The sequence below is a fragment of the Euprymna scolopes genome, chromosome 19 (assembly GCF_053919585.1).
Source record: "Euprymna scolopes isolate OS-2025 chromosome 19, ASM5391958v1, whole genome shotgun sequence".
Classification (NCBI taxonomy): Eukaryota; Metazoa; Mollusca; class Cephalopoda; order Sepiida; family Sepiolidae; genus Euprymna; species Euprymna scolopes.
The window spans coordinates 123,847,916-123,920,004 of record NC_136500.1 but is presented as its reverse complement, the minus strand read 5'-3'; the positions used below and the strand labels follow the sequence as shown (position 1 = coordinate 123,920,004).

Genomic DNA, 72,089 nt, shown 5'->3' with positions numbered 1-72,089 from the left:
ATTTTCCAATAGGTGCTCTAAAAATTTGAGCATTTGAAAAAGTTGTCGATTGTCTTAATCTACATATGGTATACCATATTCACATTTTTCAGGGTTCAGTAGCAGATGATCGACAACTTTATCAAATGCTTTCATATTTTCGTCCAATATTTTATAAGTTTTTCCACTGATGACAATGCCATCTAAGTAGACAAAAGTACCTTTGAGTTCGTGTTCTTGTATTATATTATGCATAATGCGTTGTAACACAGCTACCGAGTTTGTTAATCCAAAAGGTAACCAATAAAATTCGTATAGGCCTCCGTCAGCTCTGAATGCTGTATAAATTCTTTCATGTTTACGAATAGGGTATTGGTAATACGCAGACTTCAATTCTGATTTATTAAAAATCTTATATTGCGATAGTTGGTGCATAAAATTAGATATTTTTGTGAGTGGAAAAGCATCAAGAAATGTATATCAATTAATATTGGCAGAATAGTCAATGATCACGCAAGGCTTATGTCTTTCATTGTGGGTTGCCAAGGCTTGGGCTCTCCATGGGGAATTAATTATAATTCCTACTTGTAAGAATTGTTTTATTCAAAATAAATTCACGATTAGATGCAGAGTAATCAATGTCTTTTGTTGCAATTAGTTTACAGTTATTTGATAAATTTGAAAAAAAAACAGGTGGTTCTATTTTCATTTTTGCTACATTACAGATTTCTAAGGGAGGTATTTTTCCATTAAAAATGAATTATACACGGTTATGTAGCTACATGAATTCTTGTATTTTTCGGTCACCCACACTGGGGATTGAACCTTTAACCTTCGGGAGAATATCACTTTTACAATTGATTTTTCCAAGTACTCTAACCACTGCGCCATGGTTTTAATACTTAGCGTGGGCGACCAAAAAATACAATTGCAAATTACTTAGGACCTCTATTAAGTCCTGGCTGACAGAACAAGAGCATGTTACCCCGTGAAGTAAATAAAGGGTTCTGCTCTAAGTTCCGTCTCAATTGCCGAATTTGACAGACACTTCCTGAGTTTGACAAGATACAACTAAAGAAGGTCGGAGGTTACGAAACGTTGTGAAAATCATATTCAAGATGAGAGCAGTAGTCCGATGAATTCAAATAATATAAATGACCAATCCTCATCTAAAAAATTTAGAAACGTCAGGGAGTGTTTTTCTCACAAAATAGAGTCCAGCAGCATATGTGATTTGATTCAACTCCGTGAGGGATATGTTAAGAGAAACAAGCTTTTTGAGACATTTATGCTTTTAATTACTGCTTTAGTCACACTTGAAGCTTGAAATTTTGCCAATCTTGGTCTTTTTCCATGCTCATCAAGTATATTTCCTCTACATTATTACAAAGTTCTTCCTCCACTGTAAGTTGTTCATCATCTGCCTCTTGCAATTCTTGACGTGATGGCAGTGTTCCAGGTGTTGATAGTGGTGAGGAAGAACCAAGTTTTATTGATGGGGTATTGAAGGGTCAGCTGATGATGGTGAGAAATTTGAGGGGCAGCCACTTGGTAGAGGGAGTCGTGATAGGGAAAAAGATCTGGGAGTTAGGGCAATGGGTTCAGACTCTTCAGTTTGTCCCACTAATGACTCGTAGTTCCCCAGCATAAGTTTTCATATTTCACTAAGTTTTATATTTGATAACAAGAATATTCTCACACTTGATATGGTTGGTTGGTTGGTTGTTTTATGGCATATCAACCCTTTTCGGGTTATTTAATGCCGAATCCAAAGATTTTGAAGATTTTTTTTTTAATAGAATATATTTGTTGTTTTCACGTCGGTTTCTATTCAACCCATAGTTGGGACCCTAACAGGTACTACCACTCTGGGTCAGAGTGGACCTGGGAGCAATGGTAATTAAAGGGTGGCTCTACACTCCCCAAAGCCCAAAAGTTGGGGCCTCACCACTGGATATAGTTTAAGGTCATATCCAGGACCCCCATTGAGGGACTTTTACCCTCTGCAGGGGGGCAGTCGGCATATTATAATGCCCCACCGACAGTATGAGTTCTAATGTGTCTCAATAAAACTAATTTTGAGAACAAGAATATCCACATATTACATTTACAAAAAGGTGGCTTTTCCCCAGTACGATTTTCATATGGCTCGCTAAGGCTATTTTATGAGAGCAAGCTTAATCATACATTTCACATTAATATGGCTTTTCCACAGTATGAGTTCTCATGTTTCATTAACGATGAGTTTTTACAACAAGAATATCCACACACTTGACAATATTGTGGCTTTCCTTTTTGTTTGATTTTACTTCTCAGAAATCAAGGGGCCCACTACCTGGAGCTCAGTGTGAGTTCTCATATGACTCACTAAATACATCTGTGAATTAGTGCAATGGTTTCAGACTGTTCAGTTGGACCAACTAATGACTGGTGGTGTGGTTTTGACTTTACCCCTGATTTAATCTGTGTTCGACGATGGTAATTTTTGGCATCTTTATAGAGTTTTCAAGTGAAATAAGTGAATAAGGGCGGCTATGTCTGATTTCAAATGGTCCAGCTCAGCCTCTCTAAACAAATATTTACTATTTTACCTTTGATAGGTTATTTTTTCTGGGTTTAATATTTTCCTCCATGTCTGTCTTCAGTTTTGTGTTTAACTTCAGCATAGTCCAACGCCCATAACAGTGTTCATTTTTCTACACTTTCCGATCTCTTTGCTTCATTTACTCTTCTTCGTTTTCCACCCCCTTCACAGATTCCCTCTTTGTGAGTACGCATTCTTTTTATGGTATATATATATATATATATTTTACGATCTGGAAAATCAGCTGGCAACTGGCATAGTTTTCTTTTCCTGAGGGAAGTTAGATTTTCTTATTCTCTCAAGTAACATTTGATTTGATGTTTTGCTCAACTTTTCAAACTTTGAATAGTTGTAGCAAAGCAGCAGTACCTTCTTTTGAGAAATAGTCTATGGTAGGGCTTTAACCTCTTGTGTTTCTATTTTTGCTAGTTGCAGTTTTTGGTGGGGGGAGAGACAGAGTTCTTTTTATAAAGGCCTGATGTCTGATCACGGTTTGCCTCTGGTATGACTATATTGTCACTTTCAGAGAAATAAAAGTTAGCACCATTGCTTACCTCTTCCCGTCTGGTGCATGAACGTGTTGAGAGGCCCTTTTTATCCTGGGTGCCGGCTTGCCAGTATTTGCTTTTGTTTTTACTTTTATTCATTTTGTCGTTTTCAAATATTTGGTAAGAGTTTACTTCCAATTAGAAGTATCCCCAGTATGAGTTCTCATATGTTTTAATAAACTTGATTTTTGAATACAAGAATATCCACACATTTCACAAACATGTGGCTTTTCCCCAGTGTGAGTTCTCATATGTCTTAGTAAACTTGAATTTGTAGAACAAGAATATTCACACACTTCACAAATATGTGGCTTTTCGTCAGTGTGAATTCTCATATGTTTTAATAAACTTGATTTTTGAGAACAAGAATACCCACACAGTTCACAAATATGCGGTTTTTCCCCAGTGTGAGTTCTCATATGCCTCATTAAATTTGATTTTTCAGAAAAGTCATATCCACACACTTCACAAGAATGTGGCTTTTCTCCAGTGTGAGTTCTCATATGTTTTAATAAACTTGATTTTTCAGAACAAGAATATCCACACACTTCACAACAATGTGGCTTTTCTCCAGTGTGAATTCTTATATGTCTCAATAAAGTTGATTTTTGAGAAAAAGAATATCCACACACTTCACAAGAATGTGGTTTTTCCCCAGTGTGAGTTTTCATATGTGTCAGTAAATATGATTTAAAAGAAAAAGAATATCCACACACTACACAAGAATGTGGTTTTTCCCCAGCGTGTCTTCTCATTTTTCAATAAGCTTCAGTTTTGAGAACAAGAATATCCACGCACTTCACAAAAATGTGGTTTTCCCAGTGCGAGTTTTCATATGTCACGATAATGTGATTTAACAGAAAAAGAATAATCACACACTTCACAAAAATGTGGGTTTTCCCCGTGTGAGTTCTCATAGGTTTCAATAAACTTTATTTTCGAGAAAATGAATACCCACACAATTAACAAAAATGTGGGGTTTCTCTAATTTATTTTACAGTATGAATTCTCATATGTATCAATAAACTTGATTTTACGGAACAAGAAGATCCACACATGTAAAGTATTTGTTTTTTTCCAGTGTGAGTTCTCATATGTCTCACAGAATTTGATCTGTCAGAAAAAGAATATTCACAAACATCACAGAAATGTGGGTTTTCACTGGTGTGAGTTCTCACGTCATTAAATGGGGTTTTCTAGTAAAAAATATCCAGACACTTTACAAAAAATGTGGTTTTCCCCAGTTTAAGTTCTCTCATGTGTTACTGAATTTGATTTTTCAGCAAAAGAATATCTACAGACTTCACAAGAATGTGGTTTTTCTTGTTTTATTTTACTTCAGTCGAAGTTCTCAGAGATCAAGGGGCCCCAAACCTGGGGCTAACACTTGAACTCTATATGAGATACATAGATATTCGAATGTTCCATTTAAGTTCTTTATCTCTCAAGCACTGAGTTAGTAAAGAAATTGAGAACATAATTTTCCTCTCCCCAATTAACCATTTTCATACGTTTTAGTATATCTTTAATTTTGGTCTCTTGGTCTTACTGGATTCCAGGACAAGAATTTATCTAGTCTGGTGGAGTATCCAGCTTCGTGCTATTACTTGAGGTAATATCACTTGGAGAAGGTGCACCATTCCTTGGAAAACCTAATGTGAGTTAACCATAGTGTGGAGATCTTATTTGGGCAGGTAATACTACGTGATTTTCAATATTTAGTCAGGGTTTACTTCTATGGAAAAAGTATCCTCATGCCAGATTGTTCTGACAAACCCCTGTACAGAGAGACCTTAGACACTCGAGGACAGTGTCTAGTAGGCATTCAAGTTTTCTCATGTCTTACTAAATTTGATTTTTCATAACAAGAATATCTGCACACTTCAAAAGAATGTGGTTTTACTCTTTTATTTCATCCAGTGTAAGTTCTCTGAATAATTTTATACTTAAGACCACAAATATCTACTAATTTCAGAAAAACCTGTCTTTTCCATAGTTTTAGTTTTCATGTGTATCATTAATGTCGTTTATATCAGCACACTTCACACAGATTGTGGCTTTTCCCACGTGTACTTTTTAGAACCCTAGTATTTTCATACGCCACAAAACATATTATTTCACTACATGTAGATATTGATAACATGCTATTTTACTCTTCTATTTTTAGTCCAAATTAATAAATTTCAGAAATTTCGTTTACTGCTCAATAATATAATAGTGGAATTTGTTAGTTTTTGTTTTTTGCATTGTATAAAATATTTCTGTGATTTGTGGTGGTTCAATTATTTCTTTTTCTCTATATTTAAATAATATTATATTATCTTTGAGATATGTAATTTTCGTAACTATTTCAGAGAATTTGTTAAATAGTAATATCCATAAAAACACATATTACCACAGATGTTTCTGTTGTTTTTCAAACAAAAGTCAATTTCTATATTTAAATAATATATTCTTTGAAATATGTAATTTTCGTCACTATTTCAGAGAATTTGTTGAATACTAATATCCATAAAAACACATATTACCACAGATGTTTCTGTTGTTTTTCAAAAAGTCAATTTCTATATTTAAATAATATATTCTTTGAAATATGTAATTTTCGTCACTATTTCAGAGAATTTGTTGAATACTAATATCCATAAAAACACATATTACCACAGATGTTTCTGTTGTCTTCAATAACAAAAGTCAATAATGTCTGTGCACCAATGTTTAAAGAAAATAATGATCCACTAGAATTTTGCAAGGCGTTCAAACAGGAACATCTGTAATTAAAAAAATATATTTAGATAATCATATGATTTAATACAAATATTTTTAAACGTATATACATGTAAAATAAACATAAAATAATAACATTTTATGATTATACAATTAACAAATTTATATTTAACTAGTGGGGGTGCCTGGCGTTGTCCGAGTGTTTGGAGGTGTATGTGTTTAGGGGAGGTCACAACAAAAAAAACGATGTTAAACTTCTTTAAAAAATCGGGAAAACAAAAAAAACCTGCCCAGCGTCGCCTGTGTCATAAAGCAAAAAAAAGTTTTGGTAGGTAGGTAGGATTGAACCTGGAACCTTGACGTGAAGGTGAAAAAAATCCTGACATGTAACCCACTCACCCACCATGTCAGAGCAACAGACATGTTATTTAATTTAACTTAAATGCGCGATTTTAATGATATGAGGTCAAACATATCCTGCAGTCAGCTTTTGCTGCGAGGCTGTTTTTTTTGGTTTTCTTTCCCCAACTTTGGCTGTTTGTTTTCCCTATAAAAAAGGGGAGTATCCCAATGAATAGCAATTGTCTGATATAAGAGGGTTCCCCCCGCATTGATCAAACTTTATTGCTTTTCTGGACGTCCCTGCCACAAGTGCCGAAGAACTGCCGATACGGATTCAATTTCGCTTTTTTATACTGAAAAGCGAAACAAAGATTCGGCGATTGAAAAAAAAAATCTCGAAAATAGCATGTAAAAGTCGGACAAATTAAAGATAGAGGCGATTTCCGTCCGTAACTTATATATATTATGATTTAGACAGTATATAAAAAAGTTTTAAGAATGAGTGAGCATGCCAAGCACCCCGCTCCAAAAGCCTTTGCTGGACATACACACAAACACACATTTTGCCTTTTATATATATAGACTAGCGGAGGTACCCGGCATCGCCCAGGTGTTTCAAGGTGTCCTAAATCAAAAGGGAACACGGAGGAGAGGGGCGGGGTTAAAAAAGTTTTGGTAAGTAGGTAGGATCGACCCGAAGCCCTGAGGTGAAGTTGGAAAATAAAATGTGAAAAAAACATGACATGTTAACCGCTCGGCCAGCAAGAATGATATACTCAAAGACATTTGAATTTATTTAAGTAAGAAGAGAATTGACAGGTGTCCGCACTTAATGACGTTGTGGAAGTCGTAGAGTTAACATTTTGTGCAAGCGTTACAACGACGTAAGCAATAGCTATTCAGCAGTTAACATTTTCTGTGGGACAGTTTTTAATGAGGTCAATAACACGGTTTGTTTGTTTGGGGAAAAACAGCTTCCCTGTTTATTAGGGGAGTCTTGTCTTGAAATGAAAGCAAACGTCTGATATGATAAGCTGACATTGACCAAACGTTACATCGCTTTCTGGTGACCACTGGCCGTGGCCCAGGGATTTGAATTGAGTTTTGCTTTTTTATACCGAAACACGAAAGCAACGCGCAGCGATCGGAAAATGTGGAATATTTAACGTTTCAAAGTCAGGCAAATTAAATAGAAAGGCGACCCCTGTTATTAACTCGTAGATATTATCATTTAAACGTGATATAAAAAGTTTTAAGAATGAGCCCCCCTCCCCTAGAACCCCAAGAAAAACCCTTTTGTGAACATACACAAAAAGCGAACATACATACACACACACACACACACATACGTTTTGCCTTTTATATATATAGATACAAATATTTTTAAACATATATACATGTAAGATAAACATATAAAGTAATAACATTTTATCATCATACAATTAACAAATTTATGTTTTATACAAATATTTTTATACGTATATACATGTAAGATAAACATATAAAATAATAACATTTTATGATAATAAAATTAACAAATTTATATTTTATACAGATATTTTAAAACATATATACATGTAAGATAAACATATGAAGTAATAACATTTTATCATCATACAATTAACAAATTTATGTTTAATACAAATATTTTTCATACGTATATACATGTAAGATAAACATATAAAGTAATAACATTTTATCATCATACAATTAACAAATTTATGTTTAATACAAATATTTTTCATACGTATATACATGTAAGATAAACATATAAAGTAATAACATTTTATGATAATAAAATTAACAAATTTATATTTCATACAAATATTTGTATACGTAAGTTTATATGTAAGATAAGTTCTACTGCTCTCTGCCAGCATTGTTTATAAATAAAATATTTATTTAAAGTTTTTTCTTTGTTTAAATATAAGAGTAATTTAAACAGTTCATTCCATAAAGTTATACATTGTTTAGAGTAAAATACTTATTAAGTGAAGTAATTGGGCAAGACTGGAGTTTAGGTGGAAAAATAATCTCGAACCCTTTATCACATAAAAGGAACTAATTTCCCTAATCACCGGTCGGTACGTTACTATATCAATAATATATAAACAATATTGGTATTTCAGAAGTTGTTTTTGAAAACAACTTTTTTAAAAAAAATTTCTTTTTATATTGCTTTTAATTAAAATAAAAAAGGTTTTCGTATGTTACAATTATGAAAAGTTCAATTCATATTTAAATGTCTTATATGTTCCGTGTTTTTTTTTTGTTTTTTTTTTTTTTACACAATGAATACCTTTTTTAATAAAGGTACTAGTGCAGAGAGTGACCCGCGCTATTTTTTAAATCGTATTTCCAAGTTTAATTAAAGTTTTATGATATGTTTTTTATTCAATTGTAAGGTTGAAGTATAGAATATGTACAAAACACTCTCCCCTCCCCATATTAAGAATGGCTTTTTAAACATAACGTTATTATTTACGCCCGGATCGCTCTATGCACTAGTACATTAATGATAAACAATACATAAATAGAAATAATAAATTATTATTTCTCTATTTCAAATTTAAATTTATTAATTATAAAACCTTCGGTACTTATGTATTTTTGTTACCGTGCTAAAAAAAGGTGCTTAAGATATCGTGGAACGTTCTGTTTAAAATTAAAAAATGTTGTTTAAAATAAAGAAGTAAAAAAATGAGAGAAGAAAGATATTGTGAAAAAAAGATTGTGAAACGTTTTAAAATAAATAAGTAAAAACTTGGGCTTCTTTAAGTTGTTTTCAAAAACAACTTCTGAAATACCTATATTATTGACATAGTAACGTACGTACCGGTGATTAGGGAAATTAGTTCCTTTTATGTGATAAAGGGTTCGAGATTATTTTTCCACCTAAACTCCAGTCTTGCCAGTAATTGTTTGTTAGCATTAAGTTAACAAGATAAAAGAAAATGAAACTTGAACCAAGCATATTGCCGTAACCTTAGTGAAAAAAAACGGTGTTGTTTCTATTTGTGCCCCCGCGAGTTCTGTAAGAATTATGTCCCCTTCTTCCTGTTTTTTTCCTCTGAAGTAAACATCTTCCAAATATTCGGTAAACATAAACAAATTAAAGAGAATTCTCTAACGACATTACAGATAAGTGTAGACAGAATTCTCTCCGCGAAATCACAAAGTTTTACTTATACAACCAAATTTTTGGCAAAAATCCAAATGTCAGTTTGAATAATATTTTGTTAGGAATTTTAAAAAATACGTTTTTATTCACGTTTGTCATAAAGCATGGTAGTGGCACTGGGTTTGTATTACTGTACACATAGATTCGAAAAAGTTGTCAAAAAACAAATATAGAACAAATAAATGTTATCAAAGGCAAGATAAGTTACTTTTCTGCCAAGCTGGATATATTTTTTGTGTTTTTATTCAATTTAACATGTTTATTCAGCTCGAAAAACATACAGTGTTTACCGATGTATTCGAAAATCCAAGACGCCGTCTCTCACACCCTCTTTAACACCGTAAGTATGGAAAAAGGTGTTATAAATAATAAAAAAAAACTATACAAAATACTATTAAAACCCCGCCGAATATATGTCAACCCATGTCACGGTAACATATATTGAGCGAGTTTTTAACAGTATTTTATCCCGTTTTTTATTTATAACACCTTTTCCCACACTTACCGTGTTAAAGAGAGAATCGGCCGCCATCTTGAATTTTCCAATACATCGGTAAACACTGTATGGTTTTCGAGCTGAATAAACATGTTACATTGTATAAAAACACGAAAAATATATCAAGTTTGGTAGAAAAGTAACTTATCTTGCCTTTGATAACATTTATTTGTTATATATTTGTTTTTTGACGACTTTTTCGAATCTATGTGTACAGTAATACAAACCCAGTTTTTTTTAATGTAGAAAAAGAGTAAAAAAAAACTTACCTCTCACTACAGAAATTCAAATACGAAATAGTCAATATTTTTTTTTCCTTTGTGTTCAAAGCAGAAAATTTGTTTTGTTTGTTAGGATTTCTTTGGTAAATTAATACAACTTTTGTTTATGTGTTCAATTCATTAACAAATTAAATATATGAAAACATAAAAGAATCAAAAGTAAAATATAAAAAACACGATTTAAACGTGAAATTATATATAAAAAAAAATAAACTGCTAAAGAACAATAAGTTTAGATAATCGTAGGACGGTGTAATCATTATTTCGTTCCTCGTGTAAAAATGTCCGATCGTTAATCACCTATGCCGAATTGTTTTTCTGTAAGTTTTGATTATATTTGTCAATATCTAAGTTTTTTTGCGATTCATTTTGTAAAATTATTATTTTTAAATACAATTTATTAAAAATATAAAAAATATGAAGATATTCATTTTGTAAAATTATTTTTCTTTAAATACAATTTATTACAAAATAAAAAATATGAAGACATTACTTTTGTAAAATTATTTTTTTTGATACAATTTATTAAAAATTAAAAAATATGAAGACATTCATTTTGCAAAATTATTTTTTTAAATACAAATTATAAAAAAATAAAAAATATGAAGGTATTGATTTTGTAACATTATTTTTTAAAAATACAATTTATTAAAAATATAAAAATATGAAGATATTCATATTATAAAACTACTTTTTTGATACAATTTATTAAAAATTTAAAAATATGAAGATATTCATTTTGTAAAATTATTTTTTTGATAAAATTTATTAAACATTTAAAAATATGAAGATATTCATTTTATAAAATTATTATTTTTTAAATACAATTTATTAAAAATTAAAAAAATATGAAGATATTGATTTATACCATTATTTTTTTTAAATATAATTTATTAAAAATATAAAATAATATGAAGATATTCATTTTTAAAATTATTTTTTAACTACAATTTATTAAAAATATAAGATAATATGAAGATATTCATTTTGTAAAATTATGTTTTCAAATACAATTTATTAAAACTATAAAAATATGAAGATATCCATTTTGTAATATTATTTTTTCAATTACAATTTATTAAAAATATAAAACAATATGAAGATATTCATTTTGTAAAATTATTTTTTTTTTAATTTAATTTATTAAAAATATATAAAAATATGAAATTATTTATTTTGGATATAATTTTTTTAAAAATATAAATTATTATGAAGATATTCATCTTTTAAAATTATTTTTTTAAATACAATTTATTAAAAGATATTCATTTTGTAAAATTATTTTTTTAAATACAATATATTAAATATATAAAAATATTCATTTTGTAAAATTATTTTTTAAATACAATATTTTAAATATATAAAATATTCATTTTGTAAAATTATTTTTTAAATACAATTTATTAAAAATATAAACATATGAAGATATTCATTTTGTAAAATTATTTTATTTTAAATACAATTTATTTAAAAAATAAAAATATGAACATATTTATTTTGTAAAATTACTTTTTTAAATACTATTTATTAAAAATATAAAAAAATGAAGATGTTCATTTTGTAAAATTATTTTTTTTAAATTTAATTTATTGAAAATAAAAAAAATATGAAGATATTCATTTGGAAAATTTTTTTTAAAAATATAAACAAATATGAAGATATTCATTTTGTGAAATGATTTTTTTACTACAATTTATTAAAAATATAAGAATATGAAGATATTCATTTTGGCAAATTATTTTCTTTAAATACAATATATTAAAAATATAAAAATATGAAGATATTCATTTCGTAAAATTATTTTCTTTGATAAAATTTATTAAAAATATAAAATAATATGAAGATATTAATTTTGTAAAATTATTTTTTAAATACAATTCATTACAAAATAAACAATATGAAGATATTCATTTTGTAAAATTATTTTATAAAAAATATAAACAAATATGAAGATATTAATTTTGTAAAATTATTTTTGTTAATTTAATTTATTAAAAATATATAAAAAATATGAAGATATTAATTTGGAAAATTATTTTATTAAAAATATAAAAATATGAAGATATTCATTTTGTAAAATTATTTTTTAAAGTACAATATATTAAAAATATGAAAATATTCATTTTGTAAAATTATTTTTTTAAAATACAATTTATTAAAAAATAACAAATATGAAGATATTCGTTTTGTAACATTATTTTTTTTAAATGCAATTTATTAAAAATATAAACAAATATGAAGATATTCGTTTTGTAAAATTATATTTTAAAATACAATTATTAAAAATTTAAAAATATGAAGATAATCATTTTGTAAAATTATTTTTTAACTAAAATTTATTAAAAATATAAGAATAGGAAGATATTCATTTTGTAAAAATATTTTTCTTTAAATACAATATATTAAAAATATGAAATAATATGAAGATATTCATTTTGTAAAAAATTTTTTTAAATACTATTTATTACAGAATAAAAGATATGAAGATATTCATTTAGAAAATTATTTTTAAATACAATTTTTTAAAAAATAGAAAAATATGAAAATATGGATTTTGTACCATTATTTTTTAAAAAAACAATTTATTAAAAAAAATGGTAAGATATTGATTTTTTACCTTTTTTTTAAAACTACAATTTATTAAAAATATAAAAATATGAAAATATTCATTTTGTAACATTATTTTTTTAAAATAACTTATTAAAAATATAAAATAATATTAAGATAATCATTTTGTAAAATTATTTTTTCAAATACAATTTATTAAAAATATGAAAAATATGAAGATATTCATTTTTGAAAAATTTTTTTTTTGATACAATGTATTAAAATATAAAAAATATGAAGATATTCGCTTTGTAAAATTATTATTTTAAATACAATTTATTAAAAATATAAAAAATATGAAGAGATTCATTTTGTCACATTATTTTTTTCAAATACAATTTATTAAAAATATAATATTATGCAGATATTCATTTTGTAAAATTATTTTTTTGGATAAAATTTATTAAAAATATAAAAATATGAAGATACTTTTTTTTAATTATTTTTTTAAATACAATATATCAAAAATATAAAAAAAGGTGAGGATGTTCATTTTGTAAAATTATTTTTTTAAATACGATTTATTAAAAATATAAAAATATGAAGATATTCATTTTGTAAAATTATTTTTTAAATACAATTCATGAAAAAATATGAAAATATGAAGATATTCTTTTGTAAAATTATTTTTTAAAATACAATTTATCAAAAAAGAAAAAAAATGAAGCTATTCATTTTTTAAAATTATTTTTTAAATACAATTTATTAAAAATATTAAAAAATATGAAGATATTAATTTTGTAAATTTTTTTTTAAAATACAATTTATTAAAAATATAAAAATATGAAGATATTAATTTTGTAAATTTTTTTTTTAAATACAAGTTATTGAAAATATTAAAATATGAAGATATTTATTTTGTAAAATTATTTTATTTTAAAAACAAGTTATTGAAAATATAAAAATATGAACATATTCATTTTGTAAAATTATTTTTTTGGATAAAATTTATTAAAAATATAAAAAATATGAAGATATTCATTTTGTAAAATTATTATTTTTTAAAAACAATTTATTAGAAATATAAAAAATTATGAAGATATTCATTTTCTAAAATTATTTTTTAAATACAATTTATAAAAATTATTAGAAAAATACGAAGATATTCATTGTGTAAAATTATTTTTTTAAGTAAATTTATTAAAAATATAAAAATATGAAGATACTCATTTTGTAAAATTTTTTTTTTTCAATTCAATTTCTTAAAAATATAAAAAAAATATGAAGATATTCATTTTGTAAAATAAATTAGATCAAGTAAAGAATAGATACCCTGTAGCAGACGATGCAGCCTGGCGGTGACAAGCGCACATTTCAACTAACACCGGTGATTCGACCTTGACATTGGCACATAGGCACAAGGCGTCGGTTGTTTGTAAATACGACAAATAGCAAACATGCTCGAATATTCGCCAGCAATTTCTTTTTTAATATATTTACAAAACTTTTAAAGATTTAAAAGAAAAAGTATATATTTACAAAACATTTTTTAAAAGTAAGTAATAAAATGAACGTATTAAAAGATATTTAAATAAATGGGTGTCTTTCTGTTTCGGATTTTTTTTCGACCAAGAATGATTTTTATGTACCGTGTTGGGGGGGGGGTTCTGTGTGCGTTTTTAAGACAATTCAATATTTATTTAATTATTCTTTAAAACATTAACTTCAGCGACAATTAATATATTTTTAAAATAATATTTTTAAATATTAAATTTTGACGAATATTCGCGAGCAAGATTTTTTTTTTTTAAATAAAAGATATTTCTATAAATGGGTGTCTTTCTGAGTGCGTTTTTAATATATTTACAGAACTTTTTAATTACTGTTTTATTCTTTTTATCAAACAAAAATAGAACTTTTATAATGACATATATATTATGGACTGTTTTTCAAACATCGAAATTTTAAATTTAAAGTTAGTTTAATTTAAATAAAATAAAATAAAATAAAAAAAGACCAGGTGTTTTTTTTTCAATTAAATTATAAACTTTATTTGAACTTTCAACAAACTTTTACAGACACAAAAAATAGACATTATAGATATTTTATAATATTTTTTTAAAAATATATTTAACGAAAAAAAAATTTTTTTATCATTTCATTGTGGGATAAAATTTCAAAGTAATAAATGGCGAAAAAAAAAAAAGATCTCGAAAGGAAAAAACATCTCGTCTTTTTTTTTTTTTTTTTTTAAATAAGACTTTAATTTTAAAATTTCGATGTTTGAAAAACAGTCCATAATATATATTTCATTATAAAAGTTGTATTTTTGTTTGATAAAAAGAATAAAACAGTAAATACCCCCCCCCAAAAAAACCCAGTCCATTAAGTTCAAATAAAGACTGTTAAAACACATATATAAGGTTCATTCTATACGATTTGGGCCATTTTTTTTTTTTTTACGTTTTTAATACAATTCAATTTTTTTTTAAAGTGCGATGTAATGTCGGTGGTCAGTGATTTTTTAAATTTCGATTGTTTATACTTGTGATTTTATTATGCATAAAAATTGCCTCGGCCTAGAAGGATTTTCCCTAGGCCGAGGCAATTTTTATGCATAATAAAATCACAAGTATAAACAATCGAAATTTAAAAAATATATTATTTTATTCACATATCTTTTTATAACTTTTATTTTTATAAAGATGAAATGTAGTATCACAAGATAGAAATCTTTTTATATTTTTTATTTTTATTTAAAAAAAAAAAACGCACTCAGAAAGACACCCATTTATTTAAATATCTTTTATTTAAAAAAAAATCTTGCTCGCGAATATTCGTCAAAATTTAATATTTGAAAATATTATTTTCAAAATATATTAATTGTCGCTGAAGTTAACGTTTTAAAGAATAATTAAATAAATATTGAATTGTCTTAAAAACGAACGCAGAACTCCCCCCCCCCATAAAAAACACGGTACATAAAAATCAATCTTGGTCGCAAAAATCCGAAACAGAAAGAGACACCCATTATTTAAATATCTTTTATTTACATACGTTCGTTTTGTTACTTACTTAAGAAAATGTTTTGTAAATATATACTTTTTCTTTTAAATCTTCAAAAGTTTTGTAAATATATTTTTTAAAAAATTGCCGGCGAATATTCGAGCATGTTTGCTAGTTGACATGTTTACAAACAACCGACGTCATGTGCTTGTGTCAATGTCAAGGTCGAATCACCGGTATTCGTCGAAATGTGCGCCGGGCATCGCCAGGCGTCGTCGTCTGCTACAGGGTATCTATTCTTTACTTGGTCCGAAAATTAAAAAAATAATTTTTTAAAGTCGAATTAGTGTTTCAACATTTGAACAACGCTCACGCTCAGCTGACACCGATGATTGCCGGTCTCGCCCGATCCATGCTTGATGGGAAATCACAAGAATTCGGGTCAAATTATGCAAGAGTACCAGAATGTCATTTAATTGACTATCGAAAATAACGTAAGGTGGACGTTGACGATCCTGCCACTTTTCAAAAAAAAAAAAAAAAAAAATCGCTAAAAAACATGGCGGACGACCTACACACATGACACTGAAAGTAATTAACGCTTCCTCTGATACGTGACCGGAAGTTAGGGACATATGTAGGTACGTGAAAGAAAAATTCAAAGTTAACATATCTCAAAATGGAACAGCTCAGCAGAAAGAGTATGCAGAGACCATTCTAATGATACTTGAACCACCTCTGTAGGACAAATAATAAGAAAGTTACAGCAATTCTAAAGCTGAAATTTGAGTCTAATTTTTGACAATAGAATCAATGGATTTCCTTAACAAAGTTGTGACCGATATCAAGATTTTTCACAGTTATTTTGTCATAACTTTCTTATTTCTTGTCCGATTTCAAAAAGACAAATATCACTGGAGAGCTTATTGAATGGAGAACAAGAAAAATATATTTTGAAAGTTTATTAATGAATTATTTACAAGATTAAGAGGTAAAGGGGGATGCTGGGGCGGAAGATGTAGTCAATTACTAAGGCAATATTACATCCCCGCATATGAAGTCTGCTGCTAATTCTGATTTTTTTTATGTCAAAATAAACTGCAGAAGCACCGTTTTTTTTAATTTCTCATCATACAAACACCAATAAATATAATTTTTTTTTTTTACATTTCTCATGAACTTTTAGCATATAAATTAAAATTTCGGGTTCGTATTACTACTGTACACATAGATTCGAAAAAGTTGCCAAAAAAACAAATATATAACAAATAAATGTTATCAAAGGCAAGATAAGTTACTTTTCTACCTAACTGGATATATTTTTCGTGTTTTTATTCAGCTCGAATACAGTGTTTATCGATGTATTGGAAAATTCAAAATGGCGTCCGACACTCTCTTTAACACGGTAAGTTCAAGAAAAGATGTTATAAATAATAAACTAGACAAAATACTGTTAGAAATTCGCTCATTATATGTTACCGTGACATAAGTTGGCATATATTCGGTGTTTTTTTAGTAGTATTTTGTCTAGTTTATTATTTATAACACCTTTTCCCAAACTTACCATGTTTAAGAGAGTGGCCGCCATTTTGAATTTTCCAATACAACGGTAAGCACTGCATGTTTTTCGAGCTGAATAAACATGTTATATTGAATAAAAACAAAAAATGTATCCAGTTTGGTAGAAAAGTAACTTATCTTGCCTTTGATAATATTTATTTATTATATATTTGTTTTTTGACAACTTTTTCGAATGTGTACAGTAATACAAACCCTAAATTTCTTTTAAATTATTAAAACTTTTAGAATTTAAAGTTTGCAAAATGTGCATAATAAAAAATATATTCATGAAAGTTTTATTTTTTAATTTTAAAAATAACTCTTGTATTTTTTTTAATTGTAAATTTGTTTATTAGTTTATCATAGAAAAAAAAGCAAAGTAACAAAATGGAAGAAAAAAAAAAGCAGCTCGATAAAATGATAAAATATTCTGCCGGGGAGAAATGTTTTGGTTTAAAGAAAGTAAAATAATTTAAATCCTAAATCCTAAAAGTTCATTATGCTGAAATAAATTTTAATAATTTAAAAGAATTTTTTTAGCCAGCCGTAGTTTAGCGTCATTGCAGTTGTTGGAAAATATTTGTAAACAAAGTGCGTAGGTTAACGATATGGCGTTAGTGAAATTTTGAAAATTTTCGTAACGGCTTCACATTTTAGGTAAACTTAAAACCAATGAAGGTAAAGTCATATAGGCTTCATATTTCGCACAAATAAGGTTTAATATCTATATTAACGAATATATATAGTTTCAAAACTATTACAACTTACCTTCAGGTCTAATAATGATGATTTAAATGACACAAAACTTCACTTCAAAATTTTTTACACTTCTACTGAACGTATGGAAATAATTCAAATACCAGCATGTAGCGAAACATGTGTGCTACCTCATCAGTATCCCTGCGGTGTAGTTAACCCCCCCGATATAGGTGGTAAAGGCAAATTTATGACACATACCTCAGTGCACAGAATTACGGCTTACTCAAGTTACCAATGCCACTTAACCCTCGCAAAAGCCTTGGCATTTTCACATACCTAACATATGTGTATTTGTGATATATGAATGATGGAAAATAATTGGTTTTGTTTTTTGAAAAAAAAAGAAAAAATTTTTTTCATTAAATTGTTAGGTGAAAGAATGGTTAATACTTAGTGCAGTTTCGCCAATGCGATAAATACGAACTTAAATTGTTAGGTGAAAGAATGGTTCGTACACTCGTGCCAAAACTACACAAGTAGCAAAAAGTGTTATGTTTTTGTTCTAATTTGTCATATTTAAGAAAGGACCATTAAAAATGTTTTGGTAACAATTCGTTCATTCATTCACGTATATAAAATCAAAACAAATACACATATGCCTCTAACTTCTGGTCACGTGTCACAGGGAGCGTTAATTACTTTCAGTGTCATGCTTGTGGGTCGTCCGCCATGTTTTTTTTTTTTTTTAGCGATTTTTGAAAAGTGGCAGGATTGCCAACCTCCGCCAATAACTGTAATTCGAAAAAGGTTCCATTTAAATTATTTGTTCAAAAAAAAGAAAAAAAAAAGAAATGGGAAAACAACAATTTTTTCTGCTTTTCTTAGAAAATTGTTTTATTAAAATTTTATTTTCTCAGATTTTAAAATGTTTTTGCATTTATATTTTAATACATTTTTTTTTATACAATAAATGTTTTGGTTTTCAAATATGTTTTTGTTCGGAAAAAAAAAAATCAAGTAAACTATTTACTCTTATATTTATACTAGTCTGGGTGCCCAGTTGCCCGAGTGTTTGTAGGTGTTGTTCAGAGTGGACAGTTTAACAGGTCGTTCCCCCCCGCTCTTCACTGGGGAGGGAGCTGAGGTGTGTGAAAATAGAGACCTTGAAGCAAACCATGCAAGCAAAGATATTCACTTTCCATTATTCTGCGATCGACACCTGGAAAGTGAATAAAACCAATCATCGTCTTGGAGTCAATGTGTTTCGTCCAAACAGGTTCCCCTCCAAGAACAAAATGAATTCCAGGTGGACAAGATCAACGAGGCATGAAGTTAAGTTATGCCCAAAATACATGTATCACACTGATGTAATGGATCATCCCGTCATAGATGAAATGAACTAGGGATATATTGACCCTCTCACGTGACTGAGGCAGAAGGAAAAAAGACAAGAAGAGAATAAGAAAATACGTCGAGTAACTCTTATGTCACATGTATTCCCTTGTAAATAGACCCCTTTGTCTTTCACCCATAACCCCGTGTTTCTTGCTGTATTCTTATTTAAGGATATAACACACACACACACACACACACACACACACACACACACACACACACACATATACCTGCATATGAACAATTAGATATGAATATATCATAGACAGCAACAACATAAGCTAGGGTTCAAACAGTGAAGAATCACCAACGAAAGACATTTAGTGACACGTATACACATCAGGATTAACCCTTCGTTTCAAATACGCATATAAACATTTAGACGATTATACAACATACACTGTTTTGGTGCCTTTTTGGTACACGAGAATATAACAGAGCTTCTGTAATGTACTTTTTCGGTAGGATGGACCGCCACAATTTGTTCTTTCTAAAAAGATTTTACTTACAGTTTTTGGTCTGCTTATCCGGTTCTAATATTTTTTTTTTTTATAGTTCAGGAAATTGGGTTTTATCCGGTTAATTTTATAAAAGTTAATTAACAGAGCTGTTATTTTATTTTTCATTTGGGGTTACCGCTTGAAAAAAATTATTCCTCGAATCCTCATATTGCCAGTGTCATGGGAACACTGGTTCATTAAATTACTTTTCCTTTTATGAGTTTTCGAATCCTCTGTCGCCAGAATTATAAGAACACTGGTTTGTTGCTGTTGGACTGGTAAGGCATTAAGGTTTCAGTGTGACTCGAAATTTTATGTTGGCAGTGTTATGGCTCTGAATTAGCCACAATAAAAACAGAACACCAGTGTAAGTGTATTAATAAAAAAACAAACGGGTTATGAATTAACAGAGTGCTTTGCATTACACAGAGCATGTGAGGTTAACTCTGGAACTAAAGCCATTACTGAGATCGTTAAGAGTTCCAGTATATGATGAGGATGGTTAAGTCAATTAAGAGGGCGGTTTCCCCCATAATATTACATTAAGATGAATAACTGAACAAAAAATTATAGCATTGGTTTATATGAACACTTAATAAACTAACAAAATTATTATTTATTAAGAATTATTAAATTAAAATGAATGTTAGTACATATCGTCACTTTTTTCCTGTATGTGAGTGCATACACATATTAATACTATACATGATCGCAACAACTTGGCCTTCAGGATAAGATCACAGTGTAGTATCTGTTCTTCAGATGCTCCACTTCAATTTCTTGTTCTCTGTCAGTGGAGGAGAAATCCTTCACGACTGAATTTTTATTTTTGTTCCTTTTCTCCACGTTAAAAAACGACCCTGGTGTCTAACTCTGTCCCGTGGGGAGGCATTGTAAATAGGAACAAATAATGTATGCAAGACAGTTTTTGTTCCTCACTTTCTCGGTGTTTGAAAGCTGCAAGAGGTATATCTTCATCAAAAAGAAAACCAAGTTATATTTCCATATTGCTTTTTTGTTTTCGTGTTTTTGCACCCAATTCTTTTTACGTGTAACATTGTTTTTAGATTCACAAAGTCAAAATCTCCATCCAAGCTTGCTGGTTAACCCACAGCCTGATTCTGTCAACTCTGAATGCCTATTAGGTGAATATATGATAACTCGTTTCTTTGTTCATTCTCTTACACACCAGGTTATAACCAAACTGTTATATTTTATTTTGTAACATTCTTCTCCATCGCCGCTGTCCGGGAGTCACAAAATGAAACAATGTTTGGTAGCGAGACAGTCTATTCATCCGTATTGTTTAATAGCGTAGTGTCTTACTCGTTTTTGCTATAGAATGATATGAGTTTCTTTAGTTGAATTTTTGTGATACTAGAATCAATAATAATTAATAAATGCGAATTCATTTAATTTGACTTGAAAACAAGAATATTCAAAAACAATTTGTTCTTACAGGTATTTTGTCGTTTTTTTAAATGATTTTATACTTTTTTAGGGGGTGGAGTTAATGCTTTTCGGGCACTCCCTAATAAAATAAATATTTCAACACAAGCTACTGAATAAACGAACAAACGACTTCGTAAAACTTGCAAGGAAAAGGTTTATTGAAGTAAGGCAAGATGCCATTTAGATATAGCTGGGATAGAACTCGCCTGCCTTTGCCCGGTAGTTATTCCCAAGTGGGGACCGTCGATACCGATGTAGGCAGAGAGAGAGAGAGAGAGAGAGAGAGAGAGAGAGAGAGAGACAGAGAGAGAGAGAGAGGAAATAGGCCCGCTCTCTTTGACGTCTCGCTGGAAAAGGGAAGAGTTTTTCTTGTCAGGGGCGGAAGCAGCTATAGTTCCTTAAGGGGGTAAGGAAGATCCCTGCGCTATGCCTATGATTGGTCAGTATGTGCCATATCGCACAGTCAGGGGAGGCACTGACGCATAAGAAAAGAGTTCTATTTGTTTCTGCTACACTTTCTTATATTGCATTATATCCTTCCCTCTCTATTATGAGAATATTAATTAAGAATAGTTTTGTCAATCGTGAATCCTTTCAAGCATGTTCTATGTAATACTGTTTAGCTTGAAGTTCTCCTATGAATAAATAAGAATTCTTAGAATAAAACTATACACATATTTTGCAAGGATATGCCGTTTACTAATTGTGTGATCTTTTCATGTATCAGTAAACTTGATATATTGTGTAAGAATGACTTTCCATTTCAAGTGTGTTCTATGTAATACTTTACTATTATTGAACTTCTTATATTAATAAATGCAAATTCATTTAATTTGACTTGGAAACACAAGAATATTCAAACACTTCAGAATAATGTTGCTTTTCCTTTTGTTTTTATTATTTTACTTTGATTTAAAAGATCAAATGGATTCATCCTGGAGCTGACGCTTGATTTCATTATGATCTGAATTTATATTCGAGGTTTAAGAATAGAGCACGTTTCCTTTAAGGCTGCTACCTGTATTTCATTACAGCTCAGTCTACCAAGGATTGCTTTTATTTCTGAAGATTATTTTTTATTAGGTCAGTTTCTCCTATCACAACCGGTATAATGTTTATTTCTTTCAGAGACCATGTCGTTTTTAGATCATTTTTAGGTCCTGATATTTTGTTATCTTTTCCCATTCAGCTCTTTTAAGGCATTTGGGACTGTGACAGTTCTTTCAGGAGTCTTCCATATTACAGGTTGGATGCAATAGTTGCAAGAACAGAGATGAGTGCAAAGTAGCGCTCCTGTAAGCATTAGGGGCTGTACTCCAGATTTTCTGTAGGTGTGGTCTCCATTAAGATATCTCCAAGATTGGTGTGGTCGCAAGGCAGCAAAGGCTTAGTTTCAGAGATTTCATTCTATAGATGATTGTCTTCCATGGCTGACAGCGCCACCTGCCGGCTTTTTAATCTAGGTTATCTCCCTGTATCCATTATGTTTTGATCCTGGATCATGTAGTCAAGTCCATCTCGTGAGAGATATGTCTGAAAGATCTTGCACAATATTTTTTAAGCATAGACACATTGGATCAGCCAAAAGAATATAACATTATGTGTTTTGCTAAATTTTTATATAAACAGATGCATTTATTACATATGATAGTGATAGATCCAAGTGCGACACACTCTAATATAAATTTAATAATTAAAAACATTAAGGCAGAAACGAGTGGAGCACACTCTCATATGCGTTTCGGTAATCATTCAAAACAATGCTTAAATTTCTTAGATATTTTTGTTCTAACCATTATGCTAGTTCGTATATTTCGCTAGATTTCTATTTAATTCCATGTTAATTTGAACATCACAAATCTGAACTGACATAATGATTGTAGTAGTCCATGAAAAGATTATGATTTTTTTTCAAGTCATGAGAAGAGTATTGACGAAGTTAAAAAGGTATCCTTTGTCTCTTCATTCTATGACTTTTGCTTCATCTCGTACCATTCAGGGCATGAGGCTGGGATAACTAAACAATAACGAACATCCTATCCTCTACATATTCATAACAACCTTATTGAACTCAAATATAAGCAGCTGGAAATTCTACTGACAATGTCAATTCCTAAAAAAATGTACTTTCTTAACACGAGTAGTCAGTTTGTGTAAAGTCGAACAGAATGAAGGAAGAAAGCGACCACGTGTCTGCGCATGTTGTCTTACCTGCTGGGAGGATCACAGGGAGGGCAGAAATTAAAAATGGCGGCTGTGGTTTTTGTAAGATTATTGAGCGATGACGTCAGGCCTCACGTGACTGTTTTTCTGGCCGCCGATTGGCTGATGATGAACGCTTGGACAATAAAAGGAGTATGTTCAGAAGATTGAAGACAGTGTGTATCAACTGCATCAGTGTGATTAGAAGTTCAACATGTTAATCAACTGCCGTAGTTGTGAAACGAAATCACCCAACTTTTTCACTAACAGAAAATAGTATTATGCTTTTACTATCCAAATCCACTACCATGTATGCCCTTGTAATACTGCCTTTAAACCTCATATACATGTATATATACACACATACATTATATATATATATTCACATAAAACCTGTGTGTCTTTTTTGTACTTCAATATGTTTTTAAATTATGAAATGCAGAGAAGTGAAATTTGGAAGTGAACACTGGAAAAGCATAACAAACTGCTTATTTCCCTGATTTTGTGGAATTTGATTAAATATTTTGAACGTTATGCTGTTTTCTATTTTCTGGTAATTTTAAGTGTGTATCTGTTGTGTCTGTATCAATAACAACACGAATGCAGAAAGTAAAGGTAAAACAAATATATTAAGACGAAAAGATAATACATATTTACAAAGGTGCAGTTTTACTGTAGTTGGAAGATTGTCCAGCAGAAGGCGTGTTAAAGTCTCATGCGTCTTGCCTATCCGGCATTCAAACACAGCTCTCCGGTCTTGCTGACTTGATACCTTTATCTATATCTTGTTCACCCACGTATGCTAATTAGTGGGCGTCTCCACAACAGTATCACTTTATTGCAAGTGTTTAAAAATGTATATTTTTGGTAATAAAACAATATTCTTACTTCATATTTATTTTGATATAAAACATTGAAACACAAAACAAGAACGAATTTCACATTATTTTGTTTTAGGAAATCCTTATATATCAACAAATTTTCAATACTTCAAAACTGATGATGCGAGTCGGTGGATTTGAAAGGATGTGATGCTATAGGAAACTTTCAAAATCTTCCTAGGAGGTTCATCATTTGAAGAAAATTGAACACCTTCTTCATAAACTTCATATTTATTATTGACCAAAATTGCTCAATTGGGTTTATATCTGGAGAACAAGGTGGCCATGTCATTAAATTTTCTCCACTAATGCCTAATGACTTAAGGTAGGTTGTTGGATCCTTGGCTGAGTGGGATGGCGCATTGTCGTGCAAAAAAAAAATCAATTTGCAGTGACGTGTCAACAGAAGATCATAAAACCATGGTAACAAATGCTCATTTGATAATAAAATATAAGACTGGTTTGTCAGTTTGACACATTCATGCACTCGATATTTTCTAATTATTTCATTGCAGAATATTCTAGCCCCAAAATGACACCTCCACCTTCCTGTTGACGACAGAATTTATGGGTAGTCAGAAATCCAAGAGGATTCCAAACATTGGCCCATCAATGGTTGCTCTGGCTTCATCGGTGAAAAGAACATTTTCAAAACTGGTTTTCGTGTATTTCTGAGCCCAAGCCAAATGTTTTTCCTTATGAGTTTCGTTTAAAATAGGTCTGGCTATGGGCTTAATATTTCTTGGAATTTCGGTTAAGACATTGCAGCATGTCTTTCTGGACAAGGTATTCCAGCCTTGTCAAATATAGCAGCACTGTTGCTGTCCGGCTACGTGATAAGTTGATGGTGAGTTTTTCTAATATCACAAGCAGAAACTGACTTTCTTGTGTTTTTGTCCTTCCTTGGTTTGATGTTTGGATTTTCAATGAATGAGGACAACGTTCTTCAATCTCTTCATATTCCTTAGGAAGATCTCCGAGAGATAAACCTTCTGCAAAGCCCGAATCAAAACGTTCCTTTTCACCAGATGTAAATCGACCTTTTCCAGGCATTTTGGAAGACCTGCAATACAGTGATACAGACTTACCAGAAAATAGAAAAATTAGCATAATTTTCAACATATTTGTTCCAATTCCACAAAAATCAGGGAAATAAGGTAATGGCGTTTTCTTTTATCTTTGTCATAAAACATTTTTCTGATTGATGTTATCATTGGTGTTAATGTTCCCAAATATTTGACAATCTCTCAAGTTGCATCTCTCCACGGATCTTCCAATCGAGATATTTAATAATTTGTTTAGACATATAGTTGAAAAATCATCTGCCAATAAGATTGGGCATCCATATATTAGTTGTGAATTTTCATATGTTTTACTAAATGTGATTTTTGAGAGCAAGAATATTCACACTTTTGACAAGAATATGGTTTTTCCCCAGTATGCGTTCTCATATGTTTCACTAACGTTGATTTTTCAGAACAAGTATATTCACAGATTTCACAAGAATGTGGCTTTTCCTTAGTATGAGTTTTCATATGTCTCACTACATTTGATTTTCGAGAACAAGAATATTCACACAGTGGACAGGAATGTGGCTTTTCTCCAGTGTGCGTTCTCATATGTTGCACTAATGTTGATTTTTCAGAACAAGAATATTCACACAGTGGACAGGAATGTGGCTTTTCTCCGGTATGAGTTCTCATATGACTCACTAAATTTGATTTTGCAGAACAAGAATATCCACACACTGGACAAGAATATGGCTTTTCCCCAGTGTGAATTCTCATATGAGTCACTAACGTTGATTTTACAGAACAAGAAAATTCACACAGTGGACAGAAATGTGGCTTTTCTCCAGTGTGTGTTCTCATATGTTTCACTAACGTTGATTTTATAGAACAAGAGTATTCACAAATTTCACAAGAATGCGGCTTTTCACCAGTGTGAGTTCTCATGTGTGTCACTAAGTCTGACTTTCGAGAACAAGAATATCCACACACTTCACAAGAATGTGGCTTTTCCCCAGTGTGAGTTTTCATATGTCTCATTAAGTCTGATTTTTTAAAAAAAGAAGTATCACAAACTTGACAAGTATGCGGCTTTTCTCCAGTATGACTTCTTATATGTCTCACTAACGTTGATTTTTCAGAATAAGAAAATCCACAAACTTCACAAGAATGTGGCTTTTCCCCAGTATGCGTTCTCATATGTGTCACTAAGTCTGACTTTCGAGAACAAGAATATCCACACACTTCACAAGAATGTGGCTTTTCCCCAGTGTGAGTTCTCATATGTCTTATTAAGTCTGATTTTTGAAAAAAAGAATAATCACAAACTTGACAAGTATGCGGCTTTTCTCCAGTATGACTTCTTATATGTCTCACTAACGTTGATTTTTCAGAAGAAGAATACCCACAAACTTCACAAGAATGTGGCTTTTCCCCAGTGTGAATTCTCATATGTGTGATTAACTTTGACATTGCAACACAAGAATATCCACAAACTTCACAAGAATATGGCTTTTCCCCAGTGTGAGTTCTCATATGTGTGACAAATTTTGATATTGCAAAACAAGAAAACCCACAAACTTTACAAATACATGGCTTTTCCCCAGTGTGAGTTCTAATATGGCCTACTAAATTTGATTTTTTAGAACAAGAATATCCACACACTTGACAAGAGTATGGCTTTTCCCCAGTGTGAATTCTTATATGTGTCACTAGTGTTGATTTTTTAAAACAAGAATATCCACACACTTCACAAGAATATGGCTTTTCCCCAGTGTTAGTCTTCATATTGGTCACTAAAGTTTATTTATGAAAACAAGAATATCCACACACTTTACAAAAATGTGGCTTTTTTTCCGGTGTGAATTCCTACATATTTACTCAATTGTACCTGGCAAAATGATTATATCCACAACACACGTTCTTTTAATTTCAATCATCTTATTCATTTGTTCAGGCTGAAGATGCGGCACTATACAGATGACAAACATCCACATACTACTTTATATATTTCAATCGAGATATCTTTTTAAAATGCTATTTCAAATTTAGAGTTTATAAAGTGTTACTTTTCTACAATATATTTTTATATCTGGTATTAAAAAGATATTCAAGAAGATATGTCACATACTTTTCTGATTCTTTATATTTGAACATTACACACATTTTCACAAACATTTATATTACCTTCAAGTCGTGTTATGTTTCCACCACTGTTTATCAAAATTCATTAAATAGTATTATCCAGTATAATAAATTTTCTCACAGATGTCGCCGTAGTGTTCCAAATAAGGTAATAACTGTTTACAACTTAATGTTTAGAAATCATGATCCTCCATTAAAATTGAAATAGGGTTCAATCAGGAACGTCTGTAAAAAATAATGAAGTTCAACATTTTTAGTATTTATATTCACATATTTGTATTTTGTTTATTGTTGCCAATATTATTAGATTGAACACACAACATCTAGATTTATTTCATCTAAAAAAATTAATATAAAACACATCGCAAAAATGACCAGATTTTGTTTATTTATTATCAATATTATTAGATTGAACACACATGTAGCTTTATTTAACCTAGAAAATCATATACGACACATCACAAAAATGACCAGATATTTTCTAACTTGACACAGAATAAATCGATACAAGTGTTGCTTAAGTTATTATCTAGTTGAAATAATATTTAGTGTTTTGGTATGATTTTCATCATAGTGAGAAGAGATATATTTATATATACAATACTACAATATATATAAATGTATCTTAATGTAACAACTAAAGTAAATTACAATATGTCCATCCAAAAAGTATTTATTGCATACAGTTTTGCTTTCTTCAATCACGTACGTATAACTGATATATAAATATGAAAAATTATCAAAAATATTGAAACATTTTCTTAATATTTGGTTGTTTTGTACCAAAAATGAAAATAATTTGGTTGAAAAAACTACAGTGATATTCTATATATTTCTATTTTTGTTCATTCATACGTTTTTTTTACTAATATTTGTCAATCCTATTATTATCGATCTTGCTATCTATCTATTTAGATATATGTGTATCTATCAATCTATATGTTTCTATATTTATTCATTCATATGTTTTTTTCTTATATTTGTCAATCCTATTATTCCATCTAAATATTGGTATGAAAATATTTTTAGTTTACAAATTGTCAAATACATTAGCAAATAATTTCAGAACATTAGAAAGATTTCTTGAAAGAATGTGGGTTAACTCAACCCTGCTAGAAAATTACTTTGGTCTTGAACTATCCTGGACGTCTACATTTGCATATGCATTGTGTGGGGTATATGGTTAGAAAGAAAAAAAAACAAAAAACAAACATACCAGGCGTATTTGCATCGCTCTTTGGGAAAGAAGAAAGAAAGAAAGGCTAGCTCATTTATATACTACAATATATATATATATATATATATATATATATATATATATATATATATATATACATGTATCTTAATGAAAGTAAATTACCATATGTCCATCCAAAAAGGAATTTATTGCATACACGTTTTTGTTTTCTTCAATCACGTACGTATAACTGATATATAAATATGCAAAATTGTCAAAAATATTGAAACATTTTCTTAATGTTTGTTTGTTTTGCACCCCTCCCCCAAACAAATACTAATTTGGTTGAAAAAGCTACAGTGATATTCTATATATTTCTATTTTATATATAGTAATTGTACCCCCTTGACATACATACTGCGAATTAACCTGAAAATCAGCAAAATCCCACACCTTCACTGTTGATGTCCATATATATACCAAAAAAACTTTTACTCTAATAGTTCTTTTCCTCGGTCTGATAGACTCTGGAATTCCCTTCCTGTTTTCTGCTTCTCTGACTGTACTGAAATGCAGTAGTTTAAATGTAATGTGAAAAGACATCTCGTTACTTTCCTGTTAGTAATAATCCCAAATAATAGTCCCTTACATCCAGGTGGTAATACGATAAAATAGCGAAAATGTCTTGAATGTTTTATCTTTAAATATATGTTCATTCTGCAGTGTAAATATGCAAAATTATCAAAAATATTTAATCATTTTCTTAATGTTTGTGTTGTTTTGTACCCAAAAAATTCTAATTTAGTTAAAAAAGCTACAGTGATATTCTATATCTATTTTATTTATTCATATGTTTTTCTTATATTTGTCAATCCTATTATTCCATCTACATGTGTTTGAGGGAATATAACCACTCACCTCTAGTTCATCAGAACATAAAAATTATTTGTAACTACAATCGTTTAACTTATAAGTCTGTTAATGTTTCATGTGTCTTTAAATATTGGTATGAACAAATTTTTAGTTTACTAATTGTCAAATATGTTAGCAAATAATTTCAGTACATTAGAAAGACTTGTTGAAAGAATGTGGGTTTTCGCAAACTTGCTACAAAATTACTTTGGACTGAATGAGGGTTTTCTCAAATTACTTTAATTCTCCTGGACGTCTACATTTGCATATGCATTGATTATGGTTGCAACATATAACATTGATTAATTAAATAATTGTTTATATAGAAATCACTAGAGACTCTGTACAAAGGCACTTGATATTAAAAGTATTAACAAGAACTAAATATGATAGAACACAAACTATTTACATTCATCTGAAAGAGAAATAGTAAGAATTGCCTGTTTAGAGATGATGATGCATTATACAAAGATAACTGAACAGCGAATAGAGGAATACCAGAAGGTCAATGAACACAAAGGCAACATATACTTATTTATTTTTAATCTGGAAAAGATTAAAGTTATATGTAAGAAAAACAGTAGGAATTGTCTATTGTTGTGAGATAATTGTTAAAAATACAGCAAGTCTAAATGAAAGGGGATTGATTGTATATAAAAAAGAGGGAGAGTTGTTGATGTATGATAAAGAGTGTACTGAGAACATGTTTGTGGAGAAGGAAACAGTGACAAGAGGACATTCCAAGAAGTTATTCAAGCATTAATTAAGACTCAACAAGACTTTTTGAAATAAGGTGGGTTTTCTGAACCCTGCTAGAAAATTACTTTAGACTGGGACTATCCTGGACGTCTACATTTGCATATGCATTGAGTATTGTTGCAATATAAAGGCAGCTGCAAATAGCATAACAATCATCTTAGACATAAGGTTAAAAAAGAGTCTTTATCTAATAGGTTCCGCCCATACGTTTAAGCTCAACTCTGTCCATCACTATATAGTAATTGTACACTATCGCCATACATACTTTTATAACAGGTGTGTAACTGATCATGTTGAATGTTGGATCTTTCAATATTAGTGACTAAATTACTGTAAACAGAAAATTAATATTAACCCTAACCGTATTATCATATGATATTTCTGTAGTTAAAGTCCCATATAATAGCCCCTTAGGTCCGACTGGCATTGTGACTTGTTTTGGAAAAAAAAGTCAGTAAAAAAATTTATGATCATCATTATTATTTAGGTTTTAGCCAAGCATTTTAGTACAATGCAACTGTTATGTAGTTGTAGAACACAAGAAGTTATCTGTTATTTATCTGTCTGTCGAACTATCCACATATCTTTGTGTATCTATCGATCCAGCTATCTATTTAGATATCTATCTATATCTATCGATCTTGCTATCTATCTATTTAGATATATGTGTATCTATCAATCTCGTAATGTATTTATTTATTTATATATGTCTGTGTATCTATCCCGATCTAGCAATCAATCTAACTAGCGAGGTAAACAAGAGATGAGATGTGATGTTATGTTTTGATAAAAAGTTGTCGAAACATTATTTAGGTATAAAATGGACAAGTTGCACCGGAAGTTCGAAAAATAGCTGACTGGAAGGACTTGGTTGTTGATACATGTTCTAGTTAGCTGAGAAAATAGTTGAGTTGGGATTTGGACGTCAAAGAGAGTGGACAGTTGAACAAGTCTTCCACCCTCAGAGGGGAGGGATCTAACGTGTCTCAAAAATGGTGACTAATAGAATTAACCACCCAAGCAAAGATACTCACTTTCCATTCTTCTGCGACCAACACCTGGAAAGTGAATAAAAACTATATATAAAACCAACCATCGTTTTGAAGTGAAATGTATTCGTTCAAACAGTTTCCAGCTTCCCTCCAAGAACAGATGAAGTTTCAGGTGGACCAAAAGACTAACGACGCAGTTGATAAGGTATGTTGAATACATGTATCAAACACACACACACACGCACACACCCGCATAAGAACATTTAGACAATCACGGATGAACTCAAATAGGTCACAAAGATAACTTGGGTTCAGATAGGGAAGAACCCACTAATGACATACGTAACATGACACGAACACACTCAAACTCCACTATACAACATAAGATCTCGCTCTTCGTCATTCCATCCAGTTATCATATTTACTCTTCATTTTACAAACGCTGTGGCGACACGTAACCAACCACACAGAGGGAAATGACCAGTCAGTTTCTCGCACACTGAAAATACAAGTAATATGAGTAAGTCTATTGGGCACTTCTGGAAGGTCAGTTCCATGCCACCATAATTTTCTGTGCTCCTCCTGGACACATATTCCCATTACATGTGAACCCTGTCTCAGCTCTTCTGGGGTCTTGCTTTCCTGACTAACTTTCTCCAAATGTTCCTTGACACATGTTGCAGAACCGACACACTTTCATTTAAAAAATGTTGTCAGTATATGAAGACGTAGTTGCATTCATAGTCTTATCCTGGCTGAGGACAGCATTAACAATGGTGCGCATTATTAAAGGGGCAACGTTAAGCCTAAATCCAAGGTACGTAAATCAATATTGCTGTCCCTTGATCTCTACTGTTTAAAATGGCCACAAGGATTTGTCAACATGTACTTGCAAATAGGCTTGATGTAGATTCAGCACTGCAACATTTGATCGCTGTCACCATTCCCTCCAAACGTCCACATTGGCCATATGCACAAACATATTCGTTTAGCTCCTGATAATCCATAATAGGCCGCACCTTCTGTTTGTTCTCCACAACAGCCATGAGGGAGATTAGTCTTTTGGAGGGCCAGGTTTGTCCTCAGGATATGCAAGGAGCCAACTGTTATTGATCCAACACTGCAGTTTGCGATCATATTCCTCACAAATTGTATGCAGTGGTCTATTGATGTGAACAGTGATAATCAGCAATGCACCATTTACACCAGTTTGGGAGATGAGATTGGTACTGAATTCTCGCCCCCTTGCTCGTTTCCCGGACAAAACTGAGCAATGTGCCCTCACCGCTGACATTGGTAACATATGATAGGTTTTTGAAGCTTGACACCAACATCTCCTCCCATCGCACTATCCAGTAGGCAACCACTTGCTCTATGATTGAGTCCATTACACTTGTAACACCATCATGAAGTGTCCGTCTCCTTCGGTGTAATTTGTGTCGATTGTGCAGCTAATGCAGCTTGCACTGGAACTTCCATGCAGTTTTTTAAAATTGCGCAAGTGCTCACCAGCACGTGTGATAGATCTAGGTTATCCATCTGGGAGGATGCTTGTAACAAGTTTTCTGCATCTTCTGGCAATCCAGCAATGGATGCATGGCAGGCATTAATCTGATATGCTGCCAACACCCAACATGTATAGTTCAGCCAAAAATATGTCGACTGTTTCACCTGGTTGGAGGTGGGGCACTACAAACTGCTTCCATGCAGTGAAAGGATCCAAAGCAAATGCTGTGTACAGTGTTTTCTTCATACACTCAAAATTAGTCTGCTTTTCCTCACTTAATTTCTGGTACACAGCATATGCCCTGCCTGACAAGGGCATTGGAATGACACATTCGATGCACTTCAGTCCACTCAGCTGACATATTAGTTCAGTTTTCTCCAACCACTCCACTATTGACTGTTCGGATTCACTGCCATCAAATATGAGCTGTGGATCGAAGGCCATGATGAAATAGCTTCACACATCATAAGGGAAGAGAGAGCACCCAAAAAAGGATATATTTATATAACAAGTAACAGAACGGTCCTTAACAAATCTCTCCACGCAATCCCGAACAATATCTCCAAATCAACATGCCACACTACCGTGCTAGACAACTACTAACACCTGAAAGTATCCTGTATCTCTATAAGGCAACCATTCGCCCATGTATGGAGTATTGCTGTCACATCTGGGCTGGTGCATCTGCTACTAGTCTCTCGCTCCTTGACAAGGTTCAAAAGAGAGTCGCAAACCTGATAGGCCCTGAACTGGCATCTAAGCTTCAGCCTCTGTCCCATCGACGAAATGTTGCATCCCTCTGCCTGTTCTACAAGTATTTTAGCGGTGAATGCTCTGACGAACTGCAATCACTTGTGCCCCCACGACGTGAGCACCCTCGACAAACCCGACAGGCTGCTAAATCCCACCTCCACACTGTAGAGATCCCTAGATGTAAAAGATCTTTTTACTCCAATAGTTTCTTCCCCAGAACCGCTAGACTCTGGAATTCCATTCCAGGTCCCTGCTTCCCCAACAGTACTGACGTGCAGAAGTTCAAGTGTAACGTGAACCAACATCTTGCTGCCCAAATCCCTACATAGTACCCCAGTAGTTGTTTCCCCTGATAGTAGCCCCCTACACCAAAGTGGCAATTTGCCTGTTTGGGGTGAAAATGTAATAATAAAAAAAAACAAAAAAAAAACTACCGAACATTTGTTGAATCGACACACCTGTTCCTGAACAACACTGTCGACCAACACAACATGCCACTGAACAATATCGCTGAATCAGCATGCCAACAATATTGTTCAGTGCCGTGTTGTGTGAATTTGCTGGTATTGTTCAGGATTGCATGGACAAATTTGTTTAGGACCGTGCCATCACTTGTGATATAAAAATATATTTTTTGGCACTCTTTTTTTTCCCTTGTGAAGCGATATTTAATAGATTTTTTCAAGCTAAATTAAAGTTTCGCAATATCTTTATTAATTAAATTGTTAGGTGGAAGCACAAAATAGTTACAAAATACCTTCCCCTCTCTATGTTAAGAATGGCTTTCAAAATAATAGCATTATTATTTCAGCATGGTAACAAAAATGCATAAGTACTAATGATTTTTATTAAATACAGAAACAAATCAACATAATTAGAAATATTGTTTCGGATACATAATAATATACGTAGAAAATTTTACGTTATGTAATTCTTGTATCGTTAATGCATGATCAACAATTTGCATTTTCATTTTTTGTTTATTAATGGTTTACTGAGATCTTAATTTTTCTAATTTTTAAATAAAGTAAAATGTTTAACTTTCTATAACCAAATTTTTTTACTTTAATAATATTTTTATAATAATATATACATAATTAATAATTAAACAATAATTATGTTTTGACGATAATTTCATTTTTTTTGAATTCTTTAAAATAATTATATTTTTATAATAATCATCACGTAATTAACTCTTAAACAATAATTTTATGTTTTGACGATAATTTCATTAAAAATAAAATCTTTTTACAATAATTATATTTTTATAATAATAATTACGTAATTAAAAATTAAACAATAATTAAAGTTTTTTTACAATGATCTCATTTTGAAAAAATTCTTTTACAATAATTGCGTCAATTTTAATAGCCAATCAAATTACATTCTTACAGGCGGTGGAGGATGGAGCCCCAAATATGTCTCTGTATTTAGCTCACATTTTGGTTTATTTAAACAAGAGAACTCGCACATTTTATGTAAACTTTATAAAAGAAAGTGATCTCCATTCTAAAATGTTAAACATTACATAAGAAATAAAAAAAGTCAAACCAAACAAAATGATTTTAAAAACGTTACAACAATTAAATATCGAAAAAGCAGGGTTTTTTTTTTTTTGTCTCACAATTCGACCACCTCCGAATTAAAACATTGTGTTTATGGTAAATATTATTAGTTTTCCACTAATCACACACATTTTACTTAAATAAACACAGTTTTCACAAAAAATTAAATTTCAGATTGAAAAAGTAATTTTAAGAGATTTTTAAATCGAAGATTCAAACTATTTTAATCACGTTTGGCGTAATCAATATTTTTTATTGGATTGCTAAAGCAACTTATTTTTATGTTTAAGATTATTTGAAAAGTTATGCAAATAATTTAAAAGTTATTGAATGAAGTTTTTTTTTTTTAAACAGTTTAAAATAAATAAATAAATAAATAAAAACTTACCTTTCATTCCGAGAATTCAATACGGGGGGGGGGGGGATTAAAAAAAAAAAAACGGGATGAATTCGTTTTTTTTCTTTTGCGTTCCAAACAGAAAATTTGTTTTGTTTGTTAGGATTTCTTAAGTAAATTTATACAACTTTTGTTTTGTGTGTTCAATTTATTAAGAAATAAAACATAAAAATTAAAAGATTAAAAACACGATTTTAACGTGAAATTATTTAAAAAGAAAATCAGCTGCTAAGAAACAAGGGAGTGAGGTCATCATAAAACGGTGTAATCATTATTTTGTTTCTTGTGTAAAAATGTCCGTTCATAAATTGAACGTGTCGAATTATTTTCCTATCAAGTTTAGAGTTTTGTCAATGCCCGATTTAAAAAAAAACATTTTTTTGTAATTTTATCTTTTGTGAATTTAATTCATTAAAAATAAAATATTTTAAAGATATAAAAAATCATATTTTTTTAAAACTGAAATCTTATTATTTTGTCCTCCAAAATCAACAGCGGTTGGTCCGTGTTGATTGTGGTGGTTAGTTTATTACTAATTGCCTGAGGCGCCCTTACCGGGGAAATACCAAAGAGGTTAAACAGTTACGTTTTGCGGGTCAGAGTGCGTCTCCTCGGGAGTGCTGATACTACATTAAATTCTATTAGCCACTATCTTATGTAACTTTCGAACACTATTTTAGACACATTCAATCGTTATAATAAAATACTACATTAAATCCTAGGAGCAACACCATAACAATCACAACATTTTTAGAGGAAGCGGTACTTATTTTTCTCTCTAAATATTTAATCCTACCACCGCTACCAATAAACATTGGAAGGAAATCTCCACGTTCCACAGATTCTACTGTTATATACTGGATGGTATGGCGGTGACGTCTATTCTGTTTTGTTGTTGTTTGTCTTATGAAGAGTCTTAGTGTTTCATCTAGCCAGGGTCCATTCTATTTTATGAGCATCAAGCCCGTATTTTAACTATCCGAGATTTTTGAATATCTCAATAGATAGAGAGATAGTTCGTTTGACATTTATGCATATATGTTTGTTGTAAGTCGTCTAGTGAATGGAATGACCGCTGTTCATTTATCAATGAATAACGAGACGCTTTGTTATAAAACAACTTAGTTTATTTAATAAACATTCATATACACATAATACGGCGGTGGAGGTGGTGGGGGAGATAGTGTAGGTGGAGAGGGTGTGGTTGCGATCGTGACAGGCACTTGAGCGTCGTCTGTCCTCCTCTCTCTGCTGTCACTCTCTGACTGACCTCTTCTTTTGTTTATCATTTGACTTTTATGAATTTTCGACATCGTAATCCGTTAACCAATTTACGTCATCAACCCACATTCTGACCCTCTTACTTGCGGACGAATTACGTCATCTTATTCCCGGGTTTCATTTTTGTCGGTCAGGGTTTAAGTTCATTCGAACTTTGCTCCATTCAACGGTCTGACCCATAAACCGACTTGCGTCATAGGACCAGGTCATCCAATTCCAGGTTCCATTTTTGATGGCCCGGATTTCGAGTTCATTCGCACCTCTCCTCTCTCTATAACACTACTCCTACGCCGCCCATAACTGGCTAATCGATACACAGATACACCATAAACTTTCCTGTAGTAGAATAAAAAAAATAAAGGCTCCCTCGAGAAAACTGCTGTCTTTGATTGATCATCAGCCAATTCTCTTATTCCGGAATTATATCATTTAAACGAACGCTACAAAACATTACAATATTGCATTGCTAGAACATACATTCTTTTGCACAACATCAATTTCAGTTATTAGACACTTAATTTCCAACATATGACAACAATGTACGAATCTTCCACCTCGTTTATTTAAGTGTTTAGCTTCTTTGCTAAGACTAAACCATACACAAACACATGTATAAACTTTCTTTCTTTCTTTAGTTGTTGACCAATAATCTATCAGTCGGGGTTCAATGATTAATATTTCCTTATTTGTTTTCTTTTTATACATCTAATTATATACATTAACTGGTACTCCTGCAATTTAAATACTGTTTTTCCATCTCTCTCACTCAGTGACACCCGGTGAATGATGGAAGCCAGTGGATTATATTGAGCAAATGGATGTCATTAAAAAAAAAAAAAACGACAAAAAAAAAAAAAACTAAACCTATAAATTCATAACTTTTATTATTTTTAATTATTTATTTTTTCCAACTGTTTCTTTCTGTTTTTTTTAAAAATATTTTTTACATTAGGTTCACCAACAGCTTCGTTGAAACTCCTCGGCTTAACGTTCAGAGAACATGAGCTGAAACAGATACATCGGAGAAGGTGGGCTCTCTCTAACATGCTAGAAACTTACTTACGCCTAAAAGTATCCTGTAAGGTCACCATTCGCCCATGTATGGAGCATTGTTGTCAAATTTGAGCTGGTGCATCTGTTACTAGTCTCTCGCTATTGGACAAGGTTCAAAAAGGAGTCAGCAATGTGATAAGTCCTGACGTAAATACCCCCCGAGAAATCCGACAAACAGCAAAGTTCCACCCCTACACAGTAGAAATTCCTAGATGTACGAAAGTTTTCTATTCTAATAGTTTCTTTTCCAGAATTTCTAGACTTTGGAATTACCTTCTGGGATACTGCTTCCCCAACTGCACTAACATGCAAAAGCTCAAGTGTAATGTAAATAATGTAAACAGACATGCACTGTAATTCAATGGCGTCCATGTTTGTATGCACGCACGATAAACAAATTTACTTTTCTGCAACCGACACTGCCACCTAGCAGAAACAAATCCATTTTTACACAACCAAGAAATTAGTACTGTGAATGCATGTAAAACAAAACAATTACGACTTTTCACTTCCTTGAGTAATTTCGTATAAAGAACAGCTTTCAGAATAAACACCTCAACCTCCCCATGTTAAGAACGGCTTTCGGTATAAACACACCCATAACCTCCCGATGTTAAGAATGGCTTTCAGAATAAACATCCCCAAATCTCCATGTTAAAAACAGCTTTCAGAATAGACATCTCTACCCTCCCAATGCTAAGAAAGGGTTTCAGAAGAGGCCTTCACCCCCCCTCCATGTTATGAATGGCTTTCGGTATAAGCAGCCCCAACCTCTGCATGTTAAGAATGGCCTTCGGAATAAACACCTCACTTAGCAGAGGCAAAAATATTTGCCCCAAATTTAATTGCTTTTCCTTGTCAGCAACCCACCTGCAAATACTATTTTTAAAAAAGTTGGGGGGAAGAGGCTGTGTCAGTCTCAGAAAGTGGATTTGTTTATCACGCGTGCATACAAACATGATGGGTGGCAGCCAATCCGGGGAACATCAACTTGAAAGAACAGTTGGAAATGACTTATATACCATACATTACGACCATGTAATCCCTACAGCCACCTACCTTGAAAATGCTGCTGTGAAACCTGACATAGTTATATGGAATAAGTCAGAGAGAGAGTGGCAACCTTGGTTGAAGTGAGTGTCCCTAATGATGGAGGTCTGAACAGAGCTGAAAGAGAGAAACAGACCAAATACCAAGGTCTCATGTATGATATGAAAAGAAACTGGAATCTTAGAGAAATATAAATCATACCAGTTATTATAGGTGCCACAGGGCTTATGAAGAAGAACCTGTGTAAAAGAGATCCAGAAAATTGCACTTAAGGGAACAACGAGAATACTAAAAAGAGCTCTCGGTTGGTTTCAATAAAAAGCAGCGCAGTGTTGGCAGCTGGTTTGGCTGCCCCATACCCCGCAATTCAATCTTCAAAGATAGAAAATTAAAAAAAAAAAAACGGTTAGTGAATTACAGTGCTTAATATATTTATATTTTGAAAACTACTTGTCTGTGCAAAATGTGAATGCAATTTTCCTATTTACCATAGTCGAAAATTTATAAAAGTCGTCATTTTACAATAAATTGTGAAGGTGTACCTATAGGTGTGTCAGAATTTTGGGGGAATTTTTGACACCCTTAACACGAAACTGCGAATACATTATACAAAACTCGTCATTTCTCTTTTTCTTTATGGAATATACTTCCAAAAATAAACTATTAAAGTTAAAAAAAAAAAAATAATAGAAATATTTTTTATTTAAAAAAAAAAGTGTTTACAAAGTGCATGCGCGCGCTCATGTAGACATTTTTTCTACGTAATGAAATGAATTTAATACTACGAGGTAAATTTTTTTCAGTTTTTTTTAATTTAAAAATCTATCCAAATTTTTCTATTGGTTCAATTGTTACGATATTTTCAGGTCCAATGTGAAATTTTATGCTCTTTCCAATAAACTGCATATAATATTCTAGACAAACTTTTTTAAAAATTTAGCCTCACATTGTGAAATGTCTATTAAAATGAAAATAATTAATTTTCTCACCTAAGGTTTATATATCACAAATTGAAGATAAAAGATCAATAAATAAAATAATCTAATTAAAAAAAAAAAAGAATAGTTATTTGCAAATTTAACTGTAAAGTTCAAAGTTTAACCCCTTTTTTTAAACCACGTGGATTTTTTAAAGTGAAATCTTATATTTTGGTTATATTGTCCAGTAAATATCGGACACTTACGTCAATTTTTTCTATTACATTCAATGTTCTTTTTTTTAATATTAAAAAAAAATTCATTGCATAAAGAAGAAATAAAATATATTAAATCAAAAACTCATGTACTTCTTTAAGAGAATAAAAAACGAAAAATTGGTCGGGTGGTTTGTGTTTAAACGGCAAAAACTGATGAGTGAAATGTGATCATTTTTCGGGTACGGTGACTCATATTGACCAACTTTGTTGTTGACAGCAAACATGTCAGAAATACAAAGGGGAGATAAGACACATGTCAGAAAGTCAAAGGGAAGACAACCCAAATTGCCCTTTTTTAACGCACAAGTCACGACGGTTCACGCACACGCACTTCTGTGTTTTGTATTTCATTCTTTGCTTTTCGTCTTACAGTTAATACAAGTTTTATATATATCAATATTTTCATTTGATATATTTTGAGTCCTGGTCACGACGACAACGACGACGACGACGCAAGTGTTTCGTTTTTGTCTATTTTATCCTTTGGCTCCTTTTGGCTTCCTCGTTTTTAAAGAATACTTCTGCCAAAATGGTAAGTTCATTTCTTTTTTATCACACGTGATTATTTCTTTCTTTAACTGATGAGAAAGTTGTAGTTTAGATTTTTGTTGCTTTTTAAAACTCTTTATTGAGTAAAAATGAACTATTAATTTTTAAGGTATTTCTACACTTTATCGCCGAAACTGGAGACGCCATTTTATTTCATGCACCTGTCGTGGAAATCCAAATATTTTAAACTATGACCGAAGTTAGAAATAAATAACAAAAAAATTAAACTAGAGATTAATTACTTCCGGAAAGAACTATGAAAAAAAAAAAAAAAAAAGTAAATAAAGAAAGTGAAAGAGAACATATATTCATAATTGTTTAATTGGAAATGTTTCGATTTAATTAATGAAAACGGGAAATTTTTTTCATGGAAGGTTAGAAAATGAAAAGGACATAATTGTCTAAACTGGGCGAAAAGCGCCATTTGAAAACCAAAACATTTACTGTATACAAATTTCTCAAAATATAAATCTAAAAACATTTATTGAAAAGTTTGCGTAGGAAAATATAATTTTAATAAAACCATTTTGGGGTTTGTATTACTGTACACATAGATTCGAAAAAGTTGTCAAACAAACAAATATATAACAAATAAATGTTATCAAAGGTGCGCGAGCCTTTTCAAGTCTCACACAAAACACATTCACATTTCAAGCTATATTACTTGTCACATACATACGCGCACACGCACACACACGTATGTACACATTCACACTCTTTCTCTCTCTATCTACTACTGGTCCCTGAGAACACCTTCGCGTAGCTGACTACTAACTGACGTCAACTCTCCATTCTTTGCTTTTGTCTACACGCTGGACTATCATTCTCATTTCCACTACAACACTCACTTCTCTTCCCACGCACGAACAAGCGATAGTGACCCGAACTTGAGATGAACTCACATTTCCTATTCTTTCTACAACACCAGTCCCGCAACGAACATTAGTTACACACGCGCGGACATGAACACATGTTATAACTAAAATGTTCATTCTTTCAACAACAAATAAACGACGTTTATCTTATCCATCAATTGAGTCTTTGTTTCCTTCAATTCCATTCGTTTCATTATTTTCTTGTGGCGAGCTAGGGTATTATATCCTGGTCTGCAACAAATTTGGTGACCCCTTTATTTAAATGAAATGGATGATTTTGAACGAAGCACTCATACACACACAGACTCTCTCTCTACAACAATAAACCAGCTAACAACGAGAGACGCACGGCAAAATATGGACTCTTTCTCACCAGCTAACGAGAGACGCATGCCAAACTTTAGACCTTCCTCTTCACTAATTAACAGCGAGAGACGTACGTAAAACTAAGCACGTGTGGTACCCTTTTCTTTCATTTGTTTCTTCATGAAAGAAATTCCTGTTTGTTTAATTCAATTTAACACGTCGTTCATTTCTTCCTCGAGACAATTCATTTTTCCCTATTTTTCACCACTTCAACAAATTGGTGACACACGAACGTGCGAGGATCACGCATTTCCTCCTGTGCCACAGGTCCACAACAAAGTGGCGCCCGACTGACGCGAAAACGAACAAGCATGGCGACCCTACCTTTTTTGAAATTAATTGTTTTGAGCGAGACACGCGTTTTATTCGATAAAGAAAAAAACGAACTTTTCAACAACCGACAAGGACCTCAACGAACTACAATGACGAAACCCCTCGTCAGACTACGCAAAAAACGAACACGGAGCTGTCGACTTCATAGCAAATTTAAAAAAAAAAAGAATTTGAGCTCGACAAACATTTTCACGGTTTCCTGACATTACCCTGCAACAAACGCGAGGAGCAAAACCACATAGGCCTATGCAATTCCCTCCCGCACAGCAGACGTAACAACAAAGAAACAGGACATCCCTATCAACACATAGGAAGAAGTTGAATCAACAATACGAGTTGAGATGCACCACGCACGTTGATAAACTCACAACTTGGAAGTTTCGTTGACAGCCGGCAACCAAACTCATCGTTCAACAAGAACGAATGTGCACCTAGCGCCAGTTCAAAAGATGCACACATTACTGCAGACTCACTTGCGAAGATAGCGTCAACTGGGCACACACACCGTCAACACGAAACAAAAATTTTCCTGCCAAGCGAACAATTCACTTCTCTGTCCAAGCAACTCTTTGCACATGTCAGCACACAACAAAAAACCAAGCAAACAAATGTCAGCCTAAAAAAGAGTAAACGCATTTTCCACGCGTAAGTATATACTTTTTTTTATGAACACACTCCGTTTTTGACATTCCGTTCCTTTTGACGTTTTTCAAACAACCACACCAACAGCAAAACAAAACAGGACGAAAAATCAATTGCCGAAAACATTACTCACAAAAAAAAAATATATATACATAAATATATACACTGCATATATATTTTTTTCCCCTAGGAAGCGGAGTATGGCGCGAGCCTTTTCAAGTCTCACACAAAACACATTCACATTTCAAGCTATATTACTAGTCGCATACATACGTGCACACAAACATATGCGCCCACGCACACACACGTATGTACACATTCACACTCTTTCTCTATCTACTACTGGTCCCTGAGAACACCTTCGCGTAGCTGACTACTAACTGACGTCAACTCTCCATTCTTTGCTTTTGTCTACACGCTGGACTATCATTCTCATTTCCACTACAACACTCACTTCTCTTCCCACGCACGAACAAGCGATAGTGACCCGAACTTGAGATGAACTCACATTTCCTATTCTTTCTACAACACCAGTCCCGCAACGAACATTAGTTACACACGCGCGGACATGAACACATGTTATAACTAAAATGTTCATTCTTTCAACAACAAATAAACGACGTTTATCTTATCCATCAATTGAGTCTTTGTTTCCTTCAATTCCATTCGTTTCATTATTTTCTTGTGGCGAGCTAGGGTATTATATCCTGGTCCGCAACAAAAGCAACATAAGTTACTTTTCTATATGCGTTGCCAAATGAATGTGAAAAAAAAAATATGCATGATTCCGTGACGTCAGAATTGTGTTAACTATACGAAAAGCAGAAGCGACTTAATGATTTTTAAAACCTTTGTCTATCTTCTTAAAACTGCAATTAATAATTAATCTTTGCTATAATTTTGTTAGATTTTAAGATTTACACAGTTTAATGATTAATAATATTATAAACATTTGTATATTAAATATCAAATACGGTTTTACGAGGGTTTATTTTGGTAACTACCTGCTTCCATATTTTGTTTGGTAAATAGAGACAATGGAATTTTAATCGTTTTAATCTTTTAAAAATTAATTAATGTTTACGAAGTTTCTTTTTCTTGGCAATTCAACTGATTATCTCCCCGCGAAATGTGCCACTTGGATTTTGTTTCGCAATTCACCAGCGATATCCGACATATTTCAGGTGAGCAAAATGCTGCGGCAGACGCTTTGTCCCACCTTCCCATTAATTCTCTGGCCTCACCATCGGATATCGACTTGCAGCAGATGGCCTTAGACCAGCCAAGTCTGGACATGTTGGATCCATCGTCACCTGAATTTGCAACTTGCAAATCCCCATACCTGCCCGTGCCTACCTCGGACATGCAGATCATTTGTGACACTTTAACGGATTCACCTCGACCATTCATTCCAATGACTCATCGTAGAGTTGTTTTTGACACCCTACACAATTTGGCACACCCTGGATGCAGAGCCACAGTGAAGCTGATTACAGCTAAATTTTTCTGGCCAAATATGAGGCGTGATATCACTGCCTGGACACGTTCCTGTGTATCCTGCCAAAAGTCAAAGGTGTACAAGCATATCCGTGCACCCCTAGGAACATTCAGCACTCCAGATGCTCGGTTTAACCATGTGCACATCGACCTGGTTGGACCTTGGCCGGTCAGTCAAGGATTTACTTATCTCCTGACCTGTATAGACCGTTTCACACGGTGGTCTGAAGCCATTCCCCTCACAGACATTTTGTCTGAGTCTGTAGCGCGAGCCCTTATATCAAGCTGGATATCACGTTACGGAGTTCCCACCACCATCACTACTGATCGTGGCATACAGTTTGAATCCCACCTCTTCCAGGAACTCTCCAGGATGCTAGGGATCCAACGTATTCACACCACAAGCTATCACTCTGCTTCTAACGGGATGATTGAACGCTTTCATCGTCAATTGAAAGCAGCATTATGTACTTACCATGACCAACAGCGATGGAGCGAATATGTACCAGTTGTCCTTCTTGGCTGTCGTGCTGCTATCAAAGAGGACTTGGAATACTCTTCAGCCGAACTTGTATATGGAGTACCTCTATCGTTGCCAGGTCAAATGTTGAGCCCGATAGAGTTAACAACAAACGATTCAGCTCTGTATGTCAACAGACTGCGAGCTTATTTTAGTAACCTCCCCCCAATGCACACTAGGGAACAGACCATCAGATTTTCAGCCCCAAAGGACATTTCATCTTGGACTCATGTTTTTCTTAGAAAGGACGCCGTGAAAGCCCCCCTTACTTCACCTTATACTGGCCCCTATCGTGTGCTTTCACGTACCGATAAACTTTTTACTTTAGATATAAGTGGTAAAAGAGAAACTGTTTCTATCGATAGAGTAAAAGAGGCCTTTCTTGACACAAAACACACGAGCCACACATTCCCCCTATTTTCAAACAGCATCAAAACATGCATACACCTGAAGTAAATGCTCCAAATGAAGACAATCATGTCACCACTAGACGTAATGGTCGACGGGTACATTGGCTGAAGAGACTGTGTAAAGCTTTGTATTTCTGTTAAGAAAATATTTTTGCCTTGTTTTCCATTCTTTCAAAAAAAAAAAAAAAGAAAAGAATATTGTATTACAAAAAGTTTCAAATATTTTCCAACTTTTCACAGAAAAGTAAGAACATTTTTTTCTTTCTCATAAAAAATAAATACAATAAAAACACATTTTTATTTTTCGCCATTTGTTATGCTACCTTTTTCTCTGTCGGCTTTCAGCCTAAGCAGGGGGTTATGTAGCAGAAACAAATGGAACTTTTTTCTTTTAACGAATCAATGCCTCTCCCCTGTGCTATTTGGCCACATACTGACCAATCAGGGGTACGGCGCATTGATCCTTCCTATCCCCCAAGGAATTCGGCCAGCATCCGGTTTGAGGAATAAGAACTCGTCCTTACTGAGAGAGACGCCAAACGGAATGGACCTCTTTACTTCTCTCTCTCCACCTCGCTGTTATTTCTATCGGTATCGATGATTCCACTGGGAATAACTACTGCGATAACACCAGGTAGCCGGAGTCTAGCTTTTGACAAGGAACATATCACATTCTCCTTAATAAACCTTTTCTGTGTAACCTTTTATAAAGTTGTTGCGTTCGTCATTTCAGAAGCTTGTATGGAATTATTTATTTTCTTAGGTTGTGCCCTAAAAGCATTTAAAACCCTAAAATAGTATATATTAATTCGAAAAAACGCTATTTAAAAAACATAATAATATTAAATTTATATCAATTTTTTAATTGCAACTTCAAGATAAATTTTTGTTCAATATGTGTATTTAATTTTTTTAAAAATAAATATGTTTTACTTATTTGAACTCTTATGTTTCTCTCTCCTCTGATCTTGAGCAAGTGATACAATGGGGAAAGAGGTGGCTTGTTACTTTTAATGCATCTAAAATCAACTTTTATCTTTATATCATCCACGCTCTGATCCCCATCTGGCATCAGTTGAAATGAATGGCTCTCGTCTTGGGGAGGCCTCATGTTTTGACAAGCTTCTGGGCTTGACCGTTACTCCTGATCTTTAATGGAACACATACATTAAATCCGTTGGCAAGGCCGCTGGAAAAATAGTGGAATCCTTCTATCGATCCAGTAGATATCTCACTGCTGATGCAATTCTCTATCTATATAAGAGCCAGGTATGTTCAAAGATGGAGTACTGTTGCCACATCTGGGCAGGAGCTGCTAGAAAGGACTTATCCTTCCTTGATAGAGTTCGTAGCCTCATAGAGGATGTCCTTTTCTCTTCCCTGCAACCTCTTTCTCATAGAAGAGATGTTGCGAGTTTTTCTCTGCTTTTTCGTTATTTTCATGGCAAGTGCTCGGCTGAGCTCCAATCTATAGTCCCCCCTCGCCAGACTTTCACAAGAAACACCAGTCTAGCAGAAAACACTAATTTCCCCCACTCTTTATCTGTGCCTAAACCTAAACGTAGATTCCATGAATAAAGCTTCTTTCTTAGAACTGCACGCCTGTGGAATTATCTTCCATTTTCTTGCTTTCCAACTGACTACAATATGGTTGTCTTCAAGTCTAATGTAAACAAGTTTTTGATGAACCATTCCATATAATTAACAATTTACCGAATTTCCATTATTAACGATTACTATATTGTCCAATTGACTACTGTACATTTTTTAACCCTTATCCTCCAGTGGCCTCTTGCCCTTGATAAGTGGTGATGCCTTTGTAAAAAAATAAATAAAATAAATAGAAATTTCGATAGATTTCAATATATTTTGTTCAAATTAAAAAAAAAAATATGGATATGGGATACGCATTAAAAATATAATTTCCCTCATATATTTTATGGAAATTGAATTTTATATGTAATTTCATTCTAAAATGGTGGATAAGTATAGACAATTTCACGAAAATTTGACCATTAGTTGATTTTTGCTAGATTTATTAAACACGAGTATGTTTTCACGTTCGAAATGCTTACTACATGGGAATGTTATTTTAAAGGGCCAATTATGTAAACACGATTTTTGTCTCGCAATTTCATTATTTTCGTAGAATTAAAAAATTTTTAAAAATTATTACTAGTTTATTTTGCCTTCTTTTAAATGATACAAATGTTATATTGATAATATTAATTTATAATAAAGTTACATCGTTTTACATATGGGGGGGTAATTCTGTGGTGAATTTTGGCAGTCCCTATCCTAACTGGATATGTTTTTAGTGTTTTTTTAATGTAACATGTTTATTCAGCTCGAAAAACATACAGTGTTTACCGAGGTATTAGAAAGTTTAAAATGGCGCCCGACCCTCTCTTTGACACGATAAATTTGGGAAAAGAAGTTAAAAATAAAAAAAACTAGACAAAATATTGTTAAAAGCTCACCGAATATATTATATGTCAGCCGATGTCACAGTAACATATATTGGGCAACTTTCTAACAGTATTTTGTCTTGTTTTTATTTTTTAACTCTTTTTCCCAAACTTATCGTGTGAAAGAGAGAGTCGGACGCCATTTTTAATTTCCCAATACATCAGCAAACACTGTAAGTTTTTCAAGCTGAATAAACATGTTACATTAAGTAAAAACATATCGAGTTAGGTAGAAAAATAACTTGTCTTGCCTTTGATAACATTTGTTATATATGTGTTTTTTTTTGTGTTTTCGAATCTATTTCGAATACAAAACCCCAATTTTGTAATGAAAGCAACATTGGATTTCTATAAAATAGTCTTTTTTTGTTTTTGTTTTGCTACTAATAAATAATTTTGATGAAAAATTTTATTTTAATTAAAGCAACTTTGAATTTTGTTATTTATTTCATGCCTACGTCATAGTTTCAAATACTGATTTCTCTCTTGAATTTCCACGACAGATGCGTGCAATAAAATGGCGTCTCCAGTTTCGGCGATAAAGTGTAGAAGTACCATTTTAAAATCATGAATTGGAAGTAATAATAATACTGAAAGAAATTATAATGTCAAAACTTTATCTAAATTTCATTGCTGAAACGTTTTATACCCAATTTTTAAACAAGAAATAGTTTTCAGTAAAATTAATTAAAAATTAATAATTTTCATAACTAAAATATTTTTCAGTAGAATTGAATAAAAATTAATAATTTTCATAACTAAAATATTTTTCAGTAGAATTAAATAAAAATTAATAATTTTCATAACTAAAATATTTTTCAGTAGAATTAAATAAAAATTAATAATTTTCATAACTAAAATATTTTTCAGTAGAATTAAATAAAAATTAATAATTTTCATAACTAAAATATTTTTCAATAGAATTGAATAAAAATTATTAATTTTCATAACTAAAATATTTTTCAGTAGAATTGAATAAAAATTAATAATTTTCATAACTAAAATATTTTTCAGTAGAATTAAATAAAAATTAATAATTTTCATAACTAAAATATTTTTCAATAGAATTAAATAAAAATTAATAATTTTCATAACTAAAATATTTTTCAATAGAATTGAATAAAAATTATTAATTTTCATAACTAAAATATTTTTCAGTAGAATTGAATAAAAATTATTAATTTTCATAACTAAAATATTTTTCAGTAGAATTGAATAAAAATTATTAATTTTCATAACTAAAATATTTTTCAGTAGAATTGAATAAAAATTAATAATTTTCATAACTAAAATTCACTTTTAGCATTTGCTTTTTGGGATTATTGAAAATCTTTCATTTTCAGAAATTTTTTTCTATTCTAAAAAATTTAGATTCAATTTTGAAAATAATTCTTTTTCTATTATTTTCAGTTTCAACAACCTACATTTTTGGCCACAATTTTACACAATTTTGAAAGAGTTGAAGGCAATGTGCCAGTCTTGACTGGTCATATTTTTTATATGTTGATGCAACATATTTCGACGATGAAAATTTCGGAGTCGGCCACCGAAAAAAATGTAGCAAATCGTTTTCCTGTAGTTCCATTTCCTACTGTATCCAATGCTGCAAAGAAATTGAAAAACTACAAGAAATTTTTATTCAAAACGAAATCTGGAGAATAATGAATTTATGCTAGAAATCAGCACCACCAGCAGTACCCCAAGCAGCAGCACCATCACCAGCAGTACCACAAGCAGCAGCACCACCACCAGCACAACAACAACCTGTCCCAACACTTGTGATGCATCAATGCAGATAATTTGTAAAAAAAACAGCCGCCAAAAAAAAAGTTCAAAATATATTTTGAGAAAACTATTTTGCATTTGCAAAATGCGTAATGTGGCAACTAAAAATTTGCCACAATTGGTAGAATCTATTTGCAAGTTTTTCAGTGTTAAAGTTTAAAAAATTTTCCAAAGCTACAGTGTTCAAGCTGCCAGCAGAGTTAGGTTTTATTGCAGACTATGAATGACTGTGGATAAAATCCTTAACTCTGCTGCGTCTACTCTGATTTTTGATGCCACCACAAAGGATGGCGAACATATTAATAATGTCATGATAACAACGCTGAGTCAACCCATGTCATAGCCGTCCAGAGTGTATCTGGTGGTTATGCAAAGGACTATGCAAGTCACATAAATAACTGTATTAGTAAATTGGCTCAGGTGCACTCTAAAATTTTTAGTGAACCTGCAAGTAGTAACCAAAAAAAAAAAAAAATAATTGAAAAAATTGGCTCGTGTTTGACAGACAGAACGGTCGTCAATCACCGTTCTGTCGAAATATTGGAATTGCAATGGGGAAAGCAATTAATAGAGCTCAATTGCAACATACATCCTTTGGAAGAAATTTCAAAGGAGATATGTCTGCGATTGAAGCATTTTGAGGATGCTAGTGTTAGTGAGTTAGTCCTTAGTAACAAGGTTTGTATAGTGCATCAGATAATTATGAAAATGTCTTTTCTTAGATATAATACTTTAGATTTAATAAAAGAGTTTAAGGATTTCTTAGAAAGTATAATTTCAACTAAGGTAGTTCCTAGATATAGAGGTAATAGAATTTATATAATTTTTCATTTAGCTTTGGTTTACTTTACACATAGAGAAGACTTTTAATCGTTTTAAGGACTTTTAGGAATACTACATTTTTGTGCAAAGATTTAGAAGCTGCCTTTGGGAATGCAGTAGCATATTTAGAGTTAAGGTTTTAAGTGTTATAGATAAGCTTTTTCAGGTCATTGGATGAAAACTTTTTACACATTCCTGAAAGATCAGTATACAGTCACAGATGGGATAATGATAGTGCAAGGTTTAATTGATAAGTTAAATATTTTAGTTGAAAATCCCATAAAAGTGTTGGAAAGCACTTTTGATTCTTTGGGGGAATCCAATTAACTTAGATGAAGACTTAGGTAAATTGATGAGGCGTCCTCCTTCCCAATATTGTGACTTGTTTACGTCGATGATGAAAAGTCTTTAGAAGCTATCATCGGTCATCCAAAGGCAGTATGCAGCTAGTTTTGTTAGAGTAGATAGATTAAGAGAGGATGCTCTGGCCTCAGCTAGGTTACACACTATGGAAGCAGAAAGTGTCTTTGGTGAGTATAGTGGTAGGAAACAGTCCTCATCTACTTTAGATACGTTTATAATAAGCAATCTCATCAAAGCAAATAGAAATAAGGTTTTAGATGTACTCCATGGTGAAAAAGTAGATGTAGAATTTCGGGACAAGTTAATAAGTTTAGCAATTAAACAGAGCACAGGAGACCGTAAAGGAAATACTCAATATAAAAAAAAAAAAAACCAATGAATAAAACTGTTAAGAAAAGAATTTTAGATAAACATAGAAAACAATTAGAAGTAGAATTAAAAAAACTAGAAAGAAATCCATCTCTTCCAAATAACCTATTGATAGAGAAGTTCCCAGATCATGTAGAAATTAGGGATATTTTGTTAAGCAGTATCATAGATAGGAGTATTTTACATATCTGGGAAGATAATAATGTACATAAAGTATTTGTCAACTGGAAGAAAGAGAGACAACTCCGCTGTGTAAAAATCTGATATTAGAATTTAAAATCAGGGTCTTTTCGAATCCTTGCTAAAAATTTCTTACAATATTTTTTGAACTGCCATTTTTTAAAAATAAATTTGTTTACTTGTTAAAAGAATAACATGCAAAATCAAGAAATTCTGATTCTATTTTAATTATCACGTGATGCAATATTTTTTTAACCGCCGTTTTTTTTTAATAAATATTTTATGAATAAAAGGGAGACAACTCAATTCGAACTACCGCGATCCAAAACAACTTTTGAATTGATACAAGTAAAATTCTGAACAAGCAAAAGAAATTGGAAATATCAAATTCACAAATCATGTGCAGATGATATGCAAGGCGTAGTATACCAAAATGGTCACTCATCTTGTACTGATCAAGCTCCACATTGCTTAACTTCAATATTTTTTAACGAGAACTTATGTCTCAATGTTATTATGTTGTACATAGGAAGAAGAAAAAAAGCAGAAGAAAAAATATCTAAAGGAAACAACAGTTACCTCCCTTTCATAGCAGCATCTTTTTTTTTTTTATTATTGCGATCGTATAAATTTAAAAGGAAAGCAAACCTCGGTAGTTTTATTCAGAAATAATGACGTCATCAACAAGTCAGACATGCCTAAAAGTTGAGTTGTCAATAAAAAGTTTAAAACATACTTTAACATTCTGTTGGTTCTGCAGAGTTGGCAAAATAGGATGTGTACAAGAACCGAACCGAACCGAACCGCCGTCATTCGAACACGGAATCCATCCAGTACAAAGAAAAGAGAGATATGTTTTGTTCTTTTACATGCTGTTTGGTTTTCTACACGACGCTAGACTTTTTCTACACAATCCTGGACCCTTCCTCTACACAACGCCGGATTTTTTTTTTTTTTTCTACACAATGCCGGATTTTTTTTTTTTTTTTTTTACACAACGCCGGATTTTTGTTTCCTACATGACGCCCGATTTTTTTTTTTTTTTTCTACACAACGCCGGATTTTTTCTGCACAAAGCTTGATTTTTAATTTTAAATAGAAAAGAAAGTAACACAATTCGATAAAAATGCGGATGTGTCATAGGGTTATTAACGACCTCCCTGATAAAATTTTCTATAAGATGAGGAGGAGGGCGTCAGTCGTCACGCTCTATAACCAGCACTAGGATAAGACTAATGAATACATATCTAATAAAAATATTAAAACTCTAGAAGAAAACCTCCAGTCAATTTGTTCATAATCAAAATAATTAAGTTTCTAATTGAACTCTGGTTGGTAACGTTCAATGCTGCAAAGACTAATTTCCTTTAATAATCACAAAACTTCTTAATGACTGATTGCCATGGCAAATGATACTCTGCATGAAAATACTGCCTTCAAGCTGTTAGGCTTAACATTCACAGACAACATAAATTAAAACAAAAACTTGAATTAGAACAAAAAAAAAGAAAGAAAAAACAACAAATACTTTGAAATAATTGTGAATACTAAGTGCTAAAAGAGTACTCAGACCTGAAAGTATCCTATATTTCTACAAGGTCACAGTTTGGCCATGCATTGAGTATTGTTTCCACGTTGCTTAACTTCGGTATTAATTTAGCGAGAACTTCTATTGTACGTAGCAAGAAAAAAAAACTATGTAGGGGAAATAACTCTTCTTGGGATAACAGAGTTTCTTCCCTTGCAAACATATATATATATATATATATATATATATATATATATATATATATATATATATATATATATATATATATATATATATATATATATATATATATATCGAGCCAGAGATATCTCGTGATGCGGGGTTCGAATCGTTCGACTGGTAGTAACCGTGACACCTTGCACTGAAGATTCCCGAAAGGATGAAACACTAGTGTCTGTAGGTATTTAATTATTATAGTAAAAAATAATTATATATATATATATATATATATATATTATATATATATATATATATATTTTGCGTTGATGATAAATCAACTTTAGTGCAAGCGAAACATGTCGAAAAGTTGGGGTATCAATAAAAAGTAATAATTATTATTATTTGGCTAAGGACAAATTGAAAACATTGTAGAGAGAGAGAGAGAGAGAGAGAGAGAGAGAGCTCTTTTACTAAGAGATTCGTTCATTATTTTCATCCCATAATTTAGGACGCTGAAGTTATCGATATTTTATTAAATTAAAACATAAAAAAAGCCGCAACGAATTTTTTTTCAGTGTAACAAAGTTGATAAAATTAATAAGGCGCTATTTTACAATTTGTCATTGTGCAGAGGGAGACAACTCTCTTTTATTAAGAGATCATTTCATTTTTTCATCTCATAATTTAGGACGCTCGATCAGACGATGTTTTTTTTTTTTTAATTAAAACATTAAAAAAAAAGAAAGATACGACGAATTTTTTTTTTTAATGTAACAAAGTCGATAACATTAATTATATAAAATGTAGTCTTTACGCGACTATTAACAGAATCTTTTCTTTTTTCATATAATTTACGACGCTAAAACCAACGATATTTCATTAGATGAAAATAAAATAAAAGCTGCGACAACTTGTTTCCTACATTTTTTACGACTACTTTTTTAAAAAAAATTTTTTATTAAAAGGTAAATGTTATGGTAAGGTTTTAAAGAATTAGGTCTTTAATCTAAAAAAAAAAAAAAAAAAAAAAATACCAAGAATGAAACTCTTTGATAAAAAAAAAAATAAAACCAACGATATTTTCATTAGATGAAAACATTGGGTTTGTATTACTGTACACATAGATTCGAAAAAGTTGTCAAAAAAACAAATATATAACAAATAAATATTATCAAAGGCAAGATAAGTTACTTTTCTACCAAACTGGATATATTTTTCGTATTTTTATTGAATGTAACATGTTTATTCAGCTCGAAAAGCATACAGTTTTTATCGATGTATTGGAAAATTCAAAATGGCGCCTGACACTCTCTTTAACATGGTAAGTTCAGGAAAAGATGTTATAAATAATAAACTAGACAAAATACTGTTAGAAATTCGCTCATTATATGTTACCGTGACATAAGTTGACATATATTAGGTGTTTTTTTTAAATAGTATTTTATCTAGTTTATTATTTATAACATCTTTTCCCAAACTTACTATGTTAAAGAGAGTGCTGGGTTGGGCGCCATTTTGAATTTTCCAATACATCGGTAAACAATGTATGTTTTTCGAGCTGAATAAAATGTTACATTGAATAAAAACAAAAAAATGCATCCAGTTTGGTAGAAAAGTAACTTATCTTGCTTTTGATAACATTTATTTGTTATATATTTGTTTGTTGACAACTTTTTCGAATCTATGCGTACAGTAATACAAACCCTAACATTTTATTCAGCTCGAAAAACATACATTGTTTACCGATGTATTGGAAAATTCAAAATGGCGCCCGACACTCTCTTTAACATAGTAAGTTTGGGAAAAGGTGTTATAAATAATAAACTAGATAAAATACTATTTAAAAAACACCTAATATATGTCAACTTATGTCACGGTGACATATAATGAGCAAATTTCTAACAGTATTTTGTCTAGTTTATTATTTATAACATCTTTTCCTGAACTTACTATGTTAAAGAGAGTGTCGGGCGCCATTTTGAATTTTCCAATACATCGGTAAAAACTGTATGCTTTTCGAGCTGAATAAACATGTTACATTGAATAAAAACACGAAAAATATATCCAGTTTGGCAGAAAAGTAACTTATCTTGTCTTTGATAACATTTATTTGTTATATATTTGTTTTTTGACAACTTTTTCGAATCTGTGTATAGTAATACAAACCCTTTATTTATTTTTATTTATTTATTTATTTATTTTTTAAGCCTTTAACCTTAACAAATACCAAGAATAAAACAAGGATGGAATTTTTCAAGCTGCGGCGTCTTTTTTTAGTGTATCAAAGCTGATAATATTAATAACACCAACACCTAGTTTGTAACATTAGAAAAAATGAAAATGTGTCGAAACGAAAAATGCGATTTATTATTTACGTTAAAAATTAGATGTTGGTGTTATTAATGTTATAAGCTTTGTTCAGTTAAAAAAAAACCCAAAAAAAACCGCCTCAGCCTTTTAAAAAATTTTTTTTTTAAGATTTTTATTCTTGTTTTATTAAAAAGTTTTTTTTTTTTTTTCCAGAGATTTTTATTCTTGTTTTATTAAAGTTTTGTTTGAACAAATTATAATTTCCTATCATTGCATTTTTGCGATGTTAAAACGTAATGTTTAAAAAAAACTTACCACTTATTTTGCCTGGAGAGTTTGCCCTGCGACAATAAAAGCAGCAGTCGAATTTGTAATACGAACTTGCGTGGAATACCAATCTATAGATCTAGCGCCAGTTCACTGGGAGAAAGGAAAACTGGAGATGAGTAGTGATTGGCAAGGGATGGGAATGGACATTAAACACTATGGTGCTTACCATTTCCTAACTATCACTGATTGTGGGCCATCACGGTTTCCAGTGTGGAGGCAATTAGCCTGGCAGGACTCGGCAAGTATAATTTGACAGCCGGAAGTAGTCCTTTTTGAACGTGGCCCACCTCGTGAACTACTGACAGATAATTACACAGCTTTCTGCAGCAAAGAATTCAGGACGTTTGCAGATGAATGAGAACTGAACATGAGATTTTGCTGTGCATATGCCCGGCTGGGAATGGCATAGCAGAGCAATGCCATCGCACTGTGAAATGGGTTCTGACTAGAATGCACGGCTCCATAGCAGAAGCGGTCTACTGGTACAACGTGACTGCAAAAAACGATGATCTCACCAACTAATGCTATATATCGGTACAAGATCCGGGTGAAAGGAATCGATGTTATGCCACCAGTAGCAGGCCCCGAGCCTAGTCCCTGCCAAATTAGAGACTGTGTGTGGGTGGAGACACCAGAAACTCATTGTGTCACAAGATTTGACCAGGGTCGGGTAATCGAGATAATCAGTCCACAATCTGTCTTGACGGTCTGACACGTGAAGGACCTGCGATCCCGATATTGTGTACTCTTGTCAGAAGGAGATTCCAATGGCACAACTTCCTCGGAAAGCATGACGGAAAGTTTGATACCGATGACGAAACAGACTCCGAAGATGATCATGAGGCAGGAGTAGAAGAGGCGCATGCCCCTGATGAAGCACAGTTTACAAAATCGGATTAAAAAAAGAACTGCTCTTATTCGAGCCCAGAATTCGTCCAGTACAAAGAAAAAGAGATATGCAAATTGTGGTACTTTTGGGATAAAAAGTGACGGCATATAAGGATGTTTTTTTGTGAGAGGGACAGAACGTAATCTCTTTGTTAGTTCACTTTGTTCATCGGATTCATTGCTATGGTACGCACTTTATTATTGTTACATTGTTTTTTTTTTAATCGTTATTTTCTGCTATGCAATTTTTTTTGTTTTTGTTTTTTTATTACATTTTCACCCCAAACAAGGCACATTGCCACTTTGATGTAGGGGGCTACTATCAGGGACATAAGCTACAGGGGTACGATGTGGGGAGTTGGGCAGCAAGATGTCGGTTCACATAACCCTTGAACTTCTGCATATCAGTACAATTGGGGAAATAGAAACCCAGAAGGGAATTCCAAAGTCTAACAGTTCTGGGGAAAAAACTACTGAAGAAGAAGGCTCTCTTACATCTAGGGATCTCAACTGTGAAGGGTGGGATTTTGCTGCTTGTCGGGTTTGTCATGGGTATTTACGTCGAGGGGGCACAAGTGCTTGCAGTTCATTGGAGCATTCACCATTAAAGTACTTGTAGAACAGGCAAAGGGATGCTACATTTCGTCGATGGGACGGAGGCTGAAGCTTAGATGACAGTTCAGGACCTATTAGGTTGGCAACTCTCTTTTGAACCTTGTCTAAGAGTGAGAGACTAGTAGCAATGCTCTCAATGTAATTGTTCCAACTCATGTTTCCTGTAAACGTTAGGCTGAGGAGTTTAAAAGATGTACTTTCAGATAAAGAGTCTTTGGCCATTGTTATTGGTGGTAGAGAAGGTTTCTTGCAGTGATTGAAGGAAACAAGTTTAGTCTTGGCAGCATTGAATGTGACCATTCATTTTTATCCTCATTCCACTAGAGATTGAAGGTTATCCTCTAGTGTTTCTGCCATTTCTTTAGATATTTGTTCATTTGTTTTCCTGTCGTGTCTGTTATAGAGTGTGGTGTCATCAGCATATATACCCATCTCACAGAAAATTTTGTCAGGGAGGTCATTTATGAATATTAGGAATAATAGAGATCCAAGGATAGACCCCTGAAGCACTCCCGCATTTATATCATATTGTTTAGATGTACGACCATCGAGGACAACCTGGATTTTTCTCTTATCTTAGAAGGATTTAATTATGTTAAGTATTCTTCCAGTGATACCGTATGATCTGATTTTCTTGAGAAGACCTTCATGCCATACCCTGTCAAAAGCCTTAGATATATCTAGAGCTACCGCTCTACCCTCCCCTGCTTTGTCAAGTGAATGGTATATGCGCTCTGAGATTACAGTTAGGATGTTTGCTGTGGAACAGATTTGCCAAGTGATAGACTAGAGCTTGGTTAATTATGGACTCAAATATTTTGACGAAAAGTGGGAGGAAGCTAATGGCGCAGTAATTTACTGGATCAGTTCTTTCGCCAGAATTCTTGAAAACTGGTACCACAGAAGCAGTTTTCCAACAGGAAGGAAAGCAAGCTTCATTAAGGCATTTGTTTGGAGAGAACTGGAGCTACTTCGGTGGAGCACTTTTTTAATAGCACAGCCGGGATGAGATCAGGTCCACATGTTTTTGAAGTGTCAAGAACTTTTATGATAGCATGCACCTAAGCAGGGGTGATTTTCAGATCGTTTAGTGTGGCGTCTGTTTGCAAAGGAAAGTCAGGGAGGAGGTGGTTAGCAAGATCCAGTGTGATGTTGGAGGCAAACCGACTGGCAAGCATGTTAGCTTTCTCGGTTGCTGAGCAAACAACCTCATGATTGTTGGATAGTGGGGGAACTGTTGATTGCCCATTATTTACTACACTATTGTTGATTTTCCAGAAGTCACGGGTTCCTAATTTATGTGCTTCAATGCGTTTTTTGGTGGTCTCAGTAAATTCTCTCTTAGCTGTCACTATTTCTTTCTTACAGTTATTTCTGGCTTATTGAACTGGACTTATGTCGGTTAAATCTGTAGTATGCATGCTGCCTTTGTGCGATGGCAGCAGCACAAGTAGAATTGTGGTACTGTCAAGATGAAAAGTGACTGCATATACGGACGTTTATTTTTTTTATTGTCCATCAAATTTATTGCGCTTTATTATTGTTTTTTTTATTGTTATTTTTACAACGCTGGATTATTTTTTTCTATATAATGCCCGATTTTTTTTTTTTTTTTTATGTAATCCGGATTGTTTTTTTAATTTTTTTTTTATAAAACGCCGGATTATTATTTTTTTTCTCTATACAATGCCAGATTATTTTTTTTCTTCTACAACGCTGGATTATTTTTTTTTTCCATACAACACCGGATTATTATTTTTTTTCTATACAACGCCGGATTATTTTTTTTCTGCCTATACAACGCCAGATTATTATTTTTTTTGTATACAACGTCGGATTATTATTATTATTATTATTATTATTATTATTATTATTATTATTATTTTATATAAAACGCCAGATTATTATTTTTTTTGTATACAACGTCGGATTATTATTATTTTTTTTTATATAAAACGCCAGATTATTATTTTTTTTTTCTATATAACGCCGGATTATTATTTTTTTTTCTATACAACGCCAGATTATTTTTTATATATATAAAACGCCAGATTATTATTATTTTTTATATAAAACGCCGGATTATTATTTTTTTTTATATAAAACGCCGGATTATTATTTTTTTTTATATAAAACGCCAGATTGTTATTTTTTTTTATATATAAAACGCCGGATTATTATTTTTTTTCTATACAATGCCAGATTATTATTTTTTTTTTTTATACAACGCCGGATTATTATTTTTTTTCTATACAACGCCAGATTATTATTATTTTTTTCTATACAACGCCGGATTATTATTTTTTTTCTATACAACGCCAGATTATTTTTTTTTCTATACAACGCCAGATTATAATTTTTTTTTCTATACAACGCCGGATTATTATTTTTTTTTCCATACAACGCCGGATTATTATTTTTTTTCTATACAACGCCAGATTATAATTTTTTTTTCTATACAACGCCAGATTATAATTTTTTTTCTATACAACGCCAGATTATAATTTTTTTTCTATACAACGCCAGATTATAATTTTTTTTCTATACAACGCCAGATTATAATTTTTTTTTTCTATACAACGCCGGATTATTATTTTTTTTCTTTACAACGCCAGATTATAATTTTTTTTTTCTATACAACGCCAGATTATTATTTTTTTTCTATACAACGCCAGATTATAATTTTTTTTTCTATACAACGCCAGATAATTATTTTTTTTTCTATACAACGCCGGATTATTATTTTTTTTTCCATACAACGCCGGATTATTATTTTTTTCTATACAACGCCAGATTATTATTTTTTTTCTATACAACGCCAGATTATTATTTTTTTTTCCATACAACGCCGGATTATTATTTTTTTTCCATACAACGCCGGATTATTATTTTTTTTCTATACAACGCCAGATTATTATTTTTTTTTCCATACAACGCCGGATTATTATTTTTTTTCTATACAACGCCAGATTATTATTTTTCTTTCTATACAACGCCGGATTATTATTTTTTTCTATACAACGCCAGATTATTATTTTTTTTCTATACAACGCCAGATTATTATTTTTTTTTCCATACAACGCCGGATTATTATTTTTTTTTCCATACAACGCCGGATTATTATTTTTTTTCTATACAACGCCAGATTATTATTTTTTTTTCTATACAACGCCAGATTATTATTTTTTTTCTGTACAACGCCAGATTATTATTTTTTTTTCCATACAACGCCGGATTATTATTTTTTTTCTATACAACGCCAGATTATTATTTTTTTTCTATACAACGCCGGATTATTATTTTTTTTCTATACAACGCCAGATTATTATTTTTTTTCCATACAACGCCAGATTATTATTTTTTTTCTATACAACGCCGGATTATTATTTTTTTTCTATACAACGCCGGATTATTATTTTTTTTTTATACAACGCCAGATTATTATCTTTTTTCTATACAACGCCAGATTATTATTTTTTTTTCCATACAACGCCGGATTATTATTTTTTTTCTATACAACGCCAGATTATTATTTTTTTTTCCATACAACGCCGGATTATTATTTTTTTTCTATACAACGCCGGATTATTATTTTTTTTCCATACAACGCCGGATTATTATTTTTTTTCTATACAACGCCGGATTATTATTTTTTTTCCATACAACGCCGGATTATTATTTTTTTTCTATACAACGCCAGATTATTATTTTTTTTCCATACAACGCCAGATTATTATTTTTTTTCCATACAACGCCGGATTATTATTTTTTTTCTATACAACGCCGGATTATTATTTTTTTTCCATACAACGCCGGATTATTATTTTTTTTCCATACAACGCCGGATTATTATTTTTTTTCTATACAACGCCCGATTATTATTTTTTTTCTATACAACGCCAGATTATTATTTTTTTTCTATAAAACGCCGGATTATTATTTTTTTTCTATACAACGCCGGATTATTATTTTTTTTCTATACAACGCCAGATTATTATTTTTCTTTCTATACAACGCCGGATTATTATTTTTTTCTATACAACGCCAGATTATTATTTTTTTTCTATACAACGCCAGATTATTATTTTTTTTTCCATACAACGCCGGATTATTATTTTTTTTTCCATACAACGCCGGATTATTATTTTTTTTCTATACAACGCCGGATTATTATTTTTTTTCTATACAACGCCGGATTATTATTTTTTTTTCCATACAACGCCAGATTATTATTTTTTTTCTATACAACGCCGGATTATTATTTTTTTTCTATACATCGCCGGATTATTATTTTTTTTCTATACAACGCCGGATTATTATTTTTTTTCTATACAACGCCGGATTATTATTTTTTTTTCCATACAACGCCGGATTATTATTTTTTTTCTATACAACGCCGGATTATTATTTTTTTTCTATACAACGCCAGATTATTATCTTTTTTCTATACAACGCCAGATTATTATTTTTTTTTCCATACAACGCCGGATTATTATTTTTTTTCTATACAACGCCAGATTATTATTTTTTTTTCCATACAACGCCGTATTATTATTTTTTTTCTATACAACGCCGGATTATTATTTTTTTTCCATACAACGCCGGATTATTATTTTTTTTCTATACAACGCCGGATTATTATTTTTTTTCCATACAAAGCCGGATTATTATTTTTTTTCTATACAACGCCAGATTATTATTTTTTTTCTATACAACGCCAGATTATTATTTTTTTTCCATACAACGCCGGATTATTATTTTTTTTCTATACAACGCCGGATTATTATTTTTTTTCCATACAACGCCGGATTATTATTTTTTTTCCATACAACGCCGGATTATTATTTTTTTTCTATACAACGCCAGATTATTATTTTTTTTCTATACAACGCCGGATTATTATTTTTTTTCTATACAACGCCGGATTATTATTTTTCTTCCATACAACGCCGGATTATTATTTTTTTTCTATACAACACCGGATTATTATTTTTTTTCTATACAACGCCGGATTATTATTTTTTTTCTATACAACGCCAGATTATTATTTTTTTTCTATACAACGCCAGATTATTATTTTTTTTCTATACAACGCCAGATTATAATTTTTTTTCTATACAACGCCAGATTATAATTTTTTTTTCTATACAACGCCAGATTATTATTTTTTTTTCTATACAACGCCAGATTATAATTTTTTTTTCTATACAACGCCAGATTATTATTTTTTTTTCCATACAACGCCGTATTATTATTTTTTTTCTATACAACGCCGGATTATTATTTTTTTTCCATACAACGCCGGATTATTATTTTTTTTCTATACAACGCCGGATTATTATTTTTTTTCCATACAAAGCCGGATTATTATTTTTTTTCTATACAACGCCAGATTATTATTTTTTTTCTATACAACGCCAGATTATTATTTTTTTTCCATACAACGCCGGATTATTATTTTTTTTCTATACAACGCCGGATTATTATTTTTTTTCCATACAACGCCGGATTATTATTTTTTTTCCATACAACGCCGGATTATTATTTTTTTTCTATACAACGCCAGATTATTATTTTTTTTCTATACAACGCCAGATTATTATTTTTTTTCTATACAACGCCGGATTATTATTTTTTTTCCATACAACGCCGGATTATTATTTTTTTTCTATACAACGCCGGATTATTATTTTTTTCTATACAACGCCGGATTATTATTTTTTTTCTATACAACGCCAGATTATTATTTTTTTCTATACAACGCCAGATTATAATTTTTTTTCTATACAACGCCAGATTATAATTTTTTTTTCTATACAACGCCAGATTATTATTTTTTTTTCTATACAACGCCAGATTATAATTTTTTTTTCTATACAACGCCGGATTATTATTTTTTTTTTCCATACAACGCCGGATTATTATTTTTTTTCTATACAACGCCAGATTATAATTTTTTTTCTATACAACGCCAGATTATAATTTTTTTTTTCTATACAACGCCAGATTATAATTTTTTTTCTATACAACGCCAGATTATAATTTTTTTTCTATACAACGCCAGATTATAATTTTTTTTCTATACAACGCCAGATTATAATTTTTTTTTTCTATACAACGCCGGATTATTTTTTTTTTTCTATACAACGCCAGATTATAATTTTTTTTTCTATACAACGCCAGATTATTATTTTTTTTCTATACAACGCCAGATTATAATTTTTTTTTCTATACAACGCCAGATTATTATTTTTTTTTCTATACAACGCCGGATTATTATTTTTTTTTCCATACAACGCCGGATTATTATTTTTTTCTATACAACGCCAGATTATTATTTTTTTTCTATACAACGCCAGATTATTATTTTTTTTCTATACAACGCCGGATTATTATTTTTTTTCCATACAACGCCGGATTATTATTTTTTTTCTATACAACGCCGGATTATTATTTTTTTTCTATACAACGCCGGATTATTATTTTTTTTCTATACAACGCCAGATTATTATTTTTTTTCTATACAACGCCAGATTATTATTTTTTTTCTGTACAGCGCCAGATTATTATTTTTTTTCTATACAACGCCGGATTATTATTTTTTTTCCATACAACGCCAGATTATTATTTTTTTTCCATACAACGCCGGATTATTATTTTTTTTCTATACAACGCCGGATTATTATTTTTTTTCCATACAACGCCGGATTATTATTTTTTTTCTATACAACGCCAGATTATTATTTTTTTTCTATACAACGCCAGATTATTATTTTTCTTTCTATACAACGCCAGATTATTATTTTTTTTCTATACAACGCCGGATTATTATTTTTTTTCTATACAACGCCAGATTATTATTTTTTTTTTCTATACAACGCCGGATTATTATTTTTTTTTTCTATACAACGCCGGATTATTATTTTTTTTCTATACAACGCCAGATTATTATTTTTTTTTCTATACAACGCCAGATTATTATTTTTTTTCTATACAACGCCGGATTATTATTTTTTTTCTATACAACGCCGGATTATTATTTTTTTTCTATACAACGCCAGATTATTATTTTTTTTTTCTATACAACGCCAGATGATTATTTTTTTTCTATACAACGCCAGATTATAATTTTTTTTCTATACAACGCCAGATTATTATTTTTTTTCTATACAACGCCAGATTATTATTTTTTTTTCTATACAACGCCGGATTATTATTTTTTTTCTATACAACGCCAGATTATTATTTTTTTTTTTCTATACAACGCCGGATTATAATTATTTTTCTATATAACGCCGGATTATAATTATTTTTCTATACAACGCCGGATTATAATTTTTTTTTTCTATACAACGCCGAATTATTTTTTTTTACATAATGCCAGATTATAATTATTTTTCTATACAATGCCGGATTATTATTTTTTTTTCTTCTATACAATGCCGAATTATTATTATTTTTTTTTATATATATAATGCCAGATTATAATTTTTTTTCTATATAATGCCAGATTATTATTATTTTTTCTATAGAATGCCAGATTATTATTATTTTTGTGCTCTATACAATGCTGGATTATTTTTTTTCTATACAACGCCGGATTATTATTGCTTTTTTTATATACAACGCCGGATTATTATTGCTTTTTTTATATACAACGCCGGATTATTATTGCTTTTTTTATATACAACGCCGGCATGATTATTGTTTTCTATACAACGCCGTATTTTTTTTTTTTTTTTATATACAAGGTCGGATTCTTTTTTTTTTTTTTATACAATGCCGGGTTTTTTTGTTTTTGTACAATGCCCGATTGGGGTTTGTATTACTGTACACATAGATTCGAAAAAGTTGTCAAAAAACAAATATATAACAAATAAATGTTATCAAAGGCAAGATAAGTTACTTTTCTGCCAAACTGGATATATTTTTTGTGTGTTTTATTCAATGTAACATATTTATTCAGCTCGAAAAGCATACAGTTTTTACCGATGTATTCGAAAATTCAAGATGGCGTCTCACACCCTCTTTAACACCGTAAGTATGGAAAAAGGTGTTATAAATAAAAAAAAATATACAACATACTATTAAAACCCCGCCGAATATATGTCAACCTATGTCACGGTATTGAGCGAGTTTTTAACAGTATTTTATGCGGTTTTTTATTTATAACATCTTATCCCACACTTACCGTGTTAAAGAGAGAATAAGACGCCATCTTGAATGTTCCAATACATCGGTAAACACTGTATGCTTTTCGAGCTGAATAAACATGTTACATTGAATAAAAACACGAAAAATATATCCAGTTTGGCAGAAAAGTAACTTATCTTGCCTTTGATAACATTTATTTGTTATATATTTGTTTTTTTGACAACTTTTTCGAATTTATGTGTTTTTAATGAGGGGGTGAGGATGTTTTATAACTATTCTGTGCTTCCACCTTACAATTAAAAAAAAAAAAAAAAAAATATATATATATATATATATATATATATATATATATATATATATATATATATATATATATATATATAAATTGGACGGTAGCATCTGCCATCGTATACATCCGAAAACAATATCTACTGCAGAAGTGCAGAATTAAACCAAAATTTGGTGCTTATGCATTTTTGTTACCACACTTTTTTAAAATAGGTTTTTCAGGTTAAAGTAAAGTTTTTTTTTTACCTGTAAGCACAGAATAGTTACAAAACATCCTCCCCATGTTAAGAATGGTTTTCAAAATAATGACATAATCATTTATTTTTATCGTTCAATGTTTTTAATGTTAAATGATAAAATAAAACGTATTTAATCATTTTAAATCTTGCATTTTTAAATTTGTTAAACAAAAATTAAATTTTTATAACATGATCACATTTACAATAATTATGTTATTATATTTTGCCCATTTAAAATTGGTGATGTAAAAAGATATCGGTGTCGACTTTTCAGAGTCCCTTTTAGTTATTACCTGGTTTGAGAATATTTGTACAAGTAAACGTCAAATCTGCCAAAATAAAATCCGGTGTTGTATAAAAAAACAACACCGAATTAAAAAAAAAAAATTTTTTTTTATTATATATAACGCCGGATTTTATTTTCTATACCACGCTAGATTTTATTTATTTTATTTTTTTATACAACACCGGATTTTATTTTGGCAGATTTGACGTTTACTTGTACAAATATTCTCAAACCAGGTAATAACTGGGTTTGTATTACTGTACACATAGATTCGAAAACGTTGTCAAAAAACAAATATATAACAAATAAATGTTATCAAAGGCAAGATAAGTTACTTTTCTGCCAAACTGGATATATTTTTCGTGTTTTTATTCAATGTAACATGTTTATTCAGCTCGAAAAGCATACAGTGTTTACCGATGTATTGGAAAATTCAAGATGGCGTCTTATTCTCTCTTTAACACGGTAAGTGTGGGATAAGATGTTATAAATAAAAAACCGCATAAAATACTGTTAAAAACTCGCTCAATATATGTTACCGTGACATAGGTTGACATATATTTGGCGAGTTTTTAATAGTAATTTGTATAGTTTTTATTTATAACACCTTTTTCCATACTTACGGTGTTAAAGAGGGTGTGAGACGCCATCTTGAATTTTCGAATACATCGGTAAACACTATGTTTTTCGAGCTGAATAAACATGTTAAATTGAATAAAAACACAAAAAATATATCCAGTTAGGTAGAAAAGTAACTTATCTTGCCTTTGATAACATTTATTTGTTATATATTTGTTTTTTTTGACAACTTTTTCGAATCTGTGTACAGTAATACAGAAACAGGGATGTGTTATTGCCCCAAACCTGTTCTCCATCTTCATTACTGCTATCCTCCATCTCACGGACAAACATCTTCCCCATGGAGTTCGGATTATGTACAGAACTGACGGGCGACTTTTTAACATCAACAGATTTAGGGCCAAAGGTCGAACGAACACCATATCCATAGCGAACACCATATCCATTATGGAGCTACAGTATGCAGACGATAACGCCCTTGTAGCCCTCTCAGAAGAGGACCTACAGTGTACACTGGTTGCCTTCACGAGGGCGTACAAACAGCTAGGACTAACAATTAATATAAAAAAAACCAAATCCTCCATCAATCACCACCAAACAGTACTCCAGTCTCACCCCCAAACATCTCCATTGACAACGCTAGACTGGAAAATGTGGACCACTTCCCATACCTAGGCAGCATCCTATCATCAAAAGCCAACATAGATGATGAAATACAACACCGTCTCAGCTGTGCCAGTGGGGCTTTCTCAAGGCTAAGGAAGAGAGTATTTGAGAACCGTGACCTTCTGGCAAAGACCAAAATCATGGTATATAAAGCTGTCTTGCTGCCCACTCTTCTCTATGGATCGGAGACCTGGACCACATACAGGAGGCACGTAAAAACCTTGGAGACGTACCACCAAAGATGCCTCCGAAAAATCCTCAGAATTAGTTGGAAGGACCGACGCACCAACACCAGCGTCCTGAGTGAGGCTGACATTCCCACTATCACCGCTACTGTTGCTCAACGCCAGCTCAGATGGACTGGTCATGTTGTCCGAATGCCGGATCTCCGCCTCCCAAAACAGATTTTCTACTCTCAGCTTGTTGAGGGAAAGCGTGCCCAGGGTGGCCAAAAGATGAGGTATAAGGACAACATCAAAGCAAATCTAAAGCGGTTTCACATGGATCTTGAGACATGGGAGGACGTGGCTGGGAGCAGGTTGGCATGGAGGAGCGCTGTCCATAAAGGTGCTGCGCTTTATAGTAGTGACCTAAATCAAGCTGCTGAGGATAAACGCAAGCACAGAAAGGACAGATTATTAACCAGACACACCCAACCCCACCCCACCACCACTACCTTTATCTGCCCAAATTGCACAAGACAAATTGGGTCTAGGATTGGGCTCTATGCTCACCTGAGGACACACAGAAGCCACAACGGAGGACAGTCTTACTCGGACACGAGTGACCGCCGATGATGACAGTAATACAAATCCAAAAACGGATTTCATCCCTATTTTTATTTTATTTTTTTTTTTTTTTCGTATTGAATTCCTGGAATGAAAGGTAAGTTTGTTGTCTTTTACTTTTTAACAATTTAAAAATGCAATAACTTAGAATAATTTTGGTACTTGTACAGTTTAATCAAGACAATAAAAAAATGAAAATATCGAAAAAAGGTTAAATTGCACTAATCCGTTTTGAACTGAAGATCTCCGAAAAAAAAGAAAAGAAAAATTCACTTAATTTGATAGAGTAGTTTTTTTTTATTTTACAGCGGAAAAACACGTTTTTATGAGAGCGCGTTGAAGGCTGACATCTTGGATTTTTTGTAAATTTTTGTTTGAATTTTAGAAACACCACAGGGAGATAATTCCAGTTAAAGCGCCGACACTCCCTGCCCATCTTTAATACTAGCTTTTCTTCTAAAAATCAAACCTTTTGCTCGGTATCATAACAAATTGTTTTTCCACTGTAAAAAAAAAACAAAAAAACAACAACAACAAACAAAAAAAAAACTACTTAATGAAATTAAGTGATTTTTTTTCAGAGAACTTCATTCCATAACGGATACGTACAATTTAAACTTTTTTCGATATTTTCATTTTTTAATATCTTGATTAAACTGTACAAGTACCATAATTTTAAACATTAAAAACATTTATTTTTATTGCAAGCTAATAAAAAAAATATAAAAAATTACGAAAACACATTGAGTTGAACAACTGTTAGTGTATTTTTAGTAAAAAAGAAAGAAAAATGTCTAACACTATAGACTACAAATGTTGGTTTAATCTAAACTTAGCGTTCCGAGGTGTTAAATTGTCATTGTCTACTTTAGGACATCTAAGAAAAATGCAATTTTACCCAACTTTTCGAAAAAGTGACCTTTACCTATACATAATTTTCTCAATCATTAAATTTTAAAAAATATTATATATATATATATATATATATATATATATATATATATATATATATATATATATATATATATATATATATACGATATAGATACGATATATATACGATGTCCAGCATGTTAAAAATATACCTTTTGTTGTAAAAATCTAATGAATAAACATCTGAAGAAGTTGATGGGGACAGGATATTTTTATGGAAACATAAATCGTAAAATTGCCAACTCATCAATGAAACAGCTGTAATGGAAAAAAATCCAGGAAATAAACGAAGGTTATAAAAATGAAAGCATGAGTCTTTGAATTTTCAACAAAATTTTGCACTATATATATCTATTATATCTATAAAAGTGAACGTGTCTGTCTGTCTGTCTGTGTACATTTCCCTACGCAATAACTCTGTCAATTTTTAGTCTATAGACTCGAAATTTGAAATACCGGGTACTGAGATTTGGGAAAATCGATGTGACGGGTGTCAGCCAGAAATTTGGCTGTTAAGGGATCAAAGTTCAACGATTTGACCTTTAAGAACTCTACCAAACTCCTCCGACAATTTTGGGTCTAGACACTTGAAATTTTAGATATAGGTTCCTTGAACATGGATCTAACTTAATAAAGTGATTTGAGCCCGAAACAATAAATTTTAAGGGGTCATAATAGGGGTCAAAGTTTAAAAAAATTAACCATTTTTTTGTTTTTTTGCTTTTTTTGCACAGCATACACCTCCAAACACCCGAGCAACGCCGGGAACCCCTGCTAGTATATATATATATATATATATATATATATATATATATATATATATATAATGTTTTCTCCAAAATTTTAAACTTTAGAATGAAGATCACTTTCTTTCATAAAACTTACATAAAATAGACACATTTCTTGGCCATCAACAATTAGCAGAAACTTAATATAGAAAAAAACAGTTGTAAAACTTTACAATCCAACCCAGCGTAGTTTACCTCTTTAAAAAAAAAGTTGACTTTATTTTGGCAACTACGTTTTAACAGCTTTAAAATATCCGCAAAAAGAATAAAATCATAGAGATTTAAATTTTTAAGGTGGGTAATCATTTTCCTATATAAATTTAAGGTAAAATGAACACCCACTTCATGACCAGCAATAATATCTGTAATTTTTTTGTTAGACAAGAAGAGAGTGGGAGCTCAGATCAGTCTTTGCTTTCTTACGTTTTTTTTTCGATAAGTATTATATTCTATATGTTGTTAACTATTCTGTACTCCCACTCAACAATTTAATAAACCAAAGATACTGTTAAAAAGTGTGATTGTGACATGTCTTTGGTGGTTTCCTACCAGAATTTTGTTTAATTATTGATTTTTAAATGATTATCGGGACTTTCATTATGGCTGTTTTATATCAGCCAGTTTTTCTAATTTTAATGGAAGATTCAGCACGAATTTTTTCAAGTAAATAAACGCTTCTAAATAAGTTAAAACATAAAACAAACTTATTCAAATAGGTAGAAGAGTTACTTATGTTGCCTTTGGTAACAATCATTGGTGATGTATTTGATTTTTACACCTTTTTAATTTTTTGTCTCAAATGCACATTTAATTTTTTTCAATTGTTAGGTGAAATTACCAATTAGTTAGCCAGGACCCCCTTTCTCATGTTAAGAATAGCTTTCTATATAATACCATTATTATTAGTAAGTGAAGGTGTCCTTTAAAAAAAAATATAATGTATGAATAAATGTTCCCTCCCCGGATTTAAATTTTTAATTAAACTTTTTTCGTTTTTATAGAATGTAAATAACAAATAAATAGATAAGATGGCAGTTTTTTTTGTTTTTTTTAAAGAAAAAGCTAATAACAGTATTTTTTATAGTATCTTTTGTTTATTAAATTACTGGTGAAAATATCCTTTTTATTTAATGATTTAACCGTAATAGAATGTATTATGACTTAAAAGTAATAGAACGTAATCTGATTTGAATGTAATAGAACATAATTTGAACATAATAGAACGTAATATCACTTGAATATGATAGAACGTAGTATCACTTGAACATGATAGAACGTAGTATCACTTGAACATAATAGAACGTAATATCACTTGAACATAATAGAATGTAATATCGCTTGAACATAATAGAATGTAATATCACTTGAACATAATAGAATGTAATATCACTTGAACATAATAGAATGTAATATCACTTTAACATAGTCACCTATGTAAACGAGAACCTCCCAAATTAAAATCTTGAATAATTATCTAAACTCAAATGTAAATTAATATTAAGCAGACTTCACAAATTGATAAAAGTTAATTATTGGATTTTAATTATAAGGTGGAGCTCGAATTATTCAAACTCGAGATATATAATGCCAAAACATCCACCCATTAATATGGCAGGGGAGATTATCTTCAAAAGCGTCCTGAATTGATAATTGAGCCCCAGACTTTTACTAAGTAGATATTAATTAGTCCTTTATACCCATTACCCCCTTTTTTCTTTTTTTTTTAATGGAGAGTAGATAATACAGTGGATGTGTTATCGGCAGCTCCAGTAACTCTCGCTTCTCCTTTTTTGTCCCTCAGTCCTCATGCAAATGAGTGATTTTTCTGACAAAGGGTGAAGAAAAAGCTGCTTTAAAGGTCGGTAGTACTTGGTAAACAGTAGTCTGAGATGTCGGAAATTTTTCTGTCTCTATGTTTATCCTTGTGGCCATGTCACTAGTAAGGGTGCTGGAGGTAAACGTTTTGTCTGGGCTGACGTTATCCGCCTGATAGTCAGGGACCCGAACTTTGGATTAACCACTAAGGGGGCTGTTCTATCAGCAGGCGCAAAGTACTGGGACTGCTGTATTGCCATTTGGTGAATGGACTCTGGACCATGCAGTAGTCTCTGGTGGGGACTCTCGATGACATACTAGTGGGTAATTGTTACGGCTTTACCTTTTCATGT

The 72,089-nt window shown here is 31.5% G+C and overlaps 2 long non-coding RNA genes across 2 annotated transcripts; one reads left to right on the top strand and one right to left on the bottom strand.

Moving 5' to 3' along the window:
* Positions 1–21,428: 21,428 nt before the first annotated feature.
* On the bottom strand, positions 21,429–35,840 carry LOC145239953 (uncharacterized). Its single transcript, XR_013862437.1, has 2 exons — positions 35,583–35,840; positions 21,429–27,754 (listed from the first exon to the last, which is right to left on the bottom strand). It is a non-coding gene; the product is annotated as an uncharacterized LOC145239953 (long non-coding RNA).
* A 4,739-nt stretch (positions 35,841–40,579) lies between these two features.
* On the top strand, positions 40,580–49,637 carry LOC145239952 (uncharacterized). Its single transcript, XR_013862436.1, has 2 exons — positions 40,580–40,702; positions 49,241–49,637. It is a non-coding gene; the product is annotated as an uncharacterized LOC145239952 (long non-coding RNA).
* The last annotated feature ends 22,452 nt before the right edge of the window (positions 49,638–72,089 follow it).